This window comes from Haemaphysalis longicornis, unplaced genomic scaffold (genome assembly GCF_048455015.1).
Source record: "Haemaphysalis longicornis isolate Haplotype H1 unplaced genomic scaffold, Haemaphysalis longicornis Haplotype H1 scaffold_10, whole genome shotgun sequence".
Taxonomy (NCBI): Eukaryota; Metazoa; Arthropoda; class Arachnida; order Ixodida; family Ixodidae; genus Haemaphysalis; species Haemaphysalis longicornis.
In genome coordinates, this window is record NW_027526204.1 from 50,122,297 (window position 1) to 50,194,385 (window position 72,089).

The 72,089-nt window shown below is 44.4% G+C and overlaps 1 long non-coding RNA gene and 6 other non-coding genes across 8 annotated transcripts; 1 reads left to right on the forward strand and 6 right to left on the reverse strand.

Moving 5' to 3' along the window:
• Window positions 1–1,287: 1,287 nt before the first annotated feature.
• LOC144158509 (uncharacterized) lies at window positions 1,288–6,026 on the forward strand. Of its 2 annotated transcripts, none has more exons than XR_013320101.1 (4): window positions 1,288–1,385; window positions 2,269–2,301; window positions 3,718–3,804; window positions 5,844–6,026. It is a non-coding gene; the product is annotated as an uncharacterized LOC144158509 (long non-coding RNA). The 2 variants fall into 2 exon arrangements; XR_013320102.1 differs by lacking the exon at window positions 1,288–1,385 and adding an exon at window positions 1,703–1,808.
• A 31,979-nt stretch (window positions 6,027–38,005) lies between these two features.
• Trnaa-ggc (transfer RNA alanine (anticodon GGC)) lies at window positions 38,006–38,078 on the reverse strand. Its single transcript has one exon. It is a non-coding gene; the product is annotated as a tRNA-Ala (tRNA).
• Window positions 38,079–38,468: 390 nt separating this feature from the next.
• Window positions 38,469–38,541, reverse strand: Trnaa-ggc (transfer RNA alanine (anticodon GGC)). The gene has a single exon. It is a non-coding gene; the product is annotated as a tRNA-Ala (tRNA).
• Window positions 38,542–38,927: 386 nt separating this feature from the next.
• Window positions 38,928–39,000, reverse strand: Trnaa-ggc (transfer RNA alanine (anticodon GGC)). Its single transcript has one exon. It is a non-coding gene; the product is annotated as a tRNA-Ala (tRNA).
• An 853-nt stretch (window positions 39,001–39,853) lies between these two features.
• Window positions 39,854–39,926, reverse strand: Trnaa-ggc (transfer RNA alanine (anticodon GGC)). The gene has a single exon. It is a non-coding gene; the product is annotated as a tRNA-Ala (tRNA).
• Window positions 39,927–40,775: 849 nt separating this feature from the next.
• On the reverse strand, window positions 40,776–40,848 carry Trnaa-ggc (transfer RNA alanine (anticodon GGC)). The gene has a single exon. It is a non-coding gene; the product is annotated as a tRNA-Ala (tRNA).
• Window positions 40,849–42,158: 1,310 nt separating this feature from the next.
• Window positions 42,159–42,231, reverse strand: Trnaa-ggc (transfer RNA alanine (anticodon GGC)). Its single transcript has one exon. It is a non-coding gene; the product is annotated as a tRNA-Ala (tRNA).
• Between the last annotated feature and the right edge of the window lie 29,858 nt (window positions 42,232–72,089).

Consider the following 72,089-nt stretch of genomic DNA (forward strand, 5'->3'; position numbering starts at 1 on the left):
TTCAATAGACAGAATACCCAATAAACAGGAAAGAATTCCCAATAGACAGAAAACAAGAAGCAGGTCGTTGAAGATTCAAGGAAACGCTACCAATGACACCCTGATACCAGGAGTTTACGACAGAGATTCGTAGTGGATTAACCTACAAAATAGTATGGCCAGTACTTATTTAAATTCGTAAGGAGACAATATGATGCATTCTCTGTTCTTGCCTCATGCTGCCTAGGGCAAGAAAAAGCTATTTGGTACTGAACAGGGGTCGCTTGACACTTGCAAACAAACACGTTTCATTCATATGTTCAAGTAGCCCTTGAAAAGCTACCATTGACTACTTCTGCTCGCTTGCTAATTTGACAAAGGGATACGGTTTCCTAGAAAGGTGCAGCATCGGAATAAAGGAATGTCGTTTTGCTGTAAAGGAAGATTATGGTCGGGCCATAGTCTAGACAGGGCCTCTTAACGACACCAATGGACTCCGTCCACGCTTTCTCAATACCTATAACAAGACATGTTTAGTTGGAGCTGGGATTGCAAACATAGAGCTCCGTCACCGGCCCGACCATGAACACACAAATGATGACATGTTTACGCCGTGTCTGAGTCTGTGTGAGTAAACTTTCTTGAGTTGCTGAATTACAGAATGTGGGTTTTAGTGCAATAATGGTCATTTCTTCATGCATGTCGCAAACTACGACGTTTTCTCATTCCATGTGTATGGAACCAAACTGTTGAACAAATAATTCTTTTACCAGCTCGGCTTATATTGTATCCTGATGTGGGTGTATGATTATAATAAAGAAAAAAAATTGTTGCGTGAGTGGACAGGCCGGAGTACGATCTCAAAAAACACTGGCTATATGTAGCAAGTGATTTCCATTATAACGAATTCTTTTCGCTTCCTATTCCGAAGTCCCTACCTGGTAAGGTTTATTTTGTGTGTGAGATATATTACGCTCCGCTTTTTTTTCTTGTTTTGTTGTATATAATAACGACCCGAGTTCATGTTCAAATCTGTGCCTTTTTCAATAATTCTCTGTTGGAACTGAAAATTGTACTCGCATCATCTTTCTGTGCTTGTCCCTTTATCGCACTTCTAAAGTAGGGGTTTAATCCTACCAAATGCCGGGAACTCACACTCAGAGAAGTAAAACGAAAAGTTATCGTGACAACCTAAAAAGCCGTGTTGTTTGTGTTTGAAGGACACGCCAGGTTATTCCCGGTGTACTGCGACGCCACAAGGTGACGCCAGCAACAATTCACGTGATCTGTTCGTGTCTCTGATTGGTGGAATCAGCTTTAAAAGAACCCGGAAATTTTCCTCGTGGCATTTCCGGCCCCTGAGTTGTTAAACTTTCAGATCGCAGAGTGAGCAAAACAGAGTTGTGGTAAGCACGCCTAAATTTCTTTTCAGTGGTTGAGAGAAAGTTCAAAGGGCAAAGTGTTTTGCGAATGTTAAAGCAGCCATGGCTGCTGCTCCTGCAACTGCTGTTAAAATGCAACCAGACGCGTATAAAACTTATCCGCCAACAATATATTTTTTGAAGTTCGACTTTTAACATAGCCTAACTTACGGGAAATGGCCGTAATGCGTTCGTATTTTTCGTAGAATTGTTTGATAAAATTGGTTCAGGTTTCAATCAATTCAATCACTGTCGAGGTTTTTGCAAGATACTCACAAGAAATGAATATAAATAAAATAGTAATTATTTTTTCTTTCCCGCCTTGGTTGCTCAGTGGCTAAGGCATTGTTCTGATGCGCCAAAGGACGCGCGTTCGCATCCGTCCACTGCGGTCGTTTTTGTGAAAAGGTGAAAAGCGAAAACTTCCCTGTGTCTGAGATTTCGTCGCACCTAAAGATATTCAGGTGGTGCAATGTAAACCGGAGCCCTCCACTACAGCGCGCGTCATCGCCTGTGGAGCGTCAGGGCTTTGAGCACAAGAATCAATCAATCAATCAATCAATCAATCAATCAATCAATCAATCAATCAATCAATCAATCAATCAATCAATCAATCAATCAATCAATCAATCAATCAATCAATCAATCAATCAATCAATCAATCAATCAATCAATCAATCACTCACTCAATCAATCAATCAATCAATCAATCAATCAATCAATCAATCAATTTTTTCTGTTTCATATCGTTAGCAAATAATAAATAACAGCCCTGTTATATTTTCGTACACACTCTAATTGTTGTGTACCTTTCTGTACTCGCACAATGGTATTTTAGCTAATTAATTCATGCTTTGTTAACTTGCAGACTTTGAAATTCACCATGGCCTTTTCCGCATTGGTAAGAGAGTCTTACAAAGTTCTTTCATTTTATTTGTGCGTTTTCCTTATGTTGCTCTTACTGCGACCATGATTGCTGTAAACGAACCCAATTTCTGTTACTCATCATGTCGGAAGAATTTAGTGAGAAACATAACGATAGATAAAACACCAATGTCGGCTGAGCAGGAAAATAACTTTCAGGAAGTTTAAAATTGGTTGTCCTAGCTATGGGCAGTTATCGCCTTCTGGCAACGTTTAGTGATACTGTGTTCGTCCGCAAGGCGAGCGCAAAGCTCCTGAACCACTGTGCACTTTCTGCCGCTTTGCCAGTAGAAGACAGCTTTACATGTCTAGGATTATTACACGCCTTAGAGGCAGCGATGCCTCTCCCGAGCGCTTTTCGTCAAGCCCCCAGTTTTTGGCATATATTGAGGACTGAGGCCTGCCTAAAGGACACCATTCTTTACACAGTACGGAAGCCTGAATGGTTTAGAGTTATTTCTTGGCAATATAAAACACAAAGCCTATTTAGTCCCATTTTCATAGATGGCTGAAAGAAAAAGCACAGGTTGCAAAAATGGTGCTTGTAAGTGAGTTTGAATATTCATGGCAGTTTCAACATACAGCTGGCTTTAGGTTGTACTCGCGTGTTTCTTAAATTTCTTAAAGCATATAGTCAAAACAAAAAAACTGTTCTCAAATGTCACAGTAATGGGCAGAGCAAAACAACCATCGAAGGGTTTTGTATACAGATCGGATAGTAACATGAATTTTCCCTTTTATATGTAGAAATAAGCTATTCACGGGTAATACCTGCCTAAAATTGAATTGTCAATTGAAAAAGCTGATTTCCGCCAAGCAAGTATAACCTACGTTTGCGTGATTATGAAAACTGAGAGGTTTTATATTTGAACGGTGTGTTTTCCAAATGGTCGTTTCAACGGGAGATTTTCTTGTATACGGTAGGTGTTAAAGGTTCATGCTGAGATCATCAACGGTAGTTTGTTCACAGGTAATTTTTTGAAAAGGTGTCCTTAGTTTTTGTTCACGGTGCTTACCAAGTTGGGCTGTAGTAGTTTTCTGAACAAATGCAATCTTACGGCTCCTTACTCATTCGGTACGACTGCATGTATAGTTTGCTCATAAACTGTTTTTTTTTTTCAAAAAGTGACCCTCGACTTTTGAATCAGCCGAAGTAAGTTTTAAAATTTCTAGGGTGCAGCAAATATAGTGATCAGCATATTGGGCTACATTAATCGGGTGCGGATAAAAAATATTCTACAGGCAAGTTCTGATAGGCATTTCTTATTATCTTTATTTGTTGTGCAACAATGAATACTTCTGTGGAGCCATAATGTCTGCTTAAGCACTTGTTAGACCGTATTAATAAAGGGTTGGGACAGGAATCAGAAGGCTAATTTGGGTTTCGCTATAGATTTTCAGATACCTTATGGTGACGATGATTCTTTTTGTGGCACTAATGGCACAAGTGGATGCGGCGAAGGGATGCCTCGGCGAAGCGGTAAGATTTGAAGAATGTTTCTATGCGTATATAAAACTTCATACATCTACTTGCAAACACACACGAACATACACAATGACACACGAACACACGCACTCGCAAGGCCCTCCCGCCCCACACACACACATCACACGCACCTACACATATGCACGCCTACATACAGGCACACGAACACGCGCACACACACCCGCAGAAGCATACACACAAACACGGACACACACGCACACGCACAAACACACACAGACACACTCACACACAAACATACAAGCGCACACTGACGCACACGCACACGCGCAGGAAGACACACATGAACACACACGGAAACGCGCACCCATGAATACCTACAAAATACATCTCTTCTCCTGTTAACGGCGGGACCAGAAGCCGTTTGATAGGTAAGTTGTATTTTGTTTTCCTATGCATCCGTCTTCGTACTAATTCTAGGCTTACGGGAGTGTCTGCGAATGTTTTACAATACATTCCGTGTCTAATATGCGCTGTAGGTTGTAATTAAAAAAAAACATTTTCATATTACAAGCATGTGTATCAGCCAATTACCACTTCAAATTGAGCTTTACCATCTGTTTTGTCCCCACGTGGTCTTAAGAAGGCGGAAGAAGGGTATTCAGTTTCGCAAAAATTTGTCCTGCGACATTCTAAACACTGCAACCGCCTCAAGTGGGTACCTGGATACTGCAAAAGAAATATGTAATGTTCACGCATGCTGGAGGAGATACGCTGAAGGGGTTACTTTGTGCTGCAATAAATCTCAATCGTAGTGATATGGATCAATAAAATAAATAAATGAAATGAAATGAAAGACCAAATAACTCAATAAAATTTGGGAGATTCCGTGTCCTACTCAAAGAAGATAACCTTGTATCTAAGAGCCGTAAAAAAATTACTTCACCATTTGTATACAAGTCTGGAATGTAGCGTCATGCAAACTCTTTTTAAAGCTTCAGGACCAATTACGCCCTTCATGAGACAACAGCAGTGATTTAGCACGCAGGGATGGAAAAACTACGTTATTTGAACGCTTTCCAAAATAGTAACGCTAAACATGACGCTGCACCTTATTATAAAACGTGCAGCAGCTACAAAAGAATCAAACCTATGCAAAGCAAAGCGTGGTAAAACGGTGAACTGGTGAATGGTGAACGGTGGGCCAAACGTGCATAAAAACCCTCAGGAATAAGTAAACCCAATTACTACAATGACTAAAAATGTAGATCAGCACCGTTAGTACTTTTAGTCTAGTCTAATGTGTTTCAAAGTATCGGTAAATATACAAAAAACTGGTAACAATGATCTATCCAAAAAAAGGGCGAATGCCAATGACAGTGGTATACACAGTAAGCTGGATCACGATGAAGCAGCTGAAACATATGCAGAAAATGACACTGTATTCGCGACTGCTGGAGTCCTGAACTTTGAAAACAGTCTCAACTTATAAAGTCATGTCACCTTAAGAATAAAACTAAAATATTGAGGACGTAGCACCAACATGTTTCAGTTCCTTTTCTAAATCCAAAATGGGGAGCGTACATTCAGGCTTCTTCAAGTAACAGGGCACGCCCTACGGATTGGATTGCGCGAAAATATAAAGACCAACCGCGTTTCTTCAGCATACTTTTTAGACTCGATACATGACTAGGCTTATGTTTAGGGCTTGATTAGGATAAGTGTCGTGGTTGTGGGATTGCATCTGCGTCGTCACATTCCATGCTATTTTATTTAGGGCGCTACAGTCTAGAAGACGAAATAAAAGAAGGCAGGTACTACGGATGTTAAGTCGTTGTGATAAAGCTATTTCTTTCAGCGATATAGAGTTTTAAAGGAGAACATTGTAACAAAACATTTGAAGCAAAAGTTTTCAGTTTTGTTTTGAAAGGCTTGTTTTAGCTTGAACAAAATTAAAAGACATTTTATCTGCTTGATTTTCTTTCCACAGTACCATATAAAAGGCATTTGCGATGTTGTCAATGGGCTAGCTTAAATGCAATAGGCTGTCAGCGATCTTTGTGTGCTTTTTTCAGTGCATCCTTGACGGGCCACGCTGCTGCGACGAGTTCTACTGCATCCCAGCCCCTTTCGGAGTGGAGGGCATCTGCCGTTCCTACTAAGAAGAGAGTGCAGAGGCTGAAATGGCTGTAAGAGGTGCCTGGTTCACAAGAGCGGTACAAAAATGTCAGAGCAATAAAGAAAGAGCCTCGACGTGATTCCTTATCAGTGTTATTATGAATTGCTTGAGGGCGTGAGCCTTTTTCAGTCAGCTAAACACTCGCAAAAGGATGGTGCCCGAGCTGAAATATCTATGCCTCATGAGCGCTTTGGTCATATGAAAAAGCGCTGAATAAATATCACCAACGTAAACAAACCGAGGGTTTTTGGTGTTGCATTGTCTTGTAGGGGCGTTCTGTTCAGCTGCACCGACCGAAGGCATGCGCTCTCGTAGCAACGTCCTCGTTGGCCGTAGCACAAGTAACTGTTAAATATTAGCGCTATTGCGAAGACTGCCGCTGATACGTTCGGCTTCCCTTTTTTCACGTTAACACCGGCAGTTTAAAGCAGCCTTGTTCAAAAATTGCTTGAGAGATAATATATAGCAGCTAGCAAAATGTGCAGCCTTGACACCGTAAAAGGTATGTGCGTTACGCAGCCAGAATGTATTACCTTTCTTTTCACCTGACACCCCATAACCCTATGTAAATCGCCATGGTGGAAAATCACACCTCTGGGAACTGCCCAGCGCTGGAAAAAAAAATTTGGTGAAACAATAAAGTTTGTTGGAACCGAACGAAACAAAAGATGCTCGGCAAACCTATTATTGAACGCCACCGGTCCGCGGTGTGGTTCCTGAAGTGGAAAGAATGCGCTTTATGCTGCAAGTCTCAGTCCCACAGCGACAAACCATCCTTGCTTCCGTCCAATATCCTGTGTCACCGATTCCATCGATGATATCTGTTTTTATGACCGAAGCAAGCGAAACCGGCTGGGTGGTAAATTTTGTTGTATTTTAACACATACTACGAGCCTACCGCACAGTAGATGGCTTTTCGTACTTTTAACCTTTTTTTGGACAGCGGGACATGTACGTCCCCCTTTCTGTTTGGTGAGCCGTAAGCAATGGCTCGCCCTATTGTCACGGGTAACTAATTTCACCTTGTGACTGTAGCATAACATTCCAAAAGCCCTTTCGTAACGTTGCCGCTGACTGGAAGTACGGTCCAAGGCAAGAAAATGCTTTGGTCTCTCACAAAGATTTCTCAATTTTTTGAGTTTTTGTCAGCTATTACCACACACGAAAAAAATTTCTTGTGCGCAAGTATTGTTCCTTCCACTACTGTAACAACATACAAACAAACAATAGCTTTTGCGTTAATTTCTGAGCGGTTATAGGTAAACAAAATGATTTTGGTGACAAGTGCGATTCGCTTCGCGGTAGAGCGGCTGCTGTTCATACCGCACGATGTTATTTTGTATAAAGGTAACAAAAATGTCTCATGGATGAAGATGCCATTTCGCTGGAATAGCGTCATTGCGATACGTCGACAGATCGAATGCCTGCGCTCAAGAATCGGAGCGCCACATTCATGTCGTGTTTCAAGTGCTCAACCAGCAAAACAAAATCCTGGATAACTACACATTGAGTGTATGAAATGTCGCCTTATGACCGAATTTATAAGATCCATTTTATGAGAATAGATATCTGCGCCAAGTATACAGAGGGAAAAAGGGGTCCTATAAAGGGTACAAAGCGGTCCAGCGGGACAAAAGGGCTCAACTTTAGCAAAGTGATCCAACCGAATCATACGACATACAGGTCCCCCTTATGTTTTAGCAAAATAACATTCCTTAGCTTTAGTATCTGTTTTAATATACTGGTAAACCTGTATATAACGAAGCTTACAAAAATTCGATGTTTTTCGTTACACCCAGGTTTTCTTTGCATGCAGACTTAGAGTTAAGGCTGCGTGAATGAAGCAGAAACGAAACCAGCCTGCTAGACATCAGTGACGATGAACTCTGTATTTAATATTTATTTCGCAGTTAAAAACTGCGTGATTTGCGCCTGCTTCTTTCCCACAAGCTTAATCACTACATGGCACTCCAACGGAGCAAAGTCACGTACCACTGACGACGCGAACGTAACTCAAGTATTCTTTTTGCCTTGTGCCACTTTTTGGCGCGGTAACACGTTTCAAGGTCCAAACGTATGCTCAAAGGGCGCGTTTTTGCGAACTTGAGGCTCTTTTACGCACTCAAAATTGTTAAAAGGTTGCTTGCTGAGACCCTTTACCGGGAGACCGCGTTCTTCTTTCTCGTTGGTGGACAGGGCATTTAAAATGTCGAGTTTGTCTTGACAAGACAATTGTTTTTTGTTTTCTGACTGGAGAACCGATACACAGCAGCGGTGATGCGCAACTACACGCCGAGAGTCAGCCCGAGGACCTAACCGATACCGCACGCACATGTGGAAACGCACAGTAGCTTGCGGTGCGCCCGAAATTCGTTAATTTAGCGCATTTCTCTAGCCTATTCTTCAGAAAAAATGGGAAAAAAGAATGTCTCACCAACGCAGAAACATTCGTTACATCAAGGTTAACCCTCGCAACGACTTCGTTACACACAGGTAAAAAACACATGAGCTTCGAAGGGGGTAGCAATAAGGAATGAAAAAAGCTTCGTTAAATCCAGGAATTTCTTACATAGAGGTTTGTTACACCCAAGTTTACTGTAATCAAGAAATTATAGATAGGTAATGTGGAATGTTTTCAACACGATAATATTTATATCTCTGTTGTGTTCACCAAAGTGTTAGTGCTGCTTATCGCAAGATCATCAAGAGGGTCCTGGATATCCCAATCACGGCTACTACTGAAAAGCTGCAACTTGTCGGCATGCAGAATACCTTGCAAAAAGTTATCGAAGCGCAGACTGAGCCACACGCACAACGTCTACCCACGACAAGGGCGCGTCACCAGATCCTGCGCACTCTGGCATATAGAGCGGAAGACATAAAGACACGTACCATTCAGCTTCCCGATATATGTAAGGGAAACCATATACGTCGAGCCTATCCCAGCAAACGTGCCACAGCAGCACAATAAGGTAAGACGTGCAGCGAGAGAACGAGCCTTCCTACTACATGCTTTGCTAACCTAACAAAAGAGGATTTTGGAGAAGTTGCCCAGCACGCATCCCCCAGACTTTTCGCGATAGTAGCGGTGTACTTCGCACGGAACGTTTTAACCGCGGTGGCCAGCAAAGCACCGACCGCTGTCATAGCCAAGCAGGAGGTAATAGCTCAAGCAATGCAAGATTCGTCCCGACCCAACGTATATAGGTACTCTCGCTTCGCGGCCAGGGTCTTTCTGGTGGGCAGAATTGCGAGAGACGCAGCCGAAATTCTCACCATACGCAACGTAAAAGCCTTCCACAACATTACATGGTTCCACACGCACATGGGACACGCAGTACACCCAGAAATTCCCAACGACAACCAGTTAGCTAACAACCGTGCGCAAGGACGCGCGAGCCGCGCTGGCCCAATGCTATCCCTAGTGACAGGCAGGGTGAGTACGGAGATCCTTTGTCCACTTTCAACGAAATCTTTTTCCAACTATCAGCTATCGCGCAGGACACTCCCACCACTTACCCCGACGCTGAAACGACCACAATCATTAGGTTTCGGAATGTTAGAGGTGAATACGTTTCCCACTAGAAGCAGGTTCGGCCTTATCCTGCTTTCCATCGAGCCTTATTGTCTTCACTGCTCAGAGGCTTACTGCACTCTTAAACATATGCGTTGAAAATGCCCACCGCTACGTTCGGCCACCAATGCACGAAGGCTCTCTCGAACGACGAGCCTGACAGGCAACTCCTGGCGGTCCAGATGGTATGTCGCGTTGGTGGTCAGAGACCAAGGTCTCTGACCACCAACGCGAGTGTGGCCAGCGACACTGTGATGAGGACCCTTAGCGGCTAGCTAGGATAGTTCCTCAGGATCCTAAATAAAGTTCTTTGTCTGTCTGTCTGTCTGTCTGTCTGTCTGTCTGTCTGTCTGTCTGTCTGTCTGTCTGTCTGTCTGTCTGTCTGAGCTATATTGAGTGTTTCGGTATTTGGATTAGTGAATTTATTGGCTCACGGCCGTTGGAGGTCTGTTCAGAAAGCACCTCTTTTTATGGCGTTTCGGGAAAGGTATTTTCTTCGCAAAGTAGAGCGAGCGCAGGCGGTGAACTGAAATATTGAACTCGAAGCATAGGCATGCTATGAGCTGGCTCACATGTTTGTCGTGGATGTCCTACAGCGTGCAACATTACAACAAACGCAACGTCCAGCACGTTGCGGCTGTCCCCCTTACTTCATATTACTTCGCCATTGTTATCTTCTCCAAGAAGATTAGTATACATGAGCAATATATTTTAAATGCGAAGCATCTCATGCTCTGGTCTGTGTCCCTCCCTCCCTTATTGTCCGCCATCCGCACTCTACTGCGCATGCGCGTGTCTTCAGCCCCGTCAGCGTTTGGTCTGACGTCAGCGTAGTCCACTATAAAACGAAATAGGCGGCGCCGGGTTTCGATCCCACTACTCTCGTGCCGCAACGGGAAGTATGTGGTGCTCTTCCCACTGCACTACAAACCGATAAGGGAGCATTTGCTACGAACGCGCCTTATGTCCTTCCCTCATTCAAACTACGTCAACAAGCTACTGATACAACGAATGCACGCAAAGCTGCACGTCAACGAAAACGACGAACTGAAATCTTTAGAGGAAGATGTTGAATTTCGTGCAGGAAAGATGTGGCGGGAAGTGCCACACGCATTGCAGCTCAACCAGAGAAGAGGACGAAGAGGGATAGCAGTGGTGTAGGAGCGTCAGCACGCAATAAAGAAAGGCGAGATCCAGTAGGTGATCGATCAGGTAGCGCGGGTGTCGGTCTCTTCACCGTCTCTACATTTCTTTGTCTCGACATGGAGGTTCACTCTACGTTCCCATTCGGGCCCCGATAAATCGAACAACATAGCGGCAGCACAATGAAACCTACATGGAACCCTCGTGATGCTTCGCATCATCCTCATGGCTCGCCTGGGAAAATGGTGTAATTTTTATACTGCTTTTAGAGCCCGTGGTGTTCATTTGGATCCATCAATTTTTTTGAAGGGCGATTCACCGTACATGTTCTTGAACTATTTGCCTCTTATGAGAACATTAGGCCTACTGTTTACTTTCTTGCGTATTTCATGACAGATGCCTGGCTTTATAGTTTACGGAATGGTTTTTAATAAAATATTTATAGCAAACGTCGTTTTATTGGCGTCCTGCAAACACTAACTTCACAAAAATTCGGCCACAAGAAGAAACACCTAAGGGCCGCTTAAACGTCCTACCCTACGTCCATGGGGTATCACACCTTTGCAACAAGATTGGAGATAAGGATCGAGTAAGGACGGTTTTTTCAGCGCTTAACAAACTGGCATCTTTGTGCTCCAAGGTAAACTGCAACGACCGCCCATGCGCCGTATGTGAGAAGAAGCATAAAACGCAGTGTGTGAACTGGGCGGACATAGTGGTGTACGAAATCCAACTTTCATGCGGACGAGTTTACATAGGTCAAAGGAGTAGATTCCTGATGATCGCCTGTGAAAACATGCCTACACCATGCGCACAGGAATGGGCAGCAATCTTGCGATACATTGCAAGAAATGCGAGAAAAGTGCTTGCCACCCAAAGTTAAAAGAAACGCGCGTTTTGAAACGCTATCGAGATTGTCGCTCACGGGAAATATTGGAGGCCTCACTGATCGGCATTCGGGGTGAACAATGCGTGAGCACGCCATCAATGACCCTTTCGGAAAGAGAGGTGGCATATCTAGCCTGGTAAAGTTCACTTTTACCAGATAGCAAGCTTCACACCAAATCTGATTGTTTTATCTTTGATGTAATCTTCCATTGCAAACTTGGAGTGTCATCCTATCCTTGAACGGATGCATGCTTGTAGCCACTGGATTTTGGTGTATTTATTGTCGTGTAATAAATCGTACTTCAGTTGTTCGTCACCGCTCTAGATTGTCACTTCTTCCTTCCTCGTCCCTGCGCTGTGTTAAGTCTGAATAATGTGTACCCAACTAGCCCAACGTAAAGCCTTAGTATGAAAGGATGGACCGAAGCCACAGTGGAAGAGGAGGGCACGAAGGAATCTATAAGGGGACTCATGAAGCTGCGGTTGTAACTTGGGATGCCGACGAATTTGCAGAGACTGCTCTTGATTGGTTAGCATTTTTCAGAGGATTCTGGATTGCATCTTTAAAGAATACATGCTACGTAGTTTTTGGAGCTTTTAAACAACAGGCTGAATTTTGCAACCTAGAGAAGGTCTCAAGAATTGGACTTCATGCCACTAGAAACATAGCAATTGTTGTCCAAGAAAGTCAAGAGCAAACACTTCTGCTATGTGTATGAAAACAGGCTTACAAATATAGTAGCAGAAACACGAAATAGGGACAACGAAACTATGTGTTCAATGCGATTTCGTCCTGGGACATGTGGCGCAAAATTGAAGTGAACAGCAGCAGGTGCAGATAACCTACAAGTAGAACGCCATTTAAAGAGTCTAAATACCTATATGTTAACCAACTTTAGGCGTACAGGTAAATATTGGCGACCAGTACTGCGTAACTTTGATAGGGTGACAAAACATTATGGCGTGAAACTTCAAATCCAAAACTGCAATTTTTACTGTATACTTTTTAGTTTACTTCTTTTGTTATGTTCTGCCTTTTGTCTAAAACCGTCGAACATATGCAACTTTTAAGGACGTTGCTACTTAACTCTTTCCTCTTTGAGTACCTCGCAAGGAGCTTGGCTGACAGCGCTCCATTCTGACGCTCAACTATTAAGTATTCATATGACGCGAGGTATTTTTACTTGTAAACAAAATAGATTTTGTGGTCACCATAATGGAAGAGTATTAGAAAAATTAAAAGAGAACTTCTTTTAAAATAAGGCGTTGAACCTTTCAGTCTTGTCACTTTTCCATCGGCGTATAAATTTGGCGGAGATTGGGGGTTAGGGTGCTAATATATAAATCAATTGTTGTATCCACGGAGGAATCCTTTGCCTTCTGTACAAAACATAGAATTTGTACAAATCTTACGGAGGTCGCAATCACAAGAGTACTTCATGGATAGCCAAAAAAACTGGGGTTCTCTTTCATGGTGTGCACGCTACAGGAGAACAATGATGCAACATGTTTTTGATGATAATGGAAGTCCGTGTCAAGGCCTACACCTGGCAAGACTTTCAGAAAAAGCTAAGATGTTTTTTTATCTGATCGACTGAAATTTGTGCATGGCAGTATTTTTTCAAACTATCGTGCCTGTTGCATTTTATTCTTATTTCGTTCCGTTACAATATCGAGCGTTTTTTTTTCAAAAAGCACAGGTGAATACAGTTTGAAGATTGCTGCCCAAGTAATTCTGGTGGCAATATCTGAGATAAATGTTAAAAATTTGCACTCTAAACCGAGTTTGACCTTTTGTTGCCAAAAATCTGTATTTTTCTGAGGAACCAAACCTTTTTCTTTGCAAAAGCACTCCAGTCTCGAATTGAGCAAAATTTACAAATTGCCCCTCCAAAATATTTTCGGGCATAGCCTTCGCTGAAACTGGCGTAGGCGCACTGGCAGGTTGCTGCGGTGGTTCAATTTGTCCTGTTACCGAAAAATGTAACCGTAAGAATAAATTGTTCCCGGCTAAAATATTCTGGAACTTGGACACCAACAGAGTCATTTACAATAAAATGTTCTCGCAAATTAATAAAGCTGACCAGCAACCCTTTGGTCGAGCTTATGTAAATCACCTTCACTATTGAATGTTTTCATTATTGTCACGATTTGTTGAAGGCTGTGTATTATTTTGTTGTTAATTGGACAGAGTATCATCGCACGTTCACCGGTAATGCGGTGATCTCTATGCTCGTCTTACATATGCGTACAGGCCGGACGTGAGGTCAGAAAGTCTGACAGTAAACGGCAGCACTCCGGATTCCAAGGGATTGGGGTCATTTTACTTCAGTACTTGATATCCTTTAGAAAAATAAGGAGCAAGATATTTCTGTTTGAAACTTTGCTACATTATGTAGATTGGTTATATGAGAATTTTACATATTTTTAAGGGGCTCTGGTGCCTGAGAAACAAGCATAAAGCATGGCTAGACTTCAAGTCGGGTCTGCTATCCGGACGGTGATTTCAGATCTAGGCACTTTGCTTGCATTTTCGATATCATCGTTCATGTCACAAAATTTTCTTATGATTTGTTGAGAAAGTTTTTCTATCTGGGGTATGCAACTCTTCTGCTGTGACATGTTCCGGTCTAGTAAAATTTTGTTAGAAATGCCGTGTTAAGCTTGGCTTTATGTTCTCATTACCAATAAAGAACAAAAGTTACACAAGGAACAAAGAAGGTCAAAAGAGACGAGCGCTGCTTCCAACCTATGTTTATATATATATGAAAGCGATCAAATATATTCACAAAATGTCCGCACATGAGGACTGAATTACATAATGCAACGCATATAGATATTTCCCGTGCGATCCCTGCAATTCCTCATACGCTGAGATCACAATAGGCAGCCACCGACGACTGTGTACCCCTGGGCTCTCAAAACTCAAAGAACACAACAAAACAGGAACATTGAAACTGAACTCTGATCTCCAGAACAACACAATGCCACAGAAAGCAGCTGGCGGCCGATCTGAAATTACTCAGGAGCAAGATAGACAGTTTTCTTATCCGACAACCCTACCGATGGCAAGTTATTGCAAGCATCCCCTAAGCGCATCATTTCAGCCGCCTAAATAATTTCTCTTGCGAAGTACTTATGGTGCTTGGCTACGATTACAGTCTCTATATTGCAAGGCGTGCATTGGCATCTATCGCAACGTTCACCGAGCCGCCCTGTGTTACCAGTGGTCACGTTTTATACATGCTCGCGCAATCACACGTTCAAACGTCGCGACATGGTAAAAGGATGGCGGAGACCACATTTTCCGCGCATGCAACGAACTTGGTTTTGTGGTTGATACTTCAGTTCTTTTTCCGTTTTTGGAAGGGGCGTTTTTAAGAAAAAATATCACTTGGAAGTAGGGCTTGTGTCTTGTCGTTCTTCGTCGGTTGTGTTCAGTTTCGCGCTTTACTCGTCAGTAATGCAATATCAACTAGCCCAGAAATCCGCAATTATCAGGTATGTTTTTATTTCAAGAAGCCGTCAGAACGTTACTTCGAAGTTGTGTTATGAACATCGGCCCGGTCAATTGTGCTTCATCTAGTTATGTAAGTTGTGCAAAATAAGCTCTTGGTTATCATGCTCTCTAAGCTGTTTCAGTTGTCGTTTTATTCTTGGTATAACTTTCAGTGCAGTTCAAAATTGCCCTTCAAACGTCTGTAGGGCGGAATGACCGAGGATAAATGTTTTTGTATGGGTAACACACAGTTCTGATAGCTGCAGGTAGAACAAAGTAAACAGGAGCCTTTAGTCGAGACACCTAAGATATATAATTGGGCTTTCCAGTGTATTAGTCGAAACCATTTGCCACTAGTTTATTCTTCTCCCTACGTATAGGATGCAAAGTGTATCCACCAGTACTATTCTGGGCACATAGAAGACGTTGCAAAATGCGTATTCGGTCAAAGAATTTGCAACGTGAGTGGGATTCTTTTTTTAGAGTGAAAGCTTTATTATCCCAGGGACAAACCAAGAAAACTCTTTCCTTAGTCAGTATCTTGCAGTGTCAATCTGGCCCTTTTGCGTAGCCAAATGGAACATACCGTGTTGTATGGATTGACGGAGTGAGTGTAATAATTTGTTCGTTCCAAGGTGGTGTGCGGAGAGGGATACGGCGAGAGTGTTCGGCTGGCCGGAGATGTGCCATGGGAAAGTGATAGGAGGGAATGGCTGCTTCGAAGGTCACTGCGACATTCCGTATAGACGGGTGGCTGCGCCAAGGAGCATTGCATTGCACTTGTTTACGTATTCCTGGGCGCACTTGACGAGAAAAGCTACGGCTACAAAAACTTCGTTTAGCGTCGCTCTTAGGACAGCATTGTATATTTTGCATTGTAAAACGTATGTTTATTGTCCAACTTTTTATACCAATGTAGAAAAGCAACGAGGAACCAGCAGGAGTGGCCCCTTCAGTAGAGACACTGCACCTGACAGATTTGGGACCGTGGATCGGTTTCAGATTGTTGCTGCCTGTGTATTGCACGTTGAATGTAAAGTACACACCAAAGTTTAAGCCCAACTGCTTGTTTCTGGAAATGTAACGTACGCTCAAGCTGAGCGGCCAGGTCCATACGGTTAAGAAGACCGCCACCAATATTTCGAGGTAATACGGTTAAATTTGCTTGTTTTTAATAGGTTTATTATGCCTTTTTCATCTCACCAGGTCAACTTGTGTTTTACAACTACCGCTACTAAAAAACCAGTGGGAATGTTTCATGCTGTTTGCTATGGTCCTCGTATTTTTGTTTTAGTGTGTTTCGGTCGTATTTTTGTTATTGCCATCTTGTAAAACGTAGTGTTCGAAGATGAATTGTTTTAGTTTCAGATATTTGTGAATATGTCTTTTTATTTGTAGATTGTTCTTCAGTGTGTCCTAAAGAAGAGATGCCTTTGTGTGACACTCATGTACACTAAGCCATTTTGTGGTAATTTTATAGTCACAGTGAATAAAAGCGGAGAAAACCGCAGGGCAAAAAAACAACTATACACGACGAGCGGTTACACAAGAACGAGCGTAGTTGGTCTTTTTGTCTTTTGTTTTTCGGTGCTTTTAGTCACTCTGACTTCATACAAACTATCTCACTTATAATTGCTCCTAACAATTTTGTGGTGTTTCCTATTACCCCACTGACGTAATTGCCATGCGAAATTCTTGTGCGATTGTCTGTTTTGTATTCGTGTGTTAGTGCCATCTTACTGTCTCTTATTGTTCTATTAGATGCGGAGCGTCTTATGCTCGTGGGTATGTCCCGCGGCGTCGGCGGTGGTCCATCTTCCGCAAACCACCGTTTCTTGGCACATCCCCCCCGTCTTATACTTGGGGGTATGTCCTACGGCATCGGCGGTAGTCCGGCGTCCGCACACCACCGTTTCTTGACCAATCCCCCACGTGGGTACGTGCCATAGAAGAGGAACAACAACAACAACAACAACAACTCCGGTTGTGCTTGCGCTTGACTCCGTGATTCTTCAGATGAAGTAGGATGGAACCAACCGCCCCGTTAGTGAGTGTGCTGACGCAATTAAGTGAGAGCATCAGCGCAAACACAAACAGCAATTACACCCAACTACAATCCACGGAACGTGTATCGATGTCGTCTTTACCAACTACAACGGCGACAACTGCATACAACCGCTGCGATGAGATCCAGTGACTGTTAACTTCAGCGACCATAAGGCCATCATACTCAAAGTTAGGAGACGTGCAAACATAAATAAAGAGCTTTAGATACCACTTCAATCTGGCGTCTTTCACGTATATACGCATAGAATAAGGAAAATTACACCCATCTCCCCGAAGGAAACAATGAGTAGGATATATCAGCATTGCGGGGTTCTGTAGATTTCCACCAAATTTGGCTAACAAATAATGCCGCGAACCATACAAAGGGTTTGGTTATTTGTGTTTTGCTTTTACCGACCGGCTGCGCCGGTCTGTGTTATCTCTGCGCCAAGGGAAGCGCGTGCTCCATTCTTTCTTTCTGTGCCGCATGTGTTATCGGTCGTGATAGGGAGAGCATTCCGATATAACGTGAACAGCCCAGAATAATCTTCTGGGATCTACTATGTTCTCGATGTGAATCGACGTTTCGAGAACCAAGCGCGCCGAAAGATAAAAAGCCTGCAGTGCGGATGCCGGGGCATTCGATTCGACGACACTCGCCTGTGCAAGTCACTTTGTTGACCGCTGCTTCGCCGCCTCTGTATTCTTTTGAGTTGTTAGGGGAGCACAAGTTCGCTCCAATAAACGTGTTTCTCATTCAAGACAACTGCATCGTCCTTGTGTTTGACAACTGCATCGTCCTTGTGCGGGGTACTAAGCCTTTATGCTCTCTACGACATCTCGAAGCCACCAAGCCAGTCCAACCAGAGAAAGCCCCCGACTGCAAGGTTTGCTACCCGAGTTCGGTCTTCTGCCAGAAGGGCCCAAGAGAAGGAACGCTGCAACCAACACCATGGTGCAAGAAACAACGTCGCCAATCATCCTGCAGCAGCCCCGAGAACCGCCATCGTTCCGGGGAGCCCCCGCTGAAGACCCAGAAGAATGGTTGGAGAAGCTGAAGCGCGTCCGCATCTTCAACAGGTGGGACGACAAAGAAACTTTCCGGCATGTCTTCTTTTACTTAGAAGATGCTGCTCGAACTTGGTTCGAGAACCTTGAGAGCTCTTTGACCGACTGGACTCAATTCAAAAGGGAGTTCCTTAAGACTTTCACTACCGTGGTGAGAAAAGAGCGAGCTGCGCTTTTGCTTGAAACTCGAACGCTGCACCCCAACGAAGGAGTCGTGATTTTCGTTGAGGACATGAAGCGACTTTTTCGTCGTCCGGAACCTGAAATGACCGAGGAAAAGAAGCTCAGGTTTCTAATGCGAGGAGTGAATCAAGAGCTTTTTGCTTGTCTAGTCCGTAACCCTCCGAAGATAGTGGCGGAATTCGCGTCTGAGGCGGCCGCGATGGAGAAGACGCTAGAAATTCGAACGAGGCAGTACGACCGCCCTGTCAACGCACTGTTCTCGGAGACCATCGGTGCCGCAAATGGAAGCTCCGATACATTGCGAGAGACCATCCGAGCAGTGGTCAGGGAGGAGCTTCGGAAGCTTTTTCCAACGACGCCGCAACCTCAAGTGCCTTCCCTGACCGACGTAATTAGAGAAGAAGTACAAAACGCACTGGGAACTTCTACGCCGTCGGAAGCACCCCGCGAACCACAAGCCATGACCTACTCCTCGGCTGTTCGTCAACCCCGCCCTGCTCCAACCCGTCGTCAAAAGGCCGGGCCATAACGCCGTCCAATGCCGCCCGCCCGACGCCCTGTAGACCAATACAAGACGCCAAGGAAGACCGACGTGTGGCGAACGCCCGATAATTGCCCGCTGTGCTACCACTGCGGAGAGGCCGACCACATCTACCGTCCCTGTGCCTACAAGAGGATCGGTTTGCGAGGGTTCTCCGTCGACGCCCCACGCCCCCGATACGGCCAGCGCCCTGCTGAGATCGAAGAATACCTCTCCAACAGCAACCGAGGACCAGCCCGCTTCAACCGTTCACCGTCGCCCTACCCGTATCAGTCACCGAACCGCCGCAGCACTGCTGACTTCTCACGTGGAAGGTCCCCCAGCCCACGCGGGGGAAACTAAAAGCAGCAACTTCGGGAGGTAAAGTTGCACAACGGCGGAAAAATGAAAACCCTCCAACGACGCAGCGACTCGTTGAAGACCATCATTCACGACATGCCCTCAACCCGACGACCCGACCTAGCCCTAACGAGACTCCTGAACACGACGGCAGCTACACGGCGCGACGCGTACCCGACCTGACCGAGACGTCCGTTGAGAAGACGGCGACAACGACGATGCACAGTGCCCGACCGTCAACACGTACAAGCAGAGATACGGCGCCCCGACGAACCCGGAACTCGAAGAAGACTGCATCTGCCGTCAAGGTGTCCATCGACGGCTTTGACGTAGTCGCCTTCGTAGACACGGGTGCTGACTATTCGGTAATGAGCGGACCATTTGCGTCTAAACTGAAGAAAGTTATGACCAGATGGGACGGTCCGCACATACGCACAGCAGGAGGCCACCTCGTGACGCCAAGTGGAACGTGCACATCGCGCGTCATTATAGACGGCACAACGTACCCTGCGGCGTTCGTCATTCTGCCTAATTGCTCCCGCGACGTAATTCTTGGAATAGACTTTTTGATGGACAACGGTGCAATAATCGATCTGCAGACCAAGTCAATAACTTTTTCCCCCAATCACTCCATGACGCCGGAAACGAACCCCGAACGACGTGCTGCTATAAGGATTGCAGATGATCATGTCACCCTGCCACCCCGCGCAAGCTTGATGGTCGCAGTCTACTGTGAAGATGCTGGTCCTGACGTCGACGCTATCGTAGACACTGATCAAAGGGTGGTTCTCGACCGTGGTGTGTCGGTCGCAAGAGGCATTGCGCACTTCAAGGAACACCAATCCCACATTTTGGTTACTAATTTCACCGAGGAGTACCAGCATTTAAACAAGGGCGCGGCAATTGCATTCCTCGAAGAAGCGCAAGAAGCAAGTGACGTGATCGCGGTCGCCGACTTTGAACGCACACCCGTAGAAACCTTCAAGCTCCCGCAGCCCTTCGACGTGAATCCGGCGCTACCGCAAGAACAACGGAACAAGTTATAGGCTTTGCTGCGACGCTATAGCGAATGTTTTTCGTCGAGCGCAAAACTACGTCAGACCCCTGTAGCGAAGCACCGAATAATAACCGAAGATGGAGCCCGACCTACCCGACAGTCACCGTACCGCGTCTCTTCACACGAACGGGAAGCCATCCTTACTCAAGTCCACGACATGCTCAGCGACGACATTATACAGCCAATGAAAAGCCCCTGGGCTGCGCCCGTCGTACTCGTAAAGAAAAAAGACGGCACATTAAGGTTTTGTGTTGACTACCGGCGACTGAACAAAATCACGAAAAAAGGACGTGTACCCCCTCCCCCGAATCGACGACGCCCTCGACCACCTCTGCCACGCGAAGTACTTCTCATCGATGGACCTGAAGACCGGCTACTGGCAAATTGAAGTGGACGAGAGAGACCGAGAGAAGACTGCATTTATAACCCCAGACGGCCTATACGAGTTCGAGGTGATGCCGTTTGGGCTGTGCACAGCACCAGCGACGTTTCAACGAGTCATGGACACTGTGCTAGCTGGCCTTAAGTGGCACACCTGCCTCGTATACTTCGACGACGTAGTGGTATTCGCCCGGACTATCGACGAACACCTCGCAAGGTTGCAGTCTGTACTCGAGGCCATTCGTACGTCGGGGTTGACGCTGAAGCCTGAAAAGTGCCGTTTCGCATACGGGGAACTCAAGTTCTTGGGCCACGTCGTCAACGCCGCGGGAGTCCTACCTGACCCGGCAAAAACTTCACCCATTGCGAACTTCCCAAGGCCGAAAGACAAGAAGGGCGTGCGAAGATTTCTCGGGCTGTGCGCATACTACCGGCGCTTCGTCGCAAACTTCGCACGCATTGCAGAGCCACTCACGCGCTTGACGAAAGATATCACCCCTTTCAGCTGGGAAAACGACCAAGAAAAAGCATTCTGCGAGCTGCAAAAACGCCTGCAAAGCCCGCCCGTGCTCGCTCATTTCGACGAAAATGCCGAAACGGAAATGCACACGGACGCCAGTGATATAGGCTTGGGTGCCGTCCTTGTCCAAAAGCAAAGCGGCTGCGAAAGGTTAATCGCCTATGCCAGCCGTGGTCTGTCCAAGGAGGAGAAAAACTATTCCGCCTCTGAGAAAGAGTGCCTGGCTATTATATGGGCGATTTCAAAATTTCGCCCATACGTGTATGTAAGGCCATTCAAGGTTGTAACAGACCACCATGCGCTGTGTTGGCTCGCCAAGTTGGAGGACCCCTCTGGCCGTCTTGGGCGGTGGAGCTTGCGCCTGCAGGAGTTCGATGTTACAGTCGTTTATAAATCCGGCAGGAAACACTCCGACGCCGACTGCCTGTCCCGCGCCCCCGTCGACCAACCACCACAAGACGCTGATGAAAACAGCGCGTTCTTCGGGATCGTGACGGAGAGCGACCTAGCCGCCCAGCAGCGTGCCGACCCCGACTTACGCGTCATAATCGAGTACCTCGAGGGATGCAACGTTGCCGTTCCTAAGACCTTTAAACGCAGCTTACCAGCATTCAGCCTGAGAAACTCCGTCCTCGTGAAGAAGAATTTCAGCCCTGGAACAAGAGCGAATTACCTTCTCGTCATCCCCGCGGACCTTCGTGACGAAATTTCGGAAGCGTGCCACGACGACCCGTCCTCTGGACATCTGGGCACAGCCCGCACTATTGGAAAAATCAAGGCGAGGTACTACTGGCCCGGCCTTACCTCTGACGTCACCCACTAAGTCCGGAGCCGCCGTGACTGCCAGCGACAAAAAACGCCGCCGACAAGACCCGCCGGACTTCTGCAACCGATCGCCGTCCCATCGAGACCATTTCAACAGATTGGAATGGACCTTTTAGGCCCGTTCCCTACGTCACGATCACAGAACAAGTGGATTGTCGTAGCGACAGACTACATGATGCGCTACGCAGAGACCGCCGCTCTTCCGAGGGGGACTGCACAAGAAGTGGCAAAGTTCTGTATAAGCCAAGTTGTGCTGCGACATGGAGCCCCGGAAGTCCTAATCACCGACCGCGCAACGGCATTTACTGCGGAGCTGATACAAAGAGTATTACGCTACAGCAACACGGATCACCGAAGAACGACGGCGTACCACCCCCAAACGAACGGACTAACAGAACGTCTGAACAAGACAATCGCAGATATGCTGTCAATGTACGTTGACGTTGAACATAAGACTTGGGACGAAGTGCTCCCGTATGTCACGTTTGCGTACAACACGGCTATCCAGGAGACGACGCAGCTGACGCCGTTCGAGCTTGTCTACGGTAGAAGGCCGACTACGATGCTCGACGCCATGCTTCCGCACGTAGAAGACGACGACCTCAAGGCCGACGTCCACGGATATCTTCAACGTGCGGAGGAGGCCCGCCAGCTCGCTCGAGTTCGTATAACGGACCAGCAGCTGGTGGATGCGGGCCGCTACCACCTCCGACGCCGAGATGCCGAGTACCAACCAGGGGATCGTGTGTGGGTTTGGACTCCCATCCGACGACGCGGACTCAGTGAGAAGCTCCTACGACGGTATTTCGGACCCTACCAGATTCTACGACGTGTCGGCCAACTTACCTACGAGGTGATCCCCGATGGTGATTCCGGAACATCACGACGACGCACGCGGCCCGAAGTCGTCCACGTGGTTCGCTTAAAACCTTTCTACGGACGATAACGAATTTTATTTTTATTTTCGGACTGTCGCTCATGTTAGCATCAGGTCGATGCACTCGTAGAGGGGGGGTAATGCCGCGAACCATACATAGGGTTTGTTTATTTGTGTTTTGCTTTTACCGCCCGGCTGCGCCGGTCTGTGTTATCTCTGCGCCAAGGGAAGCGCGTTATCCATTCTTTCTTTCTGTGCCGCATGTGTTATCTGTCGTGATAGGGAGAGCATTCCGATCTTACGTGAACAGCCCAGAATAATCTTCTTGGATCTACTAAGTTTTCGATGTGAATCGATGTTTCGAGAACCAAGCGCGCCGAAAGATAAAAAGCCTGCAGTGCGGACGCCGGGCATTCGATTCGACGACACTCGCCTGTGCAAGTCACTTTGTTGACCGCTGCTTCGCCGCCTCTGTATTCTTTTGGGGAGCACAGGTTCGTTCGAATAAACGTGTTTCTCATTCAAGACAACTGCATCGTCCTTGTCTTCGCGACAATATAATGCGATCGCAAACGAAACCCCCATGACGCTCTGATCCTACTCATGGTTCCCTTCGGGGAGTTGGGTGTAATTTTTCTAATGTTTTTCGTGGCAAATTTATATTTTCTGCATTTTTACTGTTTAAGGTTTCTCTAATGTGTCCTAAACAAGAGCTAGGTCTCCATTCTGTGGGGAAGTGCAGCAAAGACTGGTTTTTATGCTGTGATATTTATTGCCAAAAAAGCATTATTTTGTGTGAAAGTGCAGACGAAACCGATTTTGTCTTGATATTCTCGTAGGAAATAAAGTCCCCGTGCATTTATCCTGCTCAGCAAATTTTAATATATAACTTGGCCTTGCTGCTTGTACCGGTCCCAAAAGGTGAAACTGTTAGAAGCGCATAAATGTTTCAAAGCATGATGCTCAAGGTTAGATCACTCTTGAAAATGGCGGGAAGGTAGCTGCATGCGCTGGCCACGCAAGCTGCTTCGCGGGGAATAACGGATTGCTCTTGAGGCGCAACGTTAGAAAGTTTATGAGTACTTTTCTGTTGTATCAGGTAAAGCCGTAGCAGGTTGAGCTCATTCATTCTCAGAAGGAGAGGTGGAACGCGGATCGCTCTGCAACTATTATACATTCTTGAGGTACTCCGTGTAGAAGGGAGTATTCAAACCCCGCAATGGGTACTTTGGCTCCCGCGGTGCCGCAACCCGCTCCATTCCCCGGATAGTAAGTGCGCCGCATCGTGGAAGTGCCAAGGCTGTCTCAGCGGGAGTACGGTTATTATGCGCATGAAAAAAAAGCACAATGCTTGAAAAAGTGTGAAACAGGGGACAATCGTTTTACTGGTATACAGAAAGTCTTGTGCACTCCTCAGCGTCTCAGAGTTTGTAGAAGAGGGCATGGGGGCAAACTGCGATCTTGGAATAGGTTTCTTTTCTACTACGGCTAGGTTTAGCATGAAGATATGTATGCATTGCAACTGCAAGCTTTGAGACCTGGAGCGGTGAGAGGTGAAGTGAGGTTGTTATTTTGCACTCACTCCTGGAGACTAGCAAGGTGCGGATATTCTGATGTCACACTTTTTCAAAATTGTGTTTAATTAGTTTGGTTTATCCGTTGGGTTGATCGGTCATGTTGCATTAGTTTCGTGACAATCAGCGTAAGGTTATGTGCCCCCTCTTATAGAAAGCGTCTTTTTAAGAGTTCCAACAAGCAGCATTGTCTTTATTAAATTTTTTCTGAGGTATCGATCATAATTCGCGAGAAACGGTCGTAACACAGGAGACGCTGTGGGTGCTTTAGCTATAATTCAACCTCTATTACTACGAATTAGGCCACTGAGGGTGAACCACGTGCCTTTTTTAGTACGGGACGATGACGCCACTGGTTGATTTGTGACTGTATAATTTAGGCCTTAAGAGGGAACCATGTCTCTAGAGAGCAAAGCAAAGCCTGAAGAGGTTTTTCTTAGAGAAAAGTAGTGAGTAGGCGTATTCTCCAAACATCACTCTTCGGTAAAAGCGCAATTTCCGCTGAGCAAAAGTAATGCCGTCAACGTCTGTACGTCCACCGTGATTGGTAATCAGTTGTGTCGAATGAGAGGGCGAATCACTCCTCGGAAGATCAGTGGCGCGCTGTAAAATATACTAGGCCCGGGCGCATTCATTATCTTGTCATGCTGTGATGGGAGAAGAGTACGGGAGAACGGTAGAAAAACCCGTTAGATTTTTAAATGCCGGTTTCTGTCGGTGAATATAAACAAGAACAACATGACGTGGTTCGTACCAGGGTAGTTAATAAAGGTTAATCATATCAATGGTTATTTTTTTCACGCACTCCGTGAGACCGTTTATTTTTGGAGAGTGGGCCGTTGCTGGTGATACATAATTGCCTAAAGTTCTGCTCATGATGACGTATGTATACACATTGACATCTTTTGTAAGAATTAGCGGAGCGCTGCTTCGCAGTAGCCTATGTTGATTTATGAAATCTGGGATTTCAATAGTATTTCAAGGGTGAAGAGCCTTTATTTCGAGACGTGAATTCAAATAGTCAGTTGTTTCTTTAATCCCCTGTTTGGTAACGGCTTCCCATAAAACAGGCAGTAAAATACAGAATAACGGGTTGAAAAGTTGCCGTTGGTGTTCAGGCTGGCTGGAAAAATGAGACGTTTTTAACTGCAACACTGTGGAGGTGCTACCGTTCCCGCGTGTTGTGGGTCAGTAAAAGAGTGACTTCAGAAGATGACGCGAACAGTAGTTCATGCGCCCCCACTGTATGGTGTGACTTTGAAAAAGCTTTTTTTTATACGATGAGTTAGGTGTCGCCCTTCACTGTAAATTTGTTTTCGAAGTACATAAGTTAGGAAGCACAATGTAATAAACATATGGCTGGGAGTTTAGAAGACACTTCGGGAGCCACAGCAGAAAATCAGGTCACCGTCGCACGGTCTTAACCGAGATATGCAGTGCCACGGGAAAAATATGGTAAAAAGTAGAGCAGAACGCTTTGGCTGTTTACAGGCTGCTCAAGCCAAGAAAAAGCGCTTACTGCATTTACAGCGTGAAATAATGTGAGGGGGGAAATTATGTGGAAGTGGAAGCCCCTCCAACTGACCCACCCAGTTATCTGTAGAATAGCCTCAAGCCAACATAGCTCTTTGGTATCGGTAATTACATTATGACGTTTGAAAACCACAAAATAAATACCTGATAAATCCTGTATACATAATACCAGAAATAGACGAAACTTCAATATGACATACAATTTCCTAGCTGTGATGGTCTTAAAAAAATTTTGGGCGAGCCTAAAGATTACAATTTACTTTGACGAAGAAACATTTGTGAGATAAGTTTAAAGGACCTGCCAGATAAATACGGCTGCATCGCATGCCGACGCTGCCAACTGAATCGGAATGTGCTTTCAATGAAAAACAAGGTAATCTCTCAATCGTACCGCTACAGAAAGGTCAATAAAGCATGCAACCTAGTGGAATGCTTGAATTTCGAAACTTCCTTTCATCCATCAAGATAACTCAAACTGAGGTTGTAGGTGTTGCAATCAAGAATTCAAACATTGGCCAATGTTCAATGCAGGCAATAACCCCCAATGGAATAACCAATGCGTGAAATAACCACAAAAATTAACCACAACCAATGCGTGAAATAACCACAATTAGTGACGCGCATGCGCTGCAGGATGACATAATGCTATCTCCTCCTGGTGTTGTAAGTGGCAGATGGCCTTAAAAATTCACAAGCGCAAATCCATGCGAATCTGTCGTGCCACTAGTAACCCATTTTTACATCCCTTAAACGGCACCCCTCTGCAATCTGTTTCATCTTACAAATATTTCGGCCTACATGTTACATCCGACCTATCATAGAAAGTGCACATCGAATTTATCGTCCACAAAGATAACCGCATGTTTGGCTATTTAAAGCGCAACTTTCATTTCACCCCGTCATCCGTAAAACTTCATTTTTACAAAAGCATCCTACGCTCGTAACTTGAATACGCATAATTCATATGAGATCCTTCCACGAAAACTCGTACTCATTTGCTGGAAATGGTTCAGAACAACTTGGCAGGGTATATTAACTCTAACTACTACCGAACAACGAGCGTAACCACAATTAAAAACAATTTGGGCTTTCCACTACTAAGCTCATGTCGCAAAATCTCACGTCTCTGCCTCTTTCATAAAGTTTTTTCCACAGCACTTCGCGAGATTGTTTAATCACTTCGCCATCATATGTATCATCGCGCCTGGATCACAGGCGCAAAGTCGGCGTCATCAGTTGTATTACTAAGCCTTTTTTTAATTCAATAATCCCGCGTACGTCCAATGACTGGAACCACCTTCCACGATGCATTGAAGAAATTAGCCATGTGAATTTGTTTCGCTCTGCTATGTGTAATTTTACTTGAATAAGTCTTGTTTTTGCACGCGCAATTTCTTACTCGTGAAATGTATTTATATAACTGTATTACCCCGAAATGTATGCACGTGTAGAAATTTGTGTCTGTAGAAATGTGTTAAGTATTTTCTTCTACATTGCTCGATCCAGCCTGGTAATTTTTTTAAATACCTGCCTGTTTCCATGCTTTTCCTCCTGAAACGAACTCCCCTCTGTAATGTATTACGCTGAGGTAACCAAAAAATAAAATAAATAAATAAATGAATACTGTATACATAAAAACTGAGCTACATGAAACTTCAACATGCTCAAACAATTCACTAGCTGTGAAGGTCATAAAAGAATTCCAGGCGAGGCTAAAGATAACAATTTACCTTGATGAAGAAACATTTGCGAGATACGTTTAAAGGACCTTCCAGATAAATACGGCTGAATCGCATGCCGACGCTGCCCGCTGAATCGCAATGTTGTTTCACAGAAAAACAAGGTAATATCTCAATCGTACCCCGACAGAAACGTCCGTGAAGGCCGCAACCTAGCGGAATGCTTGAAATTCGTAACGTCCTTTCATCCATCAAGATAACGTCAAACTGAGGCGTCGGTCTTGCAATAAAAAAGTCAAACATTGGTAAATGTTGAATGCATGCCGCAGCAAAACGCTTCCTTGTTAGATTACAAAATAATGTTACTCAATAAATATGGCGGTATCTTCAGGCTACTGCCGTAAAAATTGCTTAAAGTGAAGAAGTCCTGTCTTGTCTACAATAGAGGATAGTCATTGATGCATGCAGTTATTTTGTCATAAGCATAGATGAACATCTAACCGCTAATTTCGCATTCGAGATTACGACCACTGAAAACCATCAATGCTTAAAGCATATTTCTATTTTGTGGCTGGTTTATAGGCATGCTCGTTGGCTAACCAAGTATAATGTCAAACGCATCTACGATATTGGTGGTGTTGGAAGAAACTTCACCATTGCGGAAACAAAACGATTTTATGAACGTTTCTTGCCTTTTTGATGCAATTCTGCGCCATGGTTATGATCATGGGAACATGAATCTCTGTTGTCGCTATGAGGTCGGAACAAACGAACATATAGTAGTGACACTGTACTTAAACCATACAGAATTCCCTAGTTACCTGCTGAAGTTGGTCAGTGGCTAACTCGTTCCGCGGATGAGCGGAATGATTCTGGTTCGATACCTGCCTGCGTGTTTTGTGTGGATGCGAAAAAAACGCCCCTTTGTAGGAATTTCAACACAAGGTAACCACATCCAGGGGGTCCAAATAAGTTAGTTGACCTGCACTTCGGCCCGCCTCATCGCCGAGCTGGAGCATCGGCACATTTTAGCCTTCTTCAACCCTCTTTTTGGAGTACGCGTGTAAAAGTAGCTATGTGTTCCTAGAAATCTGTAATCAAACATTGTTGTCCTGTTGAACTGCAAGCAGACACTACCTACCTTTTTGGGCTTCTTCAAAGCAGCAGGTGGCGGCGAATACAAAATATTATGAGGGCAACATCCGCCAAGAAACTCTCACGTGATTTGAAAATATCGTGGTCTTATTTGCCCAAAATAAAGCTTGCAGTCCTAAGGCCAGATTCAGACCCCTCAGTTTTTGTATACGGGAATTTGTTGATTAGAAAAAGTACCCCCGAAGTGGTATCCTACGCAAGGCATTATCCTTGCCGAGTTCCTAGAACGTTTCACTTGCGCTTAGTGAAACGGCTTGGATCTACCGCGCCCACTGCGAGGATCGCTTGGACACCAACGGAGCTTCATCCGGACTCCCCGCGAAAGGTCGTAGCACTTCCTTTGGTGAGATAAAAATTAAGCGGCCCCAACGAGATGAGCTACAGAACGTTGGTACTTACGTCGTTAGTCATTTATAGAAAAATGTTTTCTTGCACATTGCTAATTACAGAATATGTATGAAATCAACACAAGTTGTTTATTTGTGCTGTTATGATTGGTTGAAATTTAAAACAGAAGAATCTCCAGAAGTACAATTGGGGAGCTCCACAGTTTTTAGTAGCCTAACATGTCGGCACCCACAACATCCTAGGAAAATGTATTCGAGCTTTAAGCAGAATTTCCCAACTATTCAACTTAGAAGCCAAAAAAACCTTTTTTAAGACTAAAATTCTGCCTAAATTCAGGTGCGGCATAATTAAATTTATGCTAAATTTAAATAGGCCAGAAGTCTAGCCTTGATGTTCCAGGATGGAGGGGCTAAAATTATGTTGTTGTTGGAACGCTGTATTTTGCGATTGAGAGAAAATGCATTGCCCCAAATTGTTTCTCAACCTGTGTCACCTCGTCGGTGCTCTTAGATAGTCATGTCGAGTATATAGATATTCTCTTGTTTTTCTTTCAAGCCACATTGCGATTCAGCGGGCAGCGTCGGCATGCGACGCAATTGTATTTTTCTTGCAGGTCCTATAAACTTATCCCGCAAATGTTTCTTCGTCAAGGTAAATTGTAATCTTTATGCTCGCCTGGAATTTTTTTATGACCTTCACAGCTAGTGAAATGTTCGAGCATATTGCTGCTTCGTGTATTTCTGTTATTAGGTATACAGTATTTATCAGATTTTCATTTTGTGGTTTTCAAAACGCCATAATATAATTACCGACACCAAAAAGCTATGTTGGTTGCGGCTATTCTATGGTTGAATTCACGTGGACACGATTTATTCTATAGCCAATTTTAAGATATGTTATTCCGAGCAATGTAGTTCGACACGCATTACGCCTCCAAGACGGTGCAAATAGCACTCGTTGCGCATACGCAAGGCCGGCTGACTGTATCTAGAACTTTTTTTGACATACTGGTGCTGCTTTCCTTGTTTACGGGAAGTTTGTGCTAAATATATATCACTTGAGATATAAAGTGTAAAAAAGAAGAGCTTAAAGTTTACAAAACACAAAAGTTGAGCTTACCTAGTGAGGAAACAATTTACACTCATCAACATCAAGTCACAATCGCGCAGTCTTGTCCAAGAATTGGAGTATTACAATGCAAACGTTACTCTTTTTACAGCCTAATTAAGGGTATCATGGAAAAAATTTGTGGAATGGAAGTCCCACAAGCAAGCCGTGAGGTCATGTTTAGGCTAGCAGCGTACCCGCATAGCCGTTTGGTGTCGGTGATCACATTATAGGATATAGAAAACACGGCATAAACACATGATTACATCGTGAGCATAATAAAAGTAACATACAAAGCTTTGAAAGCTGGAATAGGTCACTAGCTTTGCAAGTTCTCTCGGATGATAGGGAGGCGCGTTTGTGCTTGTCATGGAGGTTTCCAAGGCTAGTTTAAAGATAACAGTATACCTCAGCAAATAAATTACGGCGGGAATCTTTTCAAGAAACTGCATGCTAAATATGACTGCATCGCATGTTGATGCTGCTAGCTGAAGCGCAATGTCGTTCGAAATAAAATCAAGCTGCTCCCTTAATCATTCCTTTAGACAAAAGTAATGTACGAATGCGACCCAGTAGAGCACTTAGCTGAGCGAAATGTCGTTAGAAAAACAAAGTAGTCTCTGACTCATGCCACTCATACCACGATAGAAGCGTAATGCTAGCATGTCACATACTGAAATTCTTACCTGAAGGTAAATGTCGTTAGAAAGAAAAACAAAGTAATCTCTCATTCATACCACGATAGAAACGTAATGCAAGTATGCCACCTTGAGAAATTCTTCGCTGAAGCGAAATTTTGTTAGAAAGAAAAACAAAGTAACCTCTTACCCATACTTCGAAAGGAACATCATGCAAGCACTCACCTAGTGGCATGCTTGTAATTTCTTGCGTCTTTACAGTAATCACAACTTCTGAAGTCGTATGCGTTGATATAAAAATACGCCAATATATGACAATATTGAATATATGTAGCAAGAAAGCGCATTCTTGCTAGCTTGAGAAAACTGCAAAATAAAAAGGGAGGCTATCTTAAGGCTACTCCCGTAAAAGTAACATACAGTAAATAAGTACTGCCCTGCACCCCTTACAATTTATGCATCAATAGATGCTCTATATTTTTGGATAAACGGTAAACCTATGTAGAACAAGGAATGTCGCAGCGGAGAAAGATAGCGTTGAAAGCTCGCAATGCTTGAATTCGCTCAAAGTTGTTTTGCTGCTTTGAGAACATGGTACTTCGCGAAGAAAAAAAAACTGCAGAACTGTTACGTATGGTTGATTTTGGCTGCTGTGGAAAAGTCTACACTGTTACCCAAATAAAAGATGTTCTGAATGTTATCACATTTTTTTGTTTCACCGATAATATGATCATGGTTGTCTCTGTGAGTACGGCACGCACGAACTTGCAGTGAGTCTGTGCTAACACGAGATTGAATTCTTCAGCTGCCCGACATGGTGGCTCTGTGACCACGGTGTTTTGAAGCTGAGCCGAAACACACTCGTGAAACGTAGGCTTCAGTGGCATCTTTTCTTTTGAGGCGAAAGTGCAAAACCCCCTGTGTGGAGATTTCATCGCATGGTAACTATGCCCGGGTGGTTAAATTTATTTGGAGGACCTCCGCTTCAGCGCTCCTCTTATCCGAAGTGTAGCTACGCTGCGGTGAACATGGTACAAATTTTTGTGAGCTTGCCTCTAAAATTACTGATTTCCTGCAAGAAATCCGTAATTACACTTTTCTCTCTTGATGGCCGGAAAGCAAACAGCATGCACTATTCCACGCATCTTGGGAGCAGCAGGTATGCAAAAAACTGGCAATTTATTGAGGCGAAAGCCTTCATAGTAAAATGAAGTGATTTGCAAATACCGTAAAACAACTTGCTCAAATACAGTCTGCAGTCTGCAGGCTTAGTATGGACCGCTCTGAGCTGGTTTACGCGAATTGTAATAAAAAATGAATTAGAAAGTGATCCTTTACCCCCTGTATCCTCCTTGCCGAATTCTTATAACGTTTCGTACGACGTCTACTGTGACGGTTTGGCTCAACTTGGCATACGACGGTGCTCGATGATGCTCCGACTGAGTCAGTCGACAGCAGACGGCGTTTCTTCCCTTAAAGCTCAGTCCTGACATAATTTGCGCAGGAAAATGTGGGTACTTTTCGTTAGTTCGTAGAGTACAAATCTGGTCATGTCAGTAATGTCGAAGTAGCATCCAACCAGCACACATGCGATGGGTATACTTGCTTTCGACGCGCCACCTATTTCGCTTCACTGGATCTGTAAGCCCCATTCGTTTGTGCGCGTGGTGCGCAGTCAGAAAATCTAAGAAAATATGCGCAGCAAAAGAGCTAGCAAAATGCGTACGGGTAGTAGGTTATCTATTAAAAAAAAACTTTATTTTAGTTCATAAAAGCACGGCGAGAGAAGCACGTTTTCGCTGGGTAAACAGCGTAGCTTCAACACCACATAATTGTGAAAGCGTTTGTTCGAAGGAACGCATTCGCTGGAGACCAGACATTTGTTGGGACAAATGGACAGCTTACTGCGAAAGCTTTTTGCAAGTGTGTGGTTTGTCAGATCAGAATGCTACAATCATGGAGCCAATTACACGTTGTGGCAGGCTTCTAATTTCATATATGCATGTATGTATGCATGTATGTATGTATGTATGTATGTATGTATGTATGTATGTATGTATGTATGTATGTATGTATGTATGTATGTATGTATGTTTGTATGTGTATGTAACAAAAGAAAACTGAACAAGGTAGCGACCACAATTGTTCGTAATGTTTCAGTAAATAGGCTTGCCCTGGAAAAGGTCTTCATCAGAATACAGTTACATGATTTTGCTTCCCAAAATCATGTAACTGTACTCTGATCAAGGCACGTCCCATTGCCACTACGTGATTAAACCTTCATTGTTATTGTTCTTGCTGTGTATCTGACTCATTAGTTATAATAATTCTGGGGCCTTTGAGAGTGCTATATATATATATATATATATATATATATATATATATATATATATATATATATATATATATAAAATAAGGTTATAAGGTTTGGCAGTCATGAAAACCTTGGAGCGCAAAGGGGAGGTTCTAGTGGGTCATAGAAAGAGATGAAGAATTTTTTTAGTCGAAAAGAAAGTGGTGAAAAAATGCCCGCCGGGTGGAATCCGAAACCACGATCTCAAGAATGCTGGTCTGGTACGATAACCATTACGCTACCGGCGGGGCTAGCCCCAGGCGGCACAGAAAGTGTGCCCCAAGACCGGCCCGTCTATGGCCGCTTTCTGGCATGTCCGGCCAGCATCCAGGTTCTGGCAGCCACTGATCATGCGTTGAACGGCCAACATTCGGCAACCAGCGCTTCGGCATTTTTCCGTCCGCCCGTGTCCGGACGCACAACGGCAGCTAACCGGCTGCCAGATATTCAGTTCTCTTACGGCTGCCGATGTTGAAAAAGAGAACGGCCGAAGTACGGCCTTAGGGCATCCGTTTTTTCTTCGGGAAGCGGTAATCGGCCGAAGCACGGCAAGCGACCGGCCACAGAATATGCGTATTCTTGCGGCAGTTGGTGTTCGAAAGGAGACCGGCCGGAGCGCGGCTGCCGTGCATTCGTTGTTTCACCGGTGAACCGCGCGTCCGGCGGACGTACGGCCCCAGAATATACGTTTTGCATTCGGTTAGCTGTCTTCGGCCGAATTACGGCCAGCGAATGGCCACAGAATATTTGGCAACCGGTGTTCAAGAGGAGACCGGCCTACGTAAGGTATCTGGTTATACGTCCTTTTTTCGGCAAACGGCATCCAGCCGAACAACGGCTCGCGCCTGGGCGCCGAGAATTCATGCACAGACGTGTTTGGAAGGAGACCGACCGGTTTTTTCCTGGGGGGACAAAGAGCCGTTAGGGAGCCGAACGACGGGGACGCGTTTTTCATCCGCTCCGTGTTTCTACGTTTTAAATGAACGAACATCGTTTGTCAAACAGTAATGAGTGTTCTCGGTGAACGGGCAAGGTACAAGGACTCACTGGACATTAGCAGGGAACCTTTTAGGCCATCGAAATGTCATTTATTGCCACAAGAAGTCTGTGCCACACCGACGGGTGAGCTAAGCCTCGCCAGACATCGCCGCTACCACGCTTCTGCCTCCGGCTTCGTCGACGCATCATCTCGAGGCTATTCGGCCGCTCAAGAAATGGAGAGCATTGGAGACATCGATCCACCAGAGATGTCCGATCCGAGATGGAGATGGTTCACCAAAATAACTGGCCTTCAAGGGCGTCGAGCAAGCGGCAACCACGCAGGAGCTAAACCGCCACCATGTCAAGGACTCCCCACCAAAGAAAGGCAAGTGCGAGCAAAAGCGCAAGTTATTCAGCTTACAATTAAACTGCGACAAGCAATGTTGCACTATGTTGTTGGTGATAAACGTAGAAGAGACTCGCTCGTGCATTGGTAGGATCAACTTCATGCCCTGCACTATGTTACTTCAGGGGATTTTACGACTGCCTATTTAGAAAAAAAATTATTTTAAATTTGCGATAACAACAGAGCCTTGTCACTGACGAAGCCTAGCTGTTAATTTAGTTCCGATGTTTGAAGGTAATCTTAGCTACTCTTGGGACATGACTCATTTGGGTAAACATAATCGCCAGCATCCTAGCAAACACGGATTTTGTCAGGATTTTCTTGCTCAACGCAGATTGTTGAGTTCACGCACGATTTGGCTCTTGCAATAGATAAGCTTAAAGTGGTTCACTGTATATTCTTGGACTGCAGAAAAGCAAATGATGGTGCTTTATATTACCTTCTGCGTAGTACATTTCATCCTATGAACTGAATGAATCGGTTTTTGCATTGTTATTACTATTGGCCCTATAGCTTTGTTCAAAAGTACTGTGTAGTTTACCGGACTGTAGCGAATAAACGTGATTCCGTATACCTGCAGCTTTATTCGCATTTAATAACATCCTGGTGTGCTGATTCAGAAAAGTTTTTGGATGTTAAACAGTGTGTTAACGGCACCTTTACAAGAAAACCTTCATTCCAATTGGATACGTATACCGTAAATTATGCTGCTGTGACAACGGCCGAGGAATATAAATACCTAGGAGTTTATTTAGAGAGTGGTTAGAGGTTAAATAGGCAGGTTCACACCATAAAAGTTACGGCTGCATATGTTTTTGGCTTTCTGAGACGAAATTTCAGTGAACCTCCATCTAACTGAAAAGAACAACCGTATTTCACTCATGTGCGATCAATCTTGGAGTACGCATGTGTTTTCGTGGATCCCTACACCAAAGAGCTCGTTGATACGCTCGAAAACCTATAGAATATGTCAGTGCAATTCGCATTAGGTAATTGGCACGCTCAACTTAGCATGAGAGAAAGTAAAAGTAAACTGAAATGGCAGGACGTGAAAGATCACAGACGAAACCACAGGTTTAACTTTTGTCGTAATATCTATCATGCGAAAACTGTTGTAGAAGGGGAGAAGTATGTCCAAGCGCCATTCTACATATCTCAAAGTGGGACCGCTAGCTTAAAGCAAATTATTAACTTTTCTTTAAAGGTGACGCCTTGCGCGATTTCTTTTATTTTACATCAATGCTGCAGTGTAATTATCATCGACGTATGATTGCATTACCTGTTTATATTGACGATTTTCAGCGCGCTTTGTAGAATTATTTTGTTATTTTGTCTCATATTTAATGCTTAATGTTATGTATCTCCCTTCTGTAATGCATATAAAGGAAAGCAGGTATCAAATAAATAAATAAATAAATAAATAAATAAATAAATAAATAAATAATAAAAATAAAAAATAATAAATAAATAAATAAATAAATAAATAAATAAATAAATAAATAAATAAATAAATAAATAAATAAATAAACTTTCAGAGGCGCAAGTTTGCCTCCGACGGGTTGAGAACCCTACGCATTCAACCTTGACCAATAAAATATTTTTTGCCCTATTCGTTGCAGTATGCAAGGTTTCCTGTATACATGCTACCATTGCTATGTTATTGGTTTGGTTTGAAACAAATTATGTAACTCTAATTTTACGCCTTTCCTTGCGTGAACACAAAGGGATACAACTGCAGCCACCTGAAGCAGGGTGTCATTCGCGACGCGTCTAGAATTTTTTGAACGTAGTATGACATTAGAAGAAAATTAAGTTCTTTGGGACTATTGAGTGGTGTGGACGTACACTCATGAAAACAACATTAAAATAGATTGAAAATGAAAGTACCTGTTCGCTCCTTCTTAGGATCAGCCCTGCGCAAGATCATCAGAAAAGTTGATCGAGTAGAAAATGTCTTTGCAAGAAAAATGGGCAAAAAACTGGACATACTTTTTTGTGAAGGAGTTATATTAAATGCTCCTGAGTGTTTTGTTGAGAACCAAAACGCTTCGTAAAGGCATTCACGCCGGTTTTATATACATCAAAATTGGTCAAGCAACTGTTATAAAAATAGTTTATGTAGTCATAGCATGAAAGTGTTCCGGAATATTGCCCTAAAAGAAATTGGCTAAAAGCGGCGCAATTTATCTCTCTGAAATTCAACCCACTAAAGTATGCGCCCTCCGCCGCCCCCCCCCCCCCACCTCCTCTTTCCCCGTTTATTACAGGTAAGCCGCCCCACAGAGGATATCAGGATCTGGACAATACATCTATTCAAGCTCTACAAAGAACTGAATATTTTCTGTGTTCGGCAGTAAAAGAGGCATATCAATTAAAGGACCGACAATTTGTGAGCACTGTTTAATAAATGAATTTTGCTGTCAACTGAGGCTGGTAATTAAGCAAAGCTGCGCTGAAAGCTTGACGGCTGGTGCTTGCGCGCGAACTCACTTTGATGTGGCTGCATTGGACCCAAAATGCTGGGTTTGTGCTGCTTCTGCACTGCGCGAATGAGTCATCTGCTTGCGCGACATGCAGTGACCGGCCTCAGTACAGCTAACGTACTGTGGCTGAACTCCGATGCCCGTAGCACGGCCGTATTTCCGGTAGCTGTAGTCCGGCTGGAGTCCGACGACCGCATCTCGGCTGTCCTCCGGCGGACGTACTTCGGCCGTACACGGGTGGCTTTGGAATGGCCGGAGCCCTACGGCTGGAATCTGGCCGTATGACTGTAAGCCGGTCGACTGGCCGACGGACACTGGCCGTTGGACAGCCATCGGAGTACGGCCGTATACGGCCAAAAGGCCCACATTTGGACATGGGCCGAACATGGCTGCCGGAAAACGGCCGGACAGAAAATCACCGGCCAAAGTACACCGGCCTGTTTTAGGCCGAACAGTCCTGTGCTGCCTGGGCTGTTTCCCCAGCACTTTCTCAGGTATTTATGTTAGGGTATTTTTATTTCCTGCACTTCGGGGTGGTAGCCAGCGCCGCTCGGACTACTCGGGGTGAAGGTGACCTTCATTTTAACCACCGGGCCGTGACTCAAGTGTCTATGACATGTCGAGATTGCTCGTCCAGCGTTGAACCCTCTTAAGCTCCCTTTGGCACCAAGACTGCCAGAAAAGAGGCCATCTCTAAGCATGTAGCGAATCAGAAAACGGGAAATGAGGGGCTGCGTGAAATAATACAGAAAATAGGGATTGGCAGTCAAGAAAACCTCGGAAAGCAAAGGGGAGGTTGTGGTGGGTCATAGAAAGAGATGAAGAATTTTTTGAGTCGAAAAGAAAGTGGTGAAAAAATTCCCGGCGGGTGGGATCCGAACCCACGACCCCCAGAATGCCGGTCTGGTGCGATAACCACTACGCTACCGGCGGGGCTGTTTCCCCAGCACTTTCTCGGGTATTTATGTTAAGGTATTTTTGTTTCCTGCACTTGGGGGTGGTAGCCAGCGCCAGTCGGACTACTCGGGGTGAAGGTGACCTTCATTTTAACCACCGGGCCGTGACTCAAGAGTCTACGACATGTCGAGAGTGGTCGACCAGCGTTGAATCCTCTTAAGCTCCTTTGGCACCAAGACTTCCAGAACAGAGGCCCTGGCTAAGCATGTAGCGAATCAGAAAATGGGAAATGAGGGGCTCCGTGAAATAAGACAGAAAATAAGGTTTGGCAGTCGAGAAAACCTCGGAAAGCAAAGGGGAGGTTGTGGTGGGTCATAGAAAGAGATGAAGAATTTTTTTAGTCCAAAAGAAAGTGGTGAAAAAATGCCCGCCGGGTGGGATCCGAACCCACGACCTCCAGAATGCCGGTCTAGTGCGATAGCCACTACGCTACCAGCGGGGCTGTTTCCCCAGCACTTTCTCGGGTATTTATGTTAAGGTATTTTTGTTTCCTGCACTTCTGGTGGTACCCAACGCCACTCACACTACTCGGGGTGAAGGTGACTTTCATTTTAATCCCCGGGCCGTGGCTCAAGTGTCTACGACATGTCGAGAGTGGTCGACCAGCGTTGAACCCTCTGAAGCTCCTTTGGCACCAAGACTGCCAGAACAGAGGCCCTCGCTAAGCATGTAGCAAATCAGAAAATGGGAAATGAGGGGCTCCTTGAATTAAGACAGAAAATAGGGTTTGGCACTCTAGAAAACCTCGGAAAGCAAAGGGGAGGTTGCGGTGAGTCATAGAAAGAGATGAATTTTTTTTGTCGAAAAGAAAGTGGTGAAAACATGCCCGCCGGGTGGGATCCGAACCCACGACCTCCAGAATGCCGGTCTGGTGCGATAACCACTACGCTACCGGCGGGGCTGTTTCCCCAGCACTTTCTCGGGTATTTATGTTCAGGTATTTTTGTTTTCTGCACTTGGGGGTGGTAGCCAGTGCCACTCGGACTACTCGGGGTGAAGGTGACCTTCATTTTAACCCCCGGGCCGTGACTCAAGTGTCTACAACATGTCGAGAGTGGTCGACCAGCTTTGAAACCTCTTTAGCTCCCTTTGGCACCAAGACCGCCAGAACAGAGGCCCTCGCTAAGCATGTAGCGAATCAGAAAATGGGAAATGAGGGGCTCCGTGAAATAAGACAGAAAATAGGGTTTGGCAGTCAAGAAAACCTCGGAAAGCAAAGAGGAGGTTGTGGTTGGTCATAGAAAGAGATGAAGAATTTTTTGAGTCGAAAAGAAAGTGGTGAAAAAAGCCCGCCGGGTGGGATCCGAACCCCGACCTCCAGAATGCCGGTCTGGTGCGATAACCACTACACTACCGGCGGGGCTGTTTCCCCAGCACTTTCTCGGGTATTTATGTTAAGGTATTTTTGTTTCCTGCACTTGGGGGTGGTAGCCAGCGCCACTCGGACTACTCAGGGTGAAGGTGACCTTCATTTTAAACCCCGGGCCGTGACTCAAGTGTCTACGACATGTCGAGATTGCTCGTCCAGCGTTGAACCCTCTTAAGCTCCCTTTGGCACCAAGACTGCCAGAACAGAGGCCCTCTCTAAGCATGTAGCGAATCAGAAAACGGGAAATGAGGGGCTCCGTGAAATATTACAGAAAATAGGGATTGGCACTCAAGAAAACCTCGGAAAGCAAAGGGGAGGTTGTGGTGGGTCATAGAAAGAGATGAAGAATTTTTTGAGTCGAAAAGAAAGTGGTGAAAAAATTTCCGGCGGGTGGGATCCGAACCCACGACCCCCAGAATGCCGGTCTGGTGCGATAACCACTACGCTACCGGCGGGGCTGTTTCCCCAGCACTTTCTCGGGTATTTATGTTAAGGTATTTTTGTTTCCTGCACTTGGGGGTGGTAGCCAGCGCCAGTCGGACTACTCGGGGTGAAGGTGACCTTCATTTTAACCACCGGGCCGTGACTTAAGTGTCTACGACATGTCGAGAGTGGTCGACCAGCGTTGAACCCTCTTAAGCTCCTTTGGCACCAAGACTGCCAGAACAGAGGCCCTGGCTAAGCATGTAGCGAATCAGAAAATGGGAAATGAGGGGCTCCGTGAAATAAGACAGAAAATAAGGTTTGCCAGTCGAGAAAACCTCGGAAAGCAAAGGAGAGGTTGTGGTGGGTCATAGAAAGAGATGAAGAATTTTTTTAGTCCAAAAGAAAGTGGTGAAAAAATGCCCGCCGGGTGGGATCCGAACCCACGACCTCCAGAATACCGGTCTGGTGCGATAACCACTACACTACCGGCGGGGCTGTTTCCCCAGCACTTTCTCGGGTATTTATGTTAAGGTATTTTTGTTTCCTGCACTTCTGGTGGTACCCAGCGCCACTCACACTACTCGGGGTGAAGGTGACCTTCATTTTAATCCCCGGGCCGTGGCTCAAGTGTCTACGACATGTCGAGAGTGGTCGACCAGCGTTGAACCCTCTGAAGCTCCTTTGGCACCAAGACTGCCAGAACAGAGGCCCTCGCTAAGCATGTAGCAAATCAGAAAATGGGAAATGAGGGGCTCCTTGAATTAAGACAGAAAATAGGGTTTGGCACTCTAGAAAACCTCGGAAAGCAAAGGGGAGGTTGCGGTGAGTCATAGAAAGAGATGAATTTTTTTTGTCGAAAAGAAAGTGGTGAAAAAATGCCCGCCGGGTGGGATCCGAACCCACGACCTCCAGAATGCCGGTCTGGTGCGATAACCACTACGCTACTGGCGGGGCTGTTTCCCCAGCACTTTCTCGGGTATTTATGTTCAGGTATTTTTGTTTTCTGCACTTGGGGGTGGTAGCCAGTGCCACTGGGACTACTCGGGGTGAAGGTGACTTCATTTTAACCCCCGGGCCGTGACTCAAGTGTCTACAACATGTCGAGAGTGGTCGACCAGCTTTGAAACCTCTTTAGCTCCCTTTGGCACCAAGACCGCCAGAACAGAGGCCCTCGCTAAGCATGTAGCGAATCAGAAAATGGGAAATGAGGGGCTCCGTGAAATAAGACAGAAAACAGGGTTTGGCAGTCAAGAAAACCTCGGAAAGCAAAGAGGAGGTTGTGGTTGGTCATAGAAAGAGATGAAAAATTTTTTGAGTCGAAAAGAAAGTGGTGAAAAAAGCCCGCCGGGTGGGATCCGAACCCCGACCTCCAGAATGCCGGTCTGGTGCGATAACCACTACACTACCGGCGGGGCTGTTTTCCCAGCACTTTCTCGGGTATTTATGTTAAGGTATTTTTGTGTCCTGCACTTGGGGGTGGTAGCCAGCGCCACTCGGACTACTCAGGGTGAAGGTGACCTTCATTTTAAACCCCGGGCCGTGACTCAAGTGTCTACGACATGTCGAGAGTGGACGACCAGCGTTGAACCCTCTTAAGCTCCCTTTGGCACCAAGACTGCCAGAACATAGGCCCTCGCTAAGCATGTAGCGAATCAGAAAATGGGAAATGAGGGGCTCCGTGAAATAAGACAGAAAATAGGGTTTGGCAGTCAAGAAAACCTCGGAAAGCAAAGAGGAGGTTGTGGTTGGTCATAGAAAGAGATGAAGAATTTTTTGAGTCGAAAAGAAAGTGGTGAAAAAAGCCCGCCGGGTGGGATCCGAACCCCGACCTCCAGAATGCCGGTCTGGTGCGATAACCACTACACTACCGGCGGGGCTGTTTCCCCAGCACTTTCTCGGGTATTTATGTTAAGGTATTTTTGTTTTCTGCACTTGGGGGTGGTAGCCAGCGCCACTCGGACGACTCGGGGTGAAGGTGACCTTCAATTTAACCCCCGGGCCGTGACTGAAGTGTCTACGACATGCCGAGAGTGGCCGACAAGCGTTGAACCCTCTTAAGCTCCTTTGGCACCAAGACTGCCAGAACAGAGGCCCTCGCTAAGCATGTAGCAAATCAGAAAATGGGAAATGAGGGGCTCCTTGAATTAAGACAGAAAATAGGGTTTGGCACTCTAGAAAACCTCGGAAAGCAAAGGGGAGGTTGCGGTGAGTCATAGAAAGAGATGAATTTTTTTTGTCGAAAAGAAAGTGGTGAAAAAATGCCCGCCGGGTGGGATCCGAACCCACGACCTCCAGAATGCCGGTCTGGTGCGATAACCACTACGCTACTGGCGGGGCTGTTTCCCCAGCACTTTCTCGGGTATTTATGTTCAGGTATTTTTGTTTTCTGCACTTGGGGGTGGTAGCCAGTGCCACTGGGACTACTCGGGGTGAAGGTGACTTCATTTTAACCCCCGGGCCGTGACTCAAGTGTCTACAACATGTCGAGAGTGGTCGACCAGCTTTGAAACCTCTTTAGCTCCCTTTGGCACCAAGACCGCCAGAACAGAGGCCCTCGCTAAGCATGTAGCGAATCAGAAAATGGGAAATGAGGGGCTCCGTGAAATAAGACAGAAAACAGGGTTTGGCAGTCAAGAAAACCTCGGAAAGCAAAGAGGAGGTTGTGGTTGGTCATAGAAAGAGATGAAAAATTTTTTGAGTCGAAAAGAAAGTGGTGAAAAAAGCCCGCCGGGTGGGATCCGAACCCCGACCTCCAGAATGCCGGTCTGGTGCGATAACCACTACACTACCGGCGGGGCTGTTTCCCCAGCACTTTCTCGGGTATTTATGTTAAGGTATTTTTGTGTCCTGCACTTGGGGGTGGTAGCCAGCGCCACTCGGACTACTCAGGGTGAAGGTGACCTTCATTTTAAACCCCGGGCCGTGACTCAAGTGTCTACGACATGTCGAGAGTGGACGACCAGCGTTGAACCCTCTTAAGCTCCCTTTGGCACCAAGACTGCCAGAACATAGGCCCTCGCTAAGCATGTAGCGAATCAGAAAATGGGAAATGAGGGGCTCCGTGAAATAAGACAGAAAATAGGGTTTGGCAGTCAAGAAATTCTCGGAAAGCAAAGAGGAGGTTGTGGTTGGTCATAGAAAGAGATGAAGAATTTTTTGAGTCGAAAAGAAAGTGGTGAAAAAAGCCCGCCGGGTGGGATCCGAACCCCGACCTCCAGAATGCCGGTCTGGTGCGATAACCACTACACTACCGGCGGGGCTGTTTCCCCAGCACTTTCTCGGGTATTTATGTTAAGGTATTTTTGTTTTCTGCACTTGGGGGTGGTAGCCAGCGCCACTCGGACGACTCGGGGTGAAGGTGACCTTCAATTTAACCCCCGGGCCGTGACTGAAGTGTCTACGACATGCCGAGAGTGGCCGACAAGCGTTGAACCCTCTTAAGCTCCTATTGGCACCAAGACTGCCAGAACAGAGGCCCTCGCTAAGCATGTAGCGAATCAGAAAATCAGAAAATGGGAAATGAGGGGCTCTGTGTGTATATATATATCTATATATATATATAAATATATATATATATATATATATATATATATATATATATATATATATATATATATATATATATAAATCTAGAGAAAGATAAACTCACAAAGCGCGCAGAAATAGTATAAGTAAAGAGTCGGATACACAGCAAGAACAATAACAAACAATGTTTACTTACGTAGCGGCAACGGGACTTGCCTTCATCAGTGTAAAGTTACATGATTTTGCTGTCGCAAACATTTTGAACACATTTCTTATATAGGTTTGCATAAAACTGTGAGAAAGAGTGGAAAATGTTTCGGAAATGGGGAGTGTGCATACAGTCAGGCTACGCCTATGTTACAACATCAACAAACAAACAAGAAAAATAAAAAAAGGGGGAAGGAGCGAGATATAGAAAAAGGGGTCGTGCTAACAATGCAGGGTTCAAGGTTGCACCATTACGGGTCAACGTATGCCGCGCGGGCTGCAAGTTCAGACAATGGGGAAACTGGACCACCGCGGTTTGAAAAGAAAGGGAAGAGTATACACTGAGGTATTCAGTGACTGCTGAGACTGGTTCGGGGGGAAGCGAAGATGGGTGTGCCCCCCACTGGGTCAAGAGAATAGATAGGGGGCACAAAAGAGCAATGTGCGTGGGTTCGGCCCCCTATGGGGACCGAACCCACGCCTTTCGATTAGATCTCGAATGCCTTACCAATTCGGCTAATCTAATCGAAAGGCGTGGGTTCGGTCCCCCCTCTGGGCGCGTGTTTTTCTTTCTTTCTTTCTTCCTTATATTAAAAAAAAATCCTAACTTCTTTTCCCGTAGTAAAAAAATAGAGCCTAACCACACCCCTATGCCTCCTTTGGCGTTGTAGACTGCCGACCTATGTTTCCGTATTTCCTCAACGAGCCCCTCATTTCCTTACTACATTATTCTGCGAAAGCCTAGCGAGGGTCTCGGTTCTGGCAGCCTTGATGCCTAGGTAGCATAAGAGGGCTTCCCGCCAGTTACCCACTCATGACAGGCTGTAGACGTTTGAGTCACGCCCCGGGGGTTGAAAAGAAGGTCCCCTTCTCCCCGTGTAGTCAGAGTGGCGCTGGCTACCACCCTCCAGCGTCAGATACACTTCTAGTAAATATAAATAGCCCAGAAAGCGAAGGAGAACACAGTCGACCAGCTTGCCGAATTGGTAAGGCATTCGAGATCTAATCGAAAGGCGTGGGTTCGGTCCCCACTCTGGGCGCGTGTTTTTCTTTCTTTCTTTCTTCCTTATATTAAAAAAATCCTAACTTAATTAACCGTAGTAAAAAAATCGAGCCTAACCACACCCCTATGCCTCCTTTGGCGTTGTAGACTGCCGACCTATGTTTCTTTATATATATATATATATATATATATATATATATATATATATATATATATTTATATCAAAGTTGCAGTCCTTATTGCCAGTGCTGTTTGGCGTTTTAACAGTGTTTTATAGTGCCGAATGAGGTCTGATTGCCTTTTTTTATGCAGGCATAAATATTCGGAAATGCAAGTCGACAAAAAATGCGCCGTTTTTTCCGGAAGCGGGAAAAAACGGCGCATTTTTTTTCGACTTCAATTTTCAATTATTTTCTCCTGCATGAAAAAAGGCAATTATACCTCATTCGGCACTATAAAACACTGTTAAAACGCCAAACAGCACTGGCAATGAGGACTGCAACTTTGATATGTGTCCTTACGGAATCCCTCGTCCCGTACGTCTCTCTCTCTCTCTCTCTCTCTCGCTCTCTCTCTCTCTATATATATATATATTTATCGAATTAGAACAAGACATTGGGGGCTCGTTGAATTAGGACAGAAATAATGTTTGGCAGTCAAGAAAACCTCGGAAAGCAAATGGGGGAATGTGGTTGGTCATTAAAACACGAACAATTTGGAAAGACAATAAAAGTGCAGAAAAAATGTCCGCCGGGAGGAATCTGAACCCACGCCTTCCAGAATTCTTTATCAGTTTCCTTGACGTTCAACATTCTTTCCGAGGTTTCCTTGAATGTCATTCCTTATTTCTCTATATATATATCTATACATGGCAAGTAGAGACAAAGGCACGCTAGAAAAACAATAAAAAAATAAAAATGAAAGTGTACTTACGTTTTAGGAAGATGATTTCTTTTCTTCTCTCCTCGTTTTCCTTGAACGTAAGTAAACTTTTTTTTTCATTTTTTTATGTTTTTCTGGTTTGTCTCTGTCTCTACTTATCGTATGTAAATATATATGAACGATATAACGTTTCAACGTTTCTGCGCTTTTACCGCCGCCTCTTTGCATAGGGGAAATTTGGTGAAATTCCCAAACGTTGGAGTCGCTTCGGGCAGTCGCGTGTACTCATTTAACGGGTAGGTGGCCGTGCCACCTAGAGACACGATTGCATATGGTGTGGCTTGGAACGCATGTGGGACGCATGTTCCACATGGGTTTCACAGCCACGGTGGACGCTCATCTCGCCAGAGGCTGTAGCAGGACATGCCGCCAGACCATATCAACTCCGGCAATGGCCGAACGCGCCAGGATGGCCGCAGGCTCCGCCACATGGACAAGGGTCAGGGGCCCCTCGCAAGGGTAAAGGTAGCTCCCCAGACGTGAATTCCTCTTTAAAGGGTCCGGGTCGACTAGGCGCCCCTGCACCCTATAAAGGATCCGGTGGGTGTCCGGCGGTATTAGAAAGACACAAGAAGAAGATGAAAACATTAAAAACGAAAGTCTGTGAACTTTTTAGGAAGAGCTCTTCTTGTGCTCTGAAGAAAGAAAGTCCTGAGTAAACGTCAGTAAAGTTTAATTTTTTAATTGTTTTTCTCGTGTATCTGTCTTTACTTACCTTATTTTCTCGCGCTCTGTGTTTTTTTTTGTTTCCAGAGACTCTCTACATATAACAGTACAAGAAACTACTTCTCGAAGCGCAAAAAGAAATATTGGAGAAAATTGCTCACGCACGAATAAACAGTGATTCACTGAGGTTTCGCCTGCAGGGCCCGTCTTCTTCCAGGTACAAGCGTCAGTAACCAACTGTTATTGCTTTAATTGTCAGTCAACCATGTACGACAGTAATGGCTTCTTCAGTTCGACTTTGGGTTTGTGTGAGTTGAAGTTCCTTGACTTCCTGTGTTACGATAAGTAGGTTTTATTGCAATTATGATCATTTGTTGCTCGATGTCGTAACGTGTCAAATTTTGGCATTCACACTTTCTAGGAACAGCACTTTTGAAGGAGTCATTTGTGGATCACCTCTGCTTGCCCTTTATCGCGTTATTGTGAAGAAATTGGCAGTCGTATCGAAAAAAAACAAGGTTGCGTGAAAGCACCTGGCGCTCTAAATGGGGAGTGGCTGCGACCATATTCTATTCTATCTGCTGGCTTTTCCACGTCACATTTTTGTGGGATCCATTTGAGCTGGGAATTTTAGAGTGCTTTATATTTATGTGTTTTGTAGTGCACAATAATGTCTGGTCTGCATGTTTAAACTTGGTTTCTTGTCAATGATGCTGATTTGGAAGTTAGCGCGCTCCAGCCGGGCACGTCTTTGTTGGCTTGTATGTTTTTTTACTAGACAAAGTTTTGAATCACCGATACCAACTATCCCACACACAAACGTTGCTAAGAAAAAAACGTTAACATGAAGACCTCAACAATGGAGTCCGGTATCATTCCAAGGATGCGTCAGTTTATTTCCGGCGCATCGCATGCCGTAGCTGTCAGTGAAGAAGAATGTCACCATAGCACCTCTACAGTGTATGGATTTTGTATCAACTGGGTCTGATTTAAATCACGGCTGCTGTTGAATAAATAGGTTGCCACCATCTGAATATTTCGATTTATCAAAATACTGGCTGCTTATCATAAAAGTGCTGTTTTTTAGGGCTGCTCACTGCGGAAGAATGAGACGTAGAACATAAAAATTCTTCCTCATGTTACTGACAGCATCGTCACTTAATCAACACCTGAGCTTCTATTTTGCTTAATGCTAGCGTAATTCCGCTGATATTCTGAAATACGCCCAAATGTTACTCGTAACCCCAAAGACACTATGAATTTCCATAAACGTGGTGTGTTTAAGGAAGAGTCACGCTCATCACCAGAAAACCCTGAGCCTTTTGTCAGCTTTGTTCTGTCCCTCGGCGTTGAGTTTCTCGAAATATTAGTCATTGATTTTCAAATACAAAAGGAAGCTTTATTTGGACCCCGTTCCGTAATCTAAAATACCGCTGCAACAATAAAGGACGAGAGTACCCACATGTTTTTTGTGCACTATCAGCTCACTCGGAAAATATGTTAATGTTGGGAAAAATCGAAGCACCGATGCTGATAAACCGTTGAATCACTATACGGGAATGTTTTCCGGGCGTAATTGGATCACCAAAAAAGGACGCCAGCAAGAAATCACATAACTGAGGTCCGTGCCGCTGATTGGAGGGATCGGCTTTAAAAGCCCCCTGAAAAATCGTTCAGTGGCATTCGTGTATGCTCAGCAATTCAATTTTGAGAACTCCGGTGGAGCAACACAGCTCTGTGGTAAGCCCGCTCAAGCTTCTGCTTAGTAGCTGTGAGGTAGTTCTTAGGGCAGAGTTGTTTGCTATCGATAAAGCTAGCACTGCTGCATATCTTGCAACGGCTATTGAAGAGGGCCAACCACCCTTAGAAATATTTACCCACCCATAGATTATGTTAAACTTTATTGTTAACAGAGCTTAACTTACTTGAAACGAACGCAATGCATTTTGTTTACTGCTGTTGGAAGAAAATATATCCCAAAAAACCTTATTCTTCGCAGCGTACATAAACCTTCGTTTTATATCTAACAGCAGTTAATCGGAGTTAAATCACAAGCTAGTTTTTTTAGATCCACACACGAAATTTATATGAATAAAATACTCATTCTTGGTTGTTGATATTGATTCCAAAAAAATAATTACGATTTTATGCTTCTTACTTTCTTTAAATATTGAGTGCACTTGACTGTTCACTCGCACTAAAACATTTCAGTTGATCGACTCATGCGATTTTTTTACACGAAGATTTCTTATTTGATCATGGGTTTCTTTGCACCGGTAAGAAAGTATTTCAAAAATTTTCGTTGTATACGTGTTTTTCACGAATGTTTTCTTACTACTACTTTTTTCTATGGAAACTATAACTCTATTGGGTACATAATATTGGATAGAAGGTATTGTAAGTATAATAATAAACATCCCCAGGTTGTCAGCTTGGGACACGGAGGAAGAATATATAGGAGGCGAAACAGCCCATTGCGACAAGCGCGGGCGAGTGACCAGATCATTTCACAACGAAAATCAAAGCCGACTGCCAAGCTTCGTAGTTGGGACAGCGAAGGAGAGGGTAGCGGCCCCTCATGGATGAACTGATACCAGCCGCAATTCGTTTCGTGGCTGCGCAGTCCAATGCCGATCGCGGGGGCCGCGCAGTTTCTTCACCCGCAACAGATGCCGCTAGCTTAAATTCTCACAAGCACTTGTGACACTACCTGGCCGCGCTGGGAAGCTGCGTTTCCGCTCCTATGTTAGTCTTGCTCCGTGGCTTGGGAGAAAAGAAAGTATGCCGTTGCGAATTTTATGTCGTAGCCACACGCAGTTGTCGTAACTTGGTGATGTTTAGTGTCACTCTGTTCGTCCACATGGGCAGCGCAAACCTCTTCACTACACCGCACTTACTTGTGCATTGCCAACAGGGGACAGCTTTACACTGCCAGGTCTGTTACATGCTCGAGACGCCACGATGCAAGTAGAGCATACTTTTCGTCAGTTACCGAATTTCGTGTTGCGTTCAAGACAGAGATCTACTTTTAAGAAATCTCGCTTCGCACAAAACGGGTTCTTGAATATTTCAGGGCTGTTTTTGGCAGGAATAAAACATAAAATATTTCTAACTGCTTCATGGTAAATTGGTTAATAACAAACACTCGTAATAAAAATGATGAGTTTTTATGTGATCTTGCCTATTCAGGGCCTATTTAATATAAAGCTGATTTTAGATCATATTCAAGTCTTGTTACCTCTGTTTCAGGTACCAAACGATCAAAACAACGAACTTTGAAGATATCTCCAAAGCCATTAGGAAAACAATGAGTTCAAATGCCACAAGTATTGGGCAGTTTGAAATATCCAACGTAGGGTAGCAAGTTATGAAGCGCAGAGCAAAATGGCGGGGGATTGAATACTTAGCAATAGGCTGCTGATGAGAAGAAACAAGATGCTAATTGCAGTCATCCAACAGGGAAGCCGATCTCTGCAAAAAAGCGTGATAACGGACGTCTACGTCATTTAAGTATTTTGGGAGGTTTTATTTTTGAACCGCAAGATTTCGAGATTTGTTGCATTATGTTGGTTTCGCACTATAGGGCCGAGATCAAAACCGGTCGTACACTGACAGGTAATGTTTCAACAAACGTTACTTTTTTACTGTTACTTTCCGTGGTATGTTGTTTAATTTTTGAAAATAAACGAAATTGTACCGCCCCATATTCATGCATTTCGAAGACATTAATGGCATTTTCACAACAATGTTTTCCGGAAAGGAACTGAAGATATTTTAATCAACGTTAAGTACTTTTAAAATTGTCAGCGTGGGTAAATATAACTAAAAGTTATGAACATATCGTGCCGTTTAATTCGAAAAAGTAGAGACCGTTTCGACCTACATACCTGAGACTGGTGGCAAGGTATATACGTACCCAATGCTTCTATATGTTTCCGTTGTTGTAGAAAGATTTTTTAACGACAGTCCAATAAATATTTTTGTTAGAAGCAGGAGGCAGAGCATTGCCCTTTGTTCAAATACACTTCTGGCAAGGTGGCTATTAAGTGCAAAGTTTCAAAAATATATTGATAAAAAGCAGGGAGCCCCGAAGTGATGTCCGAACCAACCGATATGTAAAAACAGATGTTCACTGATTGTTCCTCGAACCATACATAAAACAAAATACTAAACAAAACTAAATGCTCCGATTCATAACTTGGCAAAATCAACGTGCAAATATAAATATTACAATTGCACAACTGAACACACCGCACAGCAGAAATTTTATGTGACCAGTGTCAGCAAATATTTTACGAAAAAAAATCGAGAATGTGTTCAAACCATGGAGTCTAAATAGAAAAGAAAATAACAGAAGTTTTAAACCGCCTTGTCATCATCAGAGACATATTCTCTGATGGGAACAGGTTTCGTGAAGCTGCTAAACAAGCCAATGGGCAGTACTCATGGGCGAGAGGAAGTATCATACTTTACCAGAGCGAAACGTCACCATATGGCTTTTCTAACAGACCTATTTCCTCGATATAGATGTGCAAAGTGGGTTTTGTTTGTATGCCAGCTGGGTGAACAAAATATAAATATTCTACAGTGAAGCCTTTGGGAACCGAAGCAGTAATACTATTTATTGCCAATAGGTGGCAGTGGTGGCTACACTTTCGCTATATGTAATGGAAGCTTTTTTCAGACATAGGCATTCACGCGAACTAAACGTATACAGACTGGGGAAAAATATACGATATGAGCGGGTAAAAAACATGGCCTACCGGCAAGTTCTAAGAAGCATGTCTTATTGGCCTAATCTATGAAGCAAAATATGAGTACTTTGGGGCATGGTTTATTTCTGCCTAAGGACTTGATCGGATCCTATTATGTAAGGCGCTTTTTACAGGAATGTTTGGGAAACACAATCTTTATAAAGGCTACTTTTGGCATGACCAGGACTAATGTTGGCCTGGCTATAGATTTTCAGATACCATATGGTGGTGATCATTGGTTTCGTGGCACTAGTGGGAGCAGAGTTTTTTCCTTTTGGATGCGCTGATCGAAAGGTGAGAATTTGAACAGTGCTTCCATATGTGTACGGAGCCTCATAGACGCTCTGCACACCTACACACATACACATACACACAAACACTGACGCATGCGCACATGCACCCACACGAATGCACGCACACACCGATGCCTACACACACACAGTCACACAAACACGCCCGCGACCGCGCGTCAATACCTACTCAATTAATTTTGTAATCCCGTAAAGGCGACTCCGGAAACCGGTACTTAGATATATGTTATTGTGATTTGCCATGTGTCCGGCTCCTTTAGATGTAGTATTAAGGGGTATGTTCCAAATTTTACACAATATATGCTATACACACCATTAGATCTGGGTTGTATTTTAAAAGGTAATATGTTATTATAGGCATGAATTTTGTGAGGATAAAGAGGTATTTCGCTTAATTATCACACCTAATGTGAGCTCGACAGCACTAATTTAGCTGCGAGAGTGTCATAAAATGGCTGAAGTAGAGTAATCAGGATTGCAGAAGGAAGCCAGTGACGTCCTCAATATTGCAGTGAACCCTAGCGGGTAGGTGAAAACTACAAAAGAAAACGACAAGGCTGTCGCCTTCTCAAAGAAATACGCTAAAAGGGCGCACTTGAGTTGTTTTAAACCTCAGCCATGGTAATATGATTTTAAACTCAAGCAATAAAATTTCGGAGGTCGTCAATATCAAAAACGAATGAACAGCTTCCGCAATAAAGGAATTGACAAAAATGTGCTTTTCCGGTGGTACAAGTCAGGAATATGGTCTCGTGCAAGCATTTATGATGATACCTTTACACAAACAGATGCAGAGTGCACTGTGCTTAGAGAAAATCATTTTATGTGCCAGTACGAGGATTTTGATGTACCAGCACACTCAGGAAAAATTTATATTTGTTTAGTGTAACTGCAAAGTACAAAATACAATGCGAGAGGGTACGGAAGAAAAAAACTTGCCCAATGCGGATTCAGCCCCACGTACGCCCAACATAAGACAACCGCAGTTATTTAGCACGCTGAAACATAACGACTACAAAAATTCAACATTTTTGTAAGATAGTGATGGTAACATTACCGACGCACTTTATTATAAAAGGGAAGCCACCCGTAGCAAAGAAAACAACTATACCAAGCAAAGCCTGGTAAAACGAGTAACTGGTAATTAAAGTACACCAGAATCGGCAGCATTGACTAAACTCGTTATAGCAGTACTTCCAGTATTTTTTTCTTTACGATTCTTCCAATTGAAGCATCATTATCTACAAGTGTGTTTAGAAGTATTGCCAAGGTGTAGAAAACACAGTGGTAACAATGATTTCTGCGACAGAATGGCAAACACCAAAATATAGGATGGTGTATACACTGAGCTGGTTCATGACCAACAAGCCAAAAAGAAAGTGACATTTCTCTGACTAAAGCAGCGCTGCACATTGGGAGTAGTCTGAACCACCGTTAGAGGGAATTCATATTATGAATAAAGCACTAACCTTGATGACGTAACGCCAAACTCTCTTAGCTGCTGTTCGATATACGAAACACCGAGCGTACACTCCGCGACTGCACGTTGTATGGCAGGCCCACCTGAGTGATGGGCCGCAAAATATTCGATACTAAATGGCTATCTTCGCTTTAATTCTCAGTTGAGATACATGACTGGGTTTAAGTGTTGGGCTTCATTAGAGCAACTGCAGTGGTGGCGTGGTGGTGTCTGCGTTGTCACATTCTATGCCATTGTTCTAATATTTTGCCACCGTCTACAATAATATAGAATTGAGACAGGTGAGAAGAAAATTAGGTAATTTGAAAGGAGCAATTTAATTTCTGCGAACGAACTGTGAATTCGATGGCAGAAAATTAAAGCAAAGTGGGCAGACATATATTGCAGTTTTGTTAGGAATGGCGTATTTCAGCTCTAACAAAATTGAGAGATTTGGTCTGCGAGCAGATCTTGCCTAATTATTTTATAAAGTCAGGAAGTTGACGTTATTCCCAAATAATCATTTTCAGGACGACAGCTTGGGAGAAACATTCTTATGCTTTTTTAAGTGCTCCGTTCTTAGCCAAGACTGCTGCAGTGATCATTTCTGCGCGCCACGTATGCAAGTAAATCCGCCATCAGCAACTGCTGGCCGCTGCATGCGTTATTTTTTGATTCCGGAAGAGGATGCCGGGAGTGCGATGGCTGTGTGATGAGCCTGCTTCGAAACGGCTGTATATTAACGGGGGAATAATAAAGAAAATTTCTCAACTTGTCCCCTCCTTAGTGCATCATGAATAAATTAGGGGCCTAAGCATTTTTCACCTCTGCCTAAACATTCCGAAAGAGCTGATGCGACACCTGAAATGTTTTAGTCAATGAGCATTGTGGTCCTAAATAAAGCCACGATTTCAGTATCATCAAGGCAAAAACACAAGAGTTTTCAGGGTTGATTTGTCCTAAAGGGGCTATTTGTTCTGCGGCTCCGGTGACAGCCAAGCACACATGTAGAAACGAAATGTCACGATCAAGAACATCTAGTGGGCCCACTTTCGTGCTATTGCGAAGAATGGCGCTGATGCTTTCTACTTCCTTCAGTGGCAGATGCAACCGCGGTTTAAAACAGTCTTGTTCAGCAATTCGTTAAATTAAGGATATATCTCGCTGCTAACCAAATGTGTCACCTTAAGACCGTAAAAGGTATACGCCCTATGCTGACAACAGTTATCTTTTTTTCAATGCCGCGCCAAAAAACACATAATAATCGCCACGACTAACACTCAGTTGGTCTCAACCGGAAGGATACTGCGAAATGGCTCGCATGGCAAAACATTCAATATTGTGGAATTCAACAACGCAAACAACCTCGGCAAACCTTTTATTTCAACTAGTAATGTTCGAGGAGCGGTTCATGTGATGGAAATGACGTGTTTTCATCTGCAAGCTGCAGTGGCAGAGTAACAAATTGTTGTTAATTCTGCCGGCCAGGTCGTTTGTGCGGTCGCGTCAATGATAGCTGTTTTTAGGACCAAAGCGTAAGCAACACTTCGGTGCAAACTTTTGGCACGCTTAACCCCTACGGCTACACCGCAAAGGGCTTGGCTTCTGATACTTTATACGCTGTATTAACCCGTAGAAACCCCTTCACAATTTTTGCATGAGTACCGCTGCCTGTATATAGGTCTGCGCGTGAAACCTTGATTAAATATGCATATGGTGTCGTTTGGATTGCTGTGCCCACATAGCCCATGTTCCATACTTCATGTAAAAAACGTGCTTCATAGATAAATGTTATTCTCGAATCTTTGCACAATGTTCTTGTCGTAATAATAATTTGCAAGGAATAGTTCAAATCTGGAGCAGTCTTAAGACAATCTTTACCGGCGGGGTTTTGGGCCTCCACTACGCTTATAATTCATAGTGTGCAGCTTCATTACGCTGATAATTCATAGTCTGCAGCTTCATTAACTGAACGTTTCATGCAGCATTCGTTATCGGCGCATTTTCTGCAAGTAATGAAGTATTTCCTTCTTTATTACTTCTTTTTCAGCGCCCGTTTTCAGGATGAACCAACACTAACTTTTCAAAATTTTCATCCTGCTAGGGACGAAAGGAAAGCTTTTTTTTCGTGCAGCGCGGTGGTGTCGTAGCAGTGTTGTACACGTTCTTTTAAAACAGGAAGAAAAACTCGTAACTCGTTCCTTCCTAACTTTGAAACGAGTTCCTAATACAAGTTCTTACATTAGGAAAGAAACGCGTTCGAGTTACACTTTTAGCATTTTAAAGAGTCGCTACAATAAAGGTACATTTCATTTTTGCAATTAAAATATTGTACCAGAGAACCCTGAGGCAAAATAACCTGAGATGTGTTACACTCCCATCCAACTACGTATGTTATATCAATACGAACACCACCGGCAGCAGATAATCTGGAGATAAAAAGAATCCAACGAAACACTCCAAAATAATTTTTTAAGGAGTGGCGGACGTATTCCAGACAGGCCTAAGTGCAGCTGTGGTGCTTGTCTAGAACAAGTGCAACATATATGGCGCTCTTCACTGGGGACTTGAAATGCATCGTCGTAATACTGTGTTTCAAATGTGCAAGAAGAAGTTTACTCACATGCACGAACATAAATGTTTTGCACAAAAAACCGCATCGAAAAGAACCATACACGAGAGTTTAATGAATGGTAATTCAATATTGCAGTATTAAGAAGAGTTTTTTGTTTGAACACAGCAAGAGTAGCGGTTCGATCTTAGTGTCGAGCAGACAAACCTGTTTTTAAGCAAAGCTTTCTTCCTCTACCAGCCAACGGTTCCTTCATGGCGTGCGGGAGAATCAACTCGCAACCCGGCTGGGGTGACGGAGGGCGCTTTTCGCTCACGGAGCGCAGTGCAGATGGCGCGGCGATAGGGCGCTATTACCAAGCGTTCCCCGTGCTCAACCCGGCGGATGCGTTCGGGTGACCCTTCTGTCGGGTTTGTCGTGTGTTTCAGTGACGGTGTGGAGCCTGTTTTGGCGCAGCTTCACGTCTATTGCGCACTTACTTCACTCGGCTTTATTAATTGTTCGCCACCACCTCCTCGTTAACCCGGAAACGACGGTATGAAGTGGTCGTACGGAAAAAACACGTTGAGAATTTGTTTGCAGGACAGGAAAAGAAAATGTACACAACACTTACACACATGTGGCCGCTGGAGAAACGCCATTTGCGCACTGCTTGTCAAGAATGGGACTGGATTTCCTAGTTGCTGAGTACCAATTTGGTTGTGTTGTAAACATTATTACAAAAGACGAATGGAGCAACTGGTTATGATAAATACCGATTATAACAGTTTTCTTCGCTTTCTCGCATTTCTCACACAAACGAAACCATTTAGTTTAAATCTATAAATTTGGATCACAAAGCTCACACGCCGGACTGTTTCGGTGTCTGCGCTTGTGTCATGCGGTGGTGTAGCCCCGAGCTTGCACATAAGGATGGCGAAGTTCCGCTGTCTGACCCTTCCAAACATGGTCCTGTCCTTTCTGTAGCCCGGCATCCATCGGGCTACAGAACGCAGAGGTGCGTGTCTGCTGCTTTAGCGCTGCCGTGACCGACGCTTCTACGTGCGAAACGGCGCCCCGCAAATCGCAGGTAAGGGCTAGCTAATCTCTGGTTTCACTCTTTCTAGAGTCACGTGTGGTTTGAATTTAAGTTACGTCACATGAGGACAAAATGTGACGGTTGTCAAAGCTTTGCTCTCCAACCACTACTGAGTAGATTGGATACAATTTTTTAGCCGTTTCACCGAAATTCTTGAAGGTAATTCCCTGTTGTAATTCAGGCTGAGTTGGTTCAGTCCCTTAGGCTCAGGAGACCACCCCCGCTTGTGCTCATAGACATGTGCTTGCATGCAACCCACCTTTCCACGGGGAGTGGTTGTTTTTTGTATCCCGTAATACCTCGTGATTTCAATGTAGTAGAAACCGAAAAATATTGTGAGATAAGCAGATGTACGAGAGAATCCAAATTGTATGAATTGACATGAAAAATTACGTTCTTTGAAAAAAGACGCTATATTTATCACCTCTGAAACAGCACCTTCGAATCTTAATAAAGGTTTGACAGAGAAAACAACAGGCAAGAGACGTTCACCGGATGGGACCCGCGGTCTGCACGACACACCCCTATCATCTTGTACACTGTGTCTATGGGCATGTATGTCTCTACGGTCACATGACATGCCATGGGTTGCTTGACGAAGTTGATCTGCCTCTAGGCTCAGACTCAACGTTGCGGGAACACATCGGCCTGGTGATAGGCGTGGCTAAACGAGAAAAAAATTCAGGAACTTAGGCGTGGCAGTATGGCCCGAATATTGTGAAAAGGTCCGCCTTGGCGAAATGTTTGTTCACTTCAGTCAAAAGTTTGATATTTCCGCAGTTTGGCCCAAAATACTTCGAAGCAAAGAGCAACAAATACATGGGAAGTATAGGACATGGCTGTGTGGCGTAGAAAATTTTGACTAAGCCGTTTTCTCAAGATATGCCGGTTCGAGTGAATGAGGTATTACCGTATTTTGTCTGACGTGCGTTAAGCTCTCTGTGGTACCATGCGTATACCTTTGACCATTGTGGTTTGCTCCTAAGGTTTTTCTAAGTGCGAGCATCGGTGTTTCAAAAAAACAGCTTCGAAGTGTTTCTCAGCCGAATTGCGAATTCGTGTTTGCCTTTTTGTCGCAGCCTTCTCTAGAGTGATTTGGTGCTGTTCAGTTCTTCTGTAATAAACAGTTTTACGTTTGGCCTTCGCCCTCTCGCTTTCGTAAGGAAGGAACTGTGCGCACAGCAGGAGACACCAGCCACGCTACCATGACTCGGCTCGCCATCTGTGCTCGGGTGAAGCCCTGGTCGGAACCAATCCGTAACAATTCACCACAGTCGTTGGACTGCTATGATGCTAAGTAAAAGTGGCACCTAAGTCCCAGCTAAATCCGAAAACAAGTCGTCAAGGTAAAGTTTCCACATGATGGAACCATACCACAGAAGTGTGCATAGGGAAGTTTACGGCATCTACAGACGGCGTAGAGACAAGGGCGTGCGCACCCGGCACAGCCTGACCGACAGCCTGAGGCTCACTGCGTGGATATTGTACTGCCTTTGACTTTCGAGGAAGTACGTTCCGCAGATGGGCGGGCAAATTGAGGCCCTATAGGAAGTATTGGCCTTTGGATTTTTAATTGCTTCAGCCTTAACCCCTTGGATAAGAAACAGTCAAACGCTAGCGTTAGAAAGTTTACAGAAAAAACGACGTTCCTTGTGCTGTTCCTTCATAAGCATAAATAGTTACCGTTGCAGTTCCACACACTCTTAATTAAGCGCTGGCGTTCCTGCGTTCCTCGAAAAGAAACTAGTTCCAGGAACGCCGCTCCTGGAAACGCTGTTCTGTAGAACACTGTGTCGTAGCCACCCCCCTACCCTTGTTAGGAAGCATCATGATGTATGAAACGAATGTAAAACCGGCCAATTTCGTAAAATAAAAGCATTGTATTAATATGAATTTAAACGGATCTTACCATGGGATTTCGAAAACAAACCACGTCCATATCGACGGTGTTTTAGGTTGTTTTTGTTAATGTTTCACATTATAACAAACGAATGGAAATAACTGTTTCCACAGCGCATCTACCTTTACACACAAGCAGTTATTCGCTATTCAGCGAAACATTTCTTCGCGCATACCTTACTTTGTTTGAAGCCAAAACCAATGCGATACTTCCGAAAACCCTATTTACGGCTACAACGCAATTGTGTCTCCTTGAGCTCTTCCGTTCTTCCGATGGGATGCGGACCAGTGCTGCGATGAAAATTCGATCGCTGGCTCGCATGACGATGATGAGGTTGATGATGCCCTGTTTCAAAAGAACGATCGCTTCACAACCGACGAACCGCCGAAGGTCTTGGAACCAGGTGGGGCGGGAGGGTGGGAGATGCATCTTTGGCTTGTTTGGCCACGGTCCTTCTCGGCTGGGCTTTATTAGGGTATTTAGGGTCAGGGACTCCTGGCGTGGGACATCATCGTTTTCAGGTCTCGGCTTCGCTGGGACACTCCGGCGCGGCTTTGCTATCTTTGGCGGCGGCATCCATGACGCTGTGATGTGATGCTGTGGCCCGTATGAGTATGATCCCGCACACTCCACCAAGTGTAACACGGCGGCGATGAGGCGAACGTTGTTGACATGAAGCGAGGTATATACATATAATGATGAATTATTTACATCCAATCATAACTGAGCACGGATTGCAGCGCTCCGCAGATAGCTGCATCCTTAACGTCACCTTCGTAGGTTGTACGCCTTGGCGCCACGGGGATTGCGCACCATATCCGGTGTGTACATATATATATATATATATATATATATATATATATATATATATATATTTTTATTTATATATATATATATATATATATATATATATATATATATAGGCAGTCAAGAAAACCTCGGAAAGCAAAGGGGAGGTTCTGGTGGGTCATAGAAATGGATGAGGAATTTTTTAGTCAGAAAGTGGTGAAAAAATGTCCGCCGGGTGGGATCTAAAGCCACGACCTCCAGAATACTGGTCTCGTGCGTAAACCACTACGCTACCCACGAGGCTCTTTCCCCACCACTTTCTCGGGTTTTTATGTTAAGGTATTTTTTGCTTCCTGCACTTGGGGGTGGAGCCAGCGCCACCCAGACTACTGGGGGTGAAGGGGACCTTCTTTTTACCCCCTCGCCGTGACTCTAGTGTCTACTACATGTCGAGGGTAGTCGACAAGCGTTGAACCCTCTTAATCTATCTTTGGCACCAACACTGCCAGAACACAGGCCCTCGCTAAGCATGTAGCGAAACAGAAAATGCAAAATGAGGGGCTCCGTGAAATAAGACAGACAATAAGGCTTGGCAGTCAAGAAAACCTCGGAAAGCAAAGGGGAGGTTGTGGTGGGTGATAAAAACAGATGAGGAATTTTTTTAGTCAGAAAGAAAGTGGTCCAAAAATGCCTGCCGGCTGGGATCCGAACCCACGACCTCCAGAATACCTGCCTGGATCGGTAACCACTACGCTACGGGCGGGGCTGTTTCCCCACCACTTTCTCGGGTATTTATGTTAAGGTATTTTTTGTTTCCGGCAATTGGGGGTGGAAGCCAGTGCCAGTCAGACTTCTCGGGGTGAAGGGGACCTTTTTGCAACACCCTTGCTTTTTGACTTGCTTTTTGAGGACGTGGTGTAAATATTTCAGTTAACATTCTGAGATATATTTTTGGGTCTTCGAGAGCCCCATTGTCTCAATCTGCGTGTGGTTGTATTTTGTTAGCAAGCAACCTTTTTATTTTAACGCGAAACCAGGTGTCTAATCAAGCTTAAATAGTGAAAGAAGGATTTGAAAACCAGCTAACCAGTTGCCGCTACCGGTGTTAAAAGAAAAATAAATGGCGTCAGTGAACCTATTACGTTACAAATATGTTTTAAAAAGAATAAACGTAGAAATAAACAAAACGCCCGCCTTCGCTCAAGCCCGGCCGTTCGGAAGAAAGTCTGGGGATGCACCGTCACTGCCGAAGGCCTGTCGCCCAACAGCACTCGCACGGCGGGGGAGCCCACAATATGAAGAATCGAGAGGGGTGAGGAGGGGTCGCGGCGAGGAACGACTTCTCGTGATCGGCCGGGCAACACTTTGTTCCTCCCTGCTTTTCGCCTTTCGGTCAAAATCCGTAGGTGGCTGCATGGCTGAGTGGCCCGTCCACATTTCACAATGGCGGTGTGCCTAGCTGAAATTATGCGTAACTTTTTGGTAAAAACGTGCATCTTATGTCTCCGGGAAGTGTCAGCGGCAACTTGTGAAGCTACGAAAGCTGTGATAAAAGCACGAACAGTGGTCCGGATTCCAAGCATCTCCAAGCGAGGACTCCTCTAGCGACCACAAACAGTGCTGCGTGGGATTATTCGCACTTTGATGCGAGTGGATACGCCGACTCTCAGAGGCGCCGTGATTTGCAATACGTGGGATGTGCTTCGACGATCGACAGAAATTGAAAAAATTCCTGCGTGACTTGGGCAGGTATTGTGCGTGCGTACTCTTCGAGCTAGTGCTGCAACACGGAGACGTGTGCTTTTCGTTGCAGGATACTCTTCCAGGCCTTACTGTACGAATGCACTGTCAACGAATCAAGGTTCACCAAGCCAAGGAATCCAGCTAAGGATTCACTTTCAATTTTATTCTCACATTTTGCTGTTAAGATAAAAGAGGTTCAAGAAATATGTGTTTACTCGTGTTTTAATGGTCCTAAAGATATAAGGAACGAATTTTCGAATGGGTACTGTCAATGCTTCTTTAATATTTTTTTATCCGGGATAATAAATTTGCTTTAAGGAACAGATTTATCGCTACTGACGGAACGCGATGATGAAACAGTGCATTCGGCAGGACGAAATCAGCTGAAAATTGCCCAAATAGGACTGGATAACTTTTGTAGCGCTTCTTATATTTCCCCGAGGAAAGGGATTCTGTATTTCTGCTTAACAGCCATGCGGGTTTGTAGTTACAACGGTATAAAGAAAAAAAGCCTTGCGCGAGCACCGGCCACGCTATACGCTGGAGACGGTGTGGCCTCCGGCGTGTTCCTGCAACGTTCCAGCGCGCGCCGGAACCACGCGTTTCCGCGTCCAGCGTGTTCCAGTGTCTAGGTTCCGGCGCTCTCCAGCGTTTCCGCGTCCGGCGTATTTCAGCATTAGGTAGTCCCATAATCAGGCGTTACGCTGGACGCGGAGCTCCATCGCCGCTGGGTTTTCCGATAGGGAAAGAAAAAAACACCCGTATGCAAGAGAATTTGGCGTACGTTAAAGATCCGCAGGTGGCCGAAAATAATCCGGAGCCTTGCACTACGGCGTACCTCAACGTCTGCGCTGCGTCAGTGCGTTACAACCTACACTCAATTAATCAATACTTTTGTATATAACATTGTGTAATACTGGGCTCAGGAGGTATTTATTTTACTCTTCAATTTGTTTTACTCTTCCATTTCTTTTACTCTTTCCAACATTTAGAGGTGGCAATGATTATCAAGACGTGGCGAACACAGCTTATTAGGGCACAGTCAGTTTTTCTAACAAGCAGAAAACAGACTAAAAAGTGATTATTTTTTTACTTATCCTTTCTTCAGTGTACATGCGGGTAACATTTTTATAGTTCAAAGTTTATCAGGTTTGTCCAGTTGATGAAGAGGAAAACGCGTAACTCTGAAAGTCAAACGCGATAAGAGCGAACCGTTCAAGTTTCGTAGAGCTAACAGCACCACGTTTCGATTTTTTGTTTTTCAAGCTGAAATTCTTTGACACCTAATTTTTGGAAATGGCTTTTAGTGCTTCTCACTATGTCCTGCAGATGAATCGTTTCCAGAATAAAATGTCAGTCGCTGAGAATTGATATTTCTTCGCGAAAAGTACAGCAGCACGTAGATGTGATTTAACAGGTGCGGCTAATGAGCACGAGCATTCCAATATTGCAGGTCTACACCTAGGATTGTATAACTGAGGGTAAGAAGCAGAGAATTTATTTTCTAAATTTTTCGACTCACAAGGCGCCAGAAACAGAATACAACTACCGAGCGCCAACCAATACAATGGCAGGTAGTAGTTGTCTTCTCCTTATCATTCTTCAAACAAACCATCACATTCCATGCCGGAAGTGGCTAATTGGTTTCACAAAATTTTCTACATCATTACAGCATTCGAACAATAACCCAACGTGCATTAAACGAACAATATTGTGTTCCTGTTTCTCTCGACCATCCTCCGTTTCCTTACGCACGGCCGCTCGATGGAAACTAGGTCCGGCCTGCCCATTCACGCGCCGCCAATGGGCAGGCGCGTGAAAGCGGAGTTGTCAGTTGCCGCCGCTACTTTCGGCGGGGGCGCCACAAATCGGTGACGGCTCCCGCGTCCCTCGCTTCACGGCGCCCTGAGGAATATCGACGATCATCGTTCCTTTAAATGTCATTCACTCGCGTTATAACATACCTATTTGTAAAATAATAACACCACGATTTACGGCAAAGATATGTCTTCAATGTCTAAGAATTTCATCTGTTTGATGGCGGTAATTCTTGTTCGCGGTTTAAAAAGACGAGTGCGATGCGGCCGCTCCCGCAACCCCGTTCTCGCGATGGTGGGGAATATGACTGTCCAACATGTTACAATGCTAATTCGGTTTAAACACTGCAGCCCGTTTGTGCTGGAAAATAAAGCTCCATTACTGCTGCCATTCATTATGCTAATTGAAGGACAATTTTAAAACGGTCGTGTTTTAACCTTGCCAAACACAGGCTGAGCAGCCCCAGGGCTGTCTCACGTTTCAATTCTGGCACGGTAATTTTACTCCAAAGCAAATGTCCCCAAAATGCCGAGAAATTGTAGAAGGTCACATTTATTAGTAAACCGGATATTTACTCGTTAAACAGGGATGTAAAACGCTTAGATGCACTGCGCACCTGATTGCTTTGCGTGAGAGGAACACCTAGCTGTGTGCTCTCAGTAATGGGTTTGAGATTTGCTTTTGTTCTTTCCGTATTTCGTTTGAATCGTGGTTTGATTTCGCATGTACGGTCGAGTTTCCCGTATGTGTGAAATCTGATGTGTGAAGCTAGCGTTATGCAGCTAGGCTGCTTGGGTGGATATTCATAGATTTAATAAAAACTGCTTGGCAGTGAGAACTTTTGTATATTTGCGTGATTCTATGTTGTAGAGCGTTTACGCTGCTTGTCGTTTTTCATTATGAACAGCACAGAATAAGCTCAGCTTTTTAATAATCTGTACTCGTTAACTTCAGTAGGGTTGAATCGGAATTAACGCGGGCAAACAACACGGTTGGAAGGATTAATGCGGCTTGCAGCATCGCGTGTCGGCGGCGGGCGATGGCATGGAAGCGCAGTTTACGGGTGCCGCTTGTACTCGAGGTGGTGTGCTAAGTATCGGCGCACACACCGGTTTGGGCGCGAAAAGCAGCAGCGGCGGGAATGTTGAAGCTTGCGTGAGCGCTTTGAGCTTTTCGTTTCGCTGAATTCCTCGCACTGCGCGTGTAATATAGCGTACTAGTGTGCTCCTGGTTATGAAATGCCCAAAACTACTGCGTGCCGCGCTGCAAGTCGAATTCCTCGAAAACCCCGGACGTCTGCTACCACGAGTTCCCTGCCAAAGAGCGACTCCGAGACGCCTGCTTGCACATCTCCCGTCAAAGGATCAACAAGGGCAGCCAATGGAAGCCAAACTCCAGATCGGTCGTTTGCTCGCTGCACTTCAAAGAGGATGACTACACAGGGGGATTGAAGCGCAAGTTGTTGCCAACAGCTGTGTCGGCAAGATTTCCGTCGTACCCAATGTACATGCAGCCGGGAAACCCAAAAAGGAGGAGGGCGCTTGTTCGGCCGCTGCTCGAGACGTGTGCGTCAGCATCTCAAGTACGCTATCAAGGTCAAGTGAGCACAATGGTTGCGGAAAATGAAACGATTAAGTATTCAATTCTGGGCCTAACGGTTAATGAAGAAAAAGGTCAACCGCACTCACCGACAGAGGCAGACCCAATCCTGTATGCTCTCGCGGACACGTAACCATGCGGCCAACGTAATTTTGAGACTCGAGAATGCCAGACTTCGTTCGATCTGACAGGCTTTTTCGATAACAACAATAGAAATGCCCGCCGCCTTAAATTAAAAGCAAACAGACTAAGCGAAAAACTACAAGAACTGCAAAAACGCTGCGACGAATTTCGCGAACGAGTGAAGAAGTTCGAGGAGGATCGCGCTGTAAGGCAGTTCGGCACCGCGGACAAATTTGTAAGCTCCTTTCAAACACCGTATTCCCACACCTCACAGACTGTCCGCTGATGTGGTGCGCCAGCAACAGGGACCCGTACCACTGTCATGAGCTGTGCGAAATGTTCTTGAAAAAGCTATTGAAAAAGCTTCTTACCAACTGGGCTGGCGACGTTAATAGCTCCTTGGAGAATCTAGTGAAGCTCTCGTGAAAAGATTTCTCGCCGAAGGTTTTCCGCTTGTAAAGATGATTGCCGGTGAACTTTACGCGGAGAGGACTTACATACTTTCTGATAAACCCAATAAATCCCCCTTTAAATATTGTATTAAATTTACCTTTTTATGTCCCACCGACTTAATATAGTTTAATTTACCTTCCAACTGTATGTTACGTTTGCAACTAGTGTAAATTAAAGAACGACTGCCGCAGTTTTACAGCATTCCAAGTACTCATTTCCGTGTTTTGGTGGTTCCCATGTAAGTAGTGTTCTTGTTGCAATAAATCAGTTCATAGTTGCGTTCGCTCTGTCCACTTCATTCGTGTGTGCTTCGTAATTTTGGTACTCTGTAACTGAACGCGCAGTCTAACAATATTTACAAAGCAAATGAACCAATGCACCCTAAAAGGTATTGATATTATTCCAGTTTTCTATGAAAACGCAGTTAAAGCAAGGTGTGAAAATATCCAGTCATATTTGTCAATCCCGCATTGAGAAATGGGCGTGTAAGACACAGCATGAAACGTTTATGCGATTTTTACGCATGCGCAAGTTATAAGCTGCTATGTAATAAACAGAAATGCGGTTGCTCAGACTAGCTTGCCGCGCCAAATATTATTCCTGAAAGCCTTTGTAAAGTCTTCAGAAACAAATCCACCTATTGCGATCGACGTTAGCAATGCGCCACCTGCGAACGTCGCATGCGGCGCGCTAAAGGAAAACAAATGCAGCGCTGTGCCTGCTTCGGAAATACTAGTTAGTACGTGACGCCTACATTATGAGTTTCCGTCTCATGTATAACCACTTATTATTATACATTATGAAGATGCTGACTTCGGCTGTCGGTGCCGCCAGGAACAACTTGCACCGCATTGAAACCGTGACCGCGGCCGGCAGCCGCCGCTCTTCTTTCACCGATGATTAGCGCCACGACTGACGCTGCGGCGGAAAGGGAAACTAACGCCGTCACCGGCGGAGAGGCGCGTTCGGCAGGCCGGACCTAGTTTCCATCGAGCGGCCGTGCCTTACGTGCCAGTGAAAGATTTTCTAGTGATTAATTATATTTATTTGGATGGTGCATTGAACTTTCTTAGAAAGTGAAGACAATATTTATTTTTTTATTTTTATATGACTCTCTCTCAAGTGTTACATCTTCCATACGTCTTTATGCCGACGATTGTGTCGCTTACCGCCGTATACGTGGTAGCTCTGTTCAACTTTTCATTCCAAAATGGTTTATATGTAATTGAAAATTGGTGTTCTATATGAATGATTGAAGATATTATTTCTAAATTTAATGTTATCTAAGTGTCCCGTTAGCGTTCTAACATATATTTACTCATTTGCTGCAGTCTAACTATCTCACTCTAGCAGAATCGTACCGATAATTGGGTGTACTCATCAGCAGCAAACTAACGTGGACTGACCAAATCGCACAGCTTACAGCCGATGACTCCAAAACATTACGTTTTATTAGACGGTCCCTGTCCTGCTCACCGGCCTCAGTTCGAAAACTTGCCTACAAAATCTACGTCCATAGTAAACTAACATATGCTTCTCCAATTTTGAATCCACACATATCTTCATTATTCGACTCCCAAGAAGCCATTCACAATCGCACGGCTCGATTTATAACCTTCCCATAAAATTTCCGCACAAATGTTTGTACTATAAAATTATCACTGCCTCTCATCTCCCTGGATCTTAGACTAAAAAGCACGTCTTTGTTCGTTTCACAAACTGTATTTCAATTTTGCTTATGTACATGGAGTTCTCCTTCTCCCACCAAATCGAACTTCGCCGCCATCTCTTCAATTCTTAGTGTGTTCAAAATTTAAAAGGTCGAACTAACGCTTTCAACAAAACCTTTCTTCCGTTAACGATTGAGGATTGGGATGGGCTTCAAATGCAATAGCCGTGAGCGTAATACTGTAAAGTGTACACCCTTACTCGAAACTTATTTGACAACTGCACCGTCGTAATATCTGTGTATTTAATGTGACCAGTAGCTTTTCTATCACTTTTCTGCCACTTCGAATGGTGCTATTAGTTATATAACGAATTTTTCTATCGCCCTGTAATTCTAATTCTCGAATTGTATCGTGCTTTATGTTCTCGGTCTGCAATTTCCTTTGTGTATACTTTTTCGACCCACCTCCCTTATGTAATAACCCTTCAGTGGCCCTTAAGGATCAATAAATGATCATGAGGATGAAATCGTGGTTCGGACGTCGGCGAATATTCTACCCAACTTGTAATTGAATTCTTTGCTGACGCCCGTGTACATTTGACCAGACCCCAGCACATCCGGAAGCGTGTTCCGCTCTCCCACCAGCTCCATTTTATGTATTACCGTCGTCCTCCCTTTTCAGAGTCCTTATCTTTGCAGCACCAAAGATTCCCTTCCTTGGTAATTCATTTCCAGCACACGCTCCACTGCTGGTGACAAATACACTTTCTCGCAGACCGTTTCTTGCCAGTGTCTTATGAACCGGTGTTTAACATACAGTTTAAGCATCGTGTTCTAAGGAGACCCTTGATAGTTCCTTTGTTGTGCCTCGAACTTCCTTAAAGATACACACGCTTCCGCCGGGAGGTAGACTGTTCCCGGGAACAAAAAGCCGAACGAATGGAAGTGCATGCACTGTAAAGAACAAAAGTAAACCGTCATTCACCCAGTGTGTAATCGGCTGAAACAGCAGAGCTCTCGTGTTATCGGCTCGGCTCGAACGTCAGCCGGCGGTGCCAGAGAAAGGCGCTGCTTGACTCCTGTAAGTAAGCGGTTCGCGGGAAGGAATCCACAGCTAAATGTCAAAACAGGAGACTACCTCCCCTAGCATGATGGAGAGGAACCCACCCAAGCTCAATCACTGCTCTTTATAAAGGTGGGTATAGTAACTGATTTGGCCACCCCTGTGTGAAGCACCCATTAAGCAGACCCATTGAAAGACGACGCACAACAGCACCATGGTTAAAATTACCGAAACTGGCCAAGCCCCGAAAAGAGGATGTTCATTCGGCTGCTGCTGACAACCTTCACTTTACTTCTTTTACTAGCCAGACGGGTTGATTACCGAGGTAGTTTAAATTGCGAAATGGCAAAACCATATCTGCCCACAGCTTTGGTCGCACAGGCTTGAATTCGGTTTCCTGCTTTTTGGAGGCCATACCTCGGATTTGGGTTTCTTGCAGTTGGTAGTGCAGGACCACTGTACCGACTGTCACTTTGTATGCGAAGTTTTGCTATGGTTAAAATGTTATTCATTTATGTATTCATTTATTTATTCACTCTAGTAAACTTGCCCAGAGGGCATTGTTGTAGGAGATACGAGAAGATGGTTCAGTGAAGAAACGTAATCATGAATCTCGTATTATGCAAAAGTTAAAATCAACAGAGGCATCTTTTAAAAGCTTGCAGCAGAGAGCATTGTATATCAGATGACAACAAAACTGAGGGCAAAAAATAAAACTAAAGAAAAGAAAGGAAACCAAGGCGAAAGGTGAAATAAAAAATGGACTTCTATAAACGAGTCACAGCGGTTATCGAACATTGCAGTGGGCAGCAGCACGCAGCAGCAATTTTAATAAAAGAAACAAATAATTGACAGAAACACGGTCACGGCAATCAGATGACATTGTTTTCAATGACGCCACGCAGGTAACACTTAGAGCGCTGTCAAATCTAGCACCAGATGCGCAAACGACGTTTTCCAGAAGCTTATTCTAATCGACAATTGTACGTAGAAGAAAAGATGATTTAAAAGGCGAGGTGCGGCAATGAATTTCGCAAATCTTGTTGCTATTTTCCCTCCTTTTTGATATGTAGGAAGGTGGGTATAAATAAGTCGGGTGGTTAATACCTATTTATTTGTTTGCTATCTAGGTGTGCGGCGAGATTGTGCTGTATGCTGTGCGGCTAGTTTGTAAGCAGTCCCAAGACAGTGCCTTTTTATTGCAGGAACACTGGTATTCCTGCTGAATGAACCAGCGACAAAGCGAGCAGAACGGTTTTGAATTTCTTCTAATTTATTAATCAGTACCTTGGTGTCAGGATCCCATGCAGCAGCAGCGTATTCTAGTATTTGGTGCACATTATTTACGTACAAACTATACGTCCTGTGGCGCATTTTCGAAATTTCTTCTAATAAATGTTTTCGCACAAAAAAAACACATTGCCGGAAACACTACCCAAACGACGAGTAGAAACACCTAAAAAGGTTGCCGATTCCCTCGGTGCCTCTTTCTTATTGCTAAACAGAAACAATAGATATTCGCCATGATCCCACAAAATATTCTCACCGGTTACAAACACCCCTACAAAAATCACCCGGCGCCAGCTAAACAGCTCAATTGAGGTTTGTGGATTCTGGGCCAGGACCTTTTTTAGTCGTGCATTCCAAAAAGAGACTAAATGCTATATACTAAATATAGCACAACAGGAAAATCTGGGAAATCTGGAAATCTGGGAAGCCGGAAAATCTGGCTGCCTTAACTACAACTCTTTTGCAGCACTATCGTTGACCTTTGTCACTTAGGAAGAGATGGACTTCCAAAGAGGAGGTGATTAGTTCTTCTTGCGCACTGTGTCTAGTATGTGACTGTATCAAAAATTTTGAAAGCTATAGTCGAGCTGCTTTTCTTGTTTACCGGAAATTCGTTTTCAATTACATCACTTGAGAAACACCTTGCTAATAAACGGGCTCCTGAAGTGTACGGGAGCAATCAAATTACGCAGCTCAGAATCATGTTGTCATGGCGAAGGCTTGTCTGAGATACGGTATACCACAATCGAAATATGGGAAATATTACTCAAACAGGTCTTGGCCAGTACCGCTCGCTTGAAACAGGTATGTGGGTAACGGTATTTACGTCCTGATTTATGTGGAGAGTGACGAAATTTACATTGCTCAAACAGTTCACGAGCTTTCCAGGTCCTGCAATATGGAAGGCAGTCGCGTTCGGGCATCTCATGAAGGTATTCCAGGCTCGCTTAAAAATAAGGGGTTACCTAGATAACAAAAACATTTGAGGGAATTCTTCAAAACACCTGTCAGTTGAATACGCTGCGTCGCATGCCGACGCCGCCAGCTTCAGCGATATGTCGTTCAGAGAAAAACAAAGTAATATCTAAATCTCACCCCCTACAGTAACGTCAGGCAGGTACGCAGATTAGTAGAATGCTTGTAATTCGTACCGCGCTTTCAGCCATCAAGGTGATTTTTATTTGAGTTCGTATGCGTTGCAAAACAAAAGTGCTAACATTGTTGAAGGTTGAATTCCTTTAACATGAAAGGGCTTACTTGTTTCCTTAGGAAAAATATTACTATACATTTAGGGGAGCTGTATTCGGCCACCCCCAAAACATCTGTTTCAATAAACTAGCCCTCCCTTAATACCAAACAAGGTACACGCAAAGAAGTACTGCACATTTTTTGTAGAGATTAAATGTATGTCAAATTTTGAATGTCGCAATCGACAATTTGACCATTGAAAGCCCAATGCAGCAACGAGCGAATATCAGTTGGGTGGCCGTTGGGATACAGGTTACTTTGCGAACACCATATAAATAAGAAAACTCTCCCCTTAACGCAGTGATGATATTAAGTAGTCTGCAATAAACCACACTATTTCCTAAAAAAACGTAATTTTTTCAAAGGTATTTGCAAATGTTGTTTTCCTACCGCGTCATAAGAAACTTCATGGAAAATCAGCACGGAGGATGCAGAAATGACAACAGTTTTTCAATAATTTTTGCAGCTAATAAAATCACGTAAATGCAGCTAGATGGATCGCAACATGAATTGAAACTCCACAATTCAGTTTGTGCTAGTTATCCCGCACTGTATGGAAATTTCTTTAGCGCCCTTTAAGGACCCCTGTCCACACTTTTATCAGCAACGATAAGAAGGCCCTTTTACGTGGATTCAGAATTCTGGACATACGCTTCTGCCAACTGGTAGACCACCAACAAGACAGTAATGGCTTGTTCGCTTCGGCTTTGGGTTAGTGTCAGTTTGAGTTCCTGACTTCCTGTGTTACGCTAAGTAGGTTTTATTGAAATAATGGTCATTTCTTGCTTGATTATGCAGGGTGTAAAGCTTCATTATTCAAACTGTCTAGGAGCGGCACTTTTGCAGCAGTCATTTGTGAATCACCTCTGCTTGCAGTTCATCGTGAAGAAATTATACGATTGTATTAAAAAAATGAAGTTGCGTGAAAGTACCGTACGTAGCCCTACACGGAAAGGTAATTGGCTTTCTGAATGGGGAGTGGCTTACACCCTCGTCAATTTATATTCGCTGCCTCTTTCGACGACAGATTCTTGTGATATCCATTTGGGCTGCAAATTTTATAAAGCTTCATATTTTGTTTGTTTTGTAGTGTAAAATGACGCCCTGTTTGCATGTGTAAAGTAGTGCGTTTTTCAATGATGCTGAGTTGGAAGTTAGAGCTTCTGCAGGTCCCTTCTTTCTGTGCTTGTTTGCTTTTTGGGCGACACAATGTTATCGATCCCCGATACCGACTACAAAAAACGAAAACTCTGGTAAAGAAAAAAAAAGGTTAACAATACGATATTCTTTGAAGATTGATTGAAGATTGATTGAAGATTGGTTTATTTAGAGCGTTGAGACATACATAAGGAATAATGCAAGACATCTGAATCCCTAGCCCGCAGGCTAGTTGGGATTCACGCAAAGGAAATCAATGGAGTATAAAGAATGTGCCTATACAGTTTTAAATAATAAAAAGCAAGCAAAACTTGCTGTAAGGCAGTATAGCTAAAATACACACATAAACGTATACATACATCGACATATACGCGTAATCATATACACATACATATATACATACATACAATGGGATACATGCATATAATCATACCTATATTCACACATTCATACAAACACCCCTACGTAAATCTGTGGATGCAGTTACTTTCTCATCAAAATATGCATTTTTAAAAGCGAGTAATGATGGAGCTGCATTGTCAAAGTCATAATATTTACAAGGTGATAACATTTATGCAAGGGACCTTATGGATTGCTGTGAAAGTAAGTTTTTATGGCTGAGTAAACATTTCTAGCGAGTTTTAGGTTGATTGGTAGATTATTCCAAAGCGTAACTCCTGTACTTTGCATTGTTCTGTCTCCATAAGCATTTTTATTTTTGGCTACTAGGAAGTTATTTTTAGCAGCACTTCGTGAATTGAATCGTGAGGTCTCGAAAACAGAGCGCGGCAAGGGAAAGTTATCAGTAATACACCTATGCAC